Source organism: Opisthocomus hoazin, chromosome 4 (genome assembly GCF_030867145.1).
Source record: "Opisthocomus hoazin isolate bOpiHoa1 chromosome 4, bOpiHoa1.hap1, whole genome shotgun sequence".
NCBI lineage: Eukaryota > Metazoa > Chordata > Aves > Opisthocomiformes > Opisthocomidae > Opisthocomus > Opisthocomus hoazin.
In genome coordinates this window covers 47405619-47476487 of record NC_134417.1, presented here as the reverse complement: position 1 = coordinate 47476487, position 70869 = coordinate 47405619, and the positions used below count along the sequence as shown (strand labels likewise).

General features: G+C 47.2%; 1 protein-coding gene across 9 annotated transcripts; it reads left to right on the top strand.

The window, feature by feature from the left end:
- The first annotated feature begins 26117 nt into the window (after positions 1–26117).
- POMGNT2 (protein O-linked mannose N-acetylglucosaminyltransferase 2 (beta 1,4-)) lies at positions 26118–60636 on the top strand. Of its 9 annotated transcripts, XM_075418923.1 has the most exons (4): positions 26774–26850; positions 27220–27410; positions 29082–29401; positions 58093–60636. In XM_075418923.1, exon 4 carries the CDS (start codon positions 58185–58187, stop codon positions 59919–59921), a length of 1737 nt encoding a protein of 578 aa, XP_075275038.1. In that variant the 5' UTR covers positions 26774–26850; positions 27220–27410; positions 29082–29401; positions 58093–58184; the 3' UTR covers positions 59922–60636. The 9 variants fall into 9 exon arrangements, with proteins under 9 accessions (XP_075275043.1, XP_075275040.1, XP_075275041.1 ...); XM_075418926.1 differs by lacking the exon at positions 27220–27410 and having other exon boundaries at positions 26769–26850; positions 29082–29212; XM_075418924.1 differs by lacking the exon at positions 27220–27410 and having other exon boundaries at positions 26769–26850; positions 29082–29236.
- The last annotated feature ends 10233 nt before the right edge of the window (positions 60637–70869 follow it).

Genomic DNA, 70869 nt, shown 5'->3' with positions numbered 1-70869 from the left:
TGCCACAGATGGAGGCTGCAGTGACTAAGCGCGTGCTAACGAATGGGATGCTTTGCAGATTGCAAGATTCTCTAGAATACATTGCATGCATTTGTCACAGGGCTCCTAACTTGCTCTGGCCCTTTTCTACTCCCACTTCAGGAGTAAGGCGGCCTCGGTTTTGCAATGGAATATTCTGCTCCTTGTGAACGTCATGAGCAGCAATGATTAATGGCAGATTTTAAGAAACAAATTAAATATGAATTTCAGAGTTTCTCATGTGGCGCCTTCTGATGCCATTTCATTGTGCAGCTCGATGACACTTGAAAAAAATCTTTTGTGAAAACTTTCTGGCATTGTCGCAACTCCCCGTTCCTGTAGCTCTGGGCTGAGAAACACCGAGGCTACAAGGAACCCTGAACTTGGCAAAACTCACAGGGACAGAAAAACAGAAAACTTCATGGCTTTGTGCTCAGAGCTGCTGCCTGCTAACAGCAAGGAAGCTGGCTTTAATTTTAGAGGTGCAAATTAAACCATACGGGAACAAATTGTGAACAAAAAACTAAACTGCACAGGTGAAACTCCTAAAACTTGAAGCGTAGGAAAGGGAAGGGAAGGCAGGCTGTGCTCTTTGGGAAGAGGCTTCCCGGAGCCCCCTGTTGCAGGAGCCCCTGGGGGCTGCCCCCGGGGAGGTCCCCAAGGATGCTTGCAGACCAGCCAGAGACTGGCTGGCTCATCGGGTTCCCAGCAGTTTTAATTGCAATGCACCTCGGATTTTCCTCCTTCTTCCCCCTCTTTTCCACAGAGCGAGTCCCTTGGGACACATAAAGGGTCGTGAGGAGAGACACGCTGCCTTGGCAAGCCGTTGCAGACCCCCGGAGAGCGGAGACGGACGAGTGAATCTCTGGACTTTACCCTTTCTCTTTCCAGGTGCAGCAGCTGTGCATGCTCCCAGCAGGCAGAGGAGACCCAAGGGATCACCACTTGCTTTGGGAGGGGGACAGGAAGACGCGATGGTGGGCAGAAAGCCTGGGCAGCCTCGTCAAGGCAACCTAGCGCAAGGAGCGGTGGACTGGGGTGTGCCCACGTGCGGTCACACCGTGCCCGCTGCCACGTGTGTCCGTGACTGGACCCCTTGAGGCTCCGGCGCTGGGGGTGCTGGGTGCATAGCTGGCCAGCCTGCGCTGGCTGATTGGGTCATTCTGCTGCCCGGAGGCCATGGCGAAAGGGCAGGTGAAAGGGGCCAGATTTGTCCTTACCAATTTTACTGAGCACATGGGAGGCTTGGGGGCTGCTGGCAAGGCAGACGTGCTTGGGGCGCGCCGGGAGCGGCCAGGCTCCAGCTTTCAGGGGAGAACCATCTGCATCACTTAGCACCGGGGCTCAGCTTCAACTTTAAAATCTTAAACTCTGAGAAAAGCATTTTTTCTGCTGGTTTCTGTTGGAAGTGGGCTCAAACTGAAGCCCTGGGCACACAGTCTGGCTCCAACTTGAGATATAAACACAAATCTAGGGTTTCAGCAGCATCCCGGGTGCAGGTATCAGCGATGCTGGGAGTGCCTGGAACCAGAGATGGAGAGCTGCTTGCATCTTAGGTCTCTTTACTTAATTTATTCTTGATGAGAGCTGAAGTTGCCTGTGTATATAAATCATTCAGATTACTGTAGTGTTACTACAGCATCAATTGCTTTCATGGGACTTTGTGGCCATAAAGTTAGTTGTTGCCACGAGTGTGTGTGTGTACATTTACACAGGGTCAGGTATCCTCAACTCTCTGCAGGCAGCAGCCCCGCTGGAGACTGTATAGTAATCCAAGAAACTCTGAATTTGGAGGCAGTGCCCCTCCTCACACAGAGCAGGTGAGAGACCTGAATTGTTTCAAGACACTGACTGGAGTATTCGTTAAAGGGAGTATCTCTTCCCTGACATGCCTTGCACGTAATGAAACCAGCTTCCGTGGCATTGGTAGCCTGATGCTGGGAATTTTTCTGCCCTGAAAGCATTCTATTTTAATACTTTTTAAAGTTAGTAGCATAAATGAAGGGACAGGTATTCTTTCTGCCAGTTTAGGACAGTTTTTTCTAAAGAAAATGTTTGCTCCAGCCCAGGCAAGCAGGTTTCTGTTCCTGAAACCAGCATTTGCACCAGGGCTGGAGCAGGAGCAGGCGGCTGGTGAAAACATTGGGTGCACCCAGGGCTTAGAGCATCCTGACCAGAGCTGGGCAACATCATCCCTGGCGAGACAAGTGAGCCCCGGAGTCTGGAGATGAAGCACAAAGACCTGCAGTTGGAGAGAAGTGTGAGACGAGTGAAGGAATAAATCTGTTAACAGAGCAAGGTTTTGTATATCTAACAGAAATAACATTTCAGACCTGCAATAACACGTAGCACTAAATTGAACAGAGCGTTTGAGCTGCTAATACATCTCGTTGTCGTGTTTCTTCTAGGTTTGCTTTGTGCTGAAGGGACGCTGTCAGAGAGCTGAAGCCAAAACTTTCAGGTTTATAAAATAAAAGGGTCTTTTAAAGTTCTTTTTTCATTATTTCAACAGAATAAAATAAAATGAGTGTTGCTTGTTTAAATGTCCCTGGCTTGTCTTGGGAGGAGAAACAAAGCAGGGCTCTCTGACGCAGTAGGTGTCTATGGCAGCTGTGTGTCCTTGTCCCGGCCAAGCAGGACGTGAAGCATGAGCACACCTCTTCAGCCCTGGGAAAAAATGTTGTGTCCTGAAACATGCCCAGATGAAAACACATCCCAGGTCCGAAGGGCAGCGCAGCTGAGGACAGAGAAAACGAGTCAGGGGGCTTTCATCCCTGCCCAAGCTTTAGCAGCAGGCTCCGTGTTTGATAATATTCTGCATATCTCAAAATGCAATTGCCTTGCTGAAGAAGTTCAGGATTATTTTTAGGCGTTTGGGATTGTTTTTTGTACCCAAAAGCTCTCTCCAGGACTACAAACAGGAGGTCAGCTGGAAAGCTCGGTTTTAGGTTTGCTTTGGAAGCCAGCACTCCCCAGAGAGCTGGGGAGGGTTTGCCCCGGCCCCTGGTCCCCAGCGGGGCGGTGGCACCAGCAGCAGCAGGGGTGCTGGCCATGCAGAAGCCCCCGCTGGCCCCAGGGTTTGGCGAGGGAGCGGGGCTGATGCTCCGGAGCACCGTACCGCAGGTGGTGGCAGCCCTGCTGGCTGGGTTGTGCTTTGGGAGGGGGACCCACTGCTTTCCCCCCTCCCCGAAAGGAGCAGGAGATGTCCTGATCTGAACTTCTGGGGCTTTTTTTCTGATTTGCTTTCTTTCTGCTGTGCTGGAAGGCGCAGTGTCCGTTGTGGGGGCTGGCTTGTATCCTGCAGCCTGCACAGCAGCTCAGTGATGGTTGCGGTGCTGCGGCCGTGCCTCGTGTGAGGGTGGATGGAAAGCTGTGTTTCCCATCTGCACGTCTCACAGTGGTTTACAGCCTTTTGAAGAGATTCCAAAGATATTTGTAAAAAATGTTCAAAGTCTTGGAATTGGGGCCGGACCTCTGAAAAGCCAAGTGCTACCTCTGGCAGGGCTCGTGATCTCGGCACGGGCATCGCTGGGTGAAGCTTTTTCAGCTGAGTTACCAGGAGATTAAACCAGATGATGGTGATGGTCTCTTCTGCCCTGAATCTGGATGTGCCAGCCAGCAGGAGAGCACCAGGCTTCGCAGGGAGCAGGACAGAGCCTGGTTTGGTAAAACCAGGGCATGGGAAGGCTGTGCCGCACTGCAAGGTGGAAACAAGGCTGTCGCTAAAGCCATACCTCCTCCCAAGTACCCTCCACCGCTTTCAGCATCCAGATGGGGATCTGCAGAGGACATCGGAGACGGGGGCAGCACGACCCTCCTTCACGCTCCCCCTCGGCTGAGCTCGGAGCCGTGCTTTGCCCACCCTGTTCGGCCCCCCTGGGGCGCGCAAGGAGACGGGCGAGAGGGAGAAACTCCGAAAGTCCATTGTGGTGGTCCTGCTTTCACAGCCAATTAATAATGAATCACATTTGAGCAGGCTGCAAGCTGAAGGTTACAGCATTGCCAGAGGAGGAAAACCCAGCGGGAGCAGGTGGCAGGAGAGCTGACTCCAGGTACTGTCAGCTACGCCGGCTTGCAAGCAGATAGCACAGAGAAGCGGAGGCTCCGGATTAGCGAGCTTTGGATTTATTTTAAGTGCAGGACAAAAAGCACTGTGGAAAATTGACCCACTATGCATGCCTGTAGCCGTGATTTTTCCCTGTGCATTTCTGCAGGGCTGCACTAGGTTGTCACCTCAGGTCAGATGCAGGTTCCAGCTCTATATTTATCACATGGGGCGATAAACCCTGTGCTGCTCTTGAGTTACACCTTCTGCTATGCGGTTACTACCTGCCAACGACAAGCGGGATGTTTGTTATAAAACAGAGCTGTTGTCAGAGCAGGAGGCTGATTGCCGGCTGCCTCCTGGTTATCTCCCGAGAGGCAGGCGACCACACACCAAACCTTTCCCCGACCTCCGGGGCAGGCGGTGGGAAGGTGAAGAGGACTTTTCACGTTTAAACTTTTCCATGAAGCATGCCCAGGTGACTCGCAGCCGTAAAAGCTATTCCCAGCGTGGGCTGGGTGCGGATGGTGCTGGCACAGCTCCCCGGCAGCCCATAGCTGGCATAGCTCAGCTCTGCAGGGAGGATGCTGCTCCAGCCCTGGCTTCTGCAGAGGGCATGCCACCCTGTGCTCTCTCCTCACAGTGCCTATTTTGTCTACAGGCTAATATTTTCCATTTTGTGCACCCAAAAAAAAAAAACCCAGCTGGGCCAGAGAGTGCTTTGTACCCTGACGCCCTGGGGCTGCAAATTTTCCCCCCTCCAACAAAGTTCTGCAGCCAGAGCTCCGCACTCCCCACCACCCCGGGAGGCAGCTCCCACAGCCGGAGATGGCTTTGTGGCCTCCTGACCTCGCTGGCTCCTCGGGGTGCATGGGTGCTGGGAGGAGGGACGGTGCTTTGCCCGTCTCCGGGTGCACAGCTGAGATCTGGGTCGAAGCAATGTCCTGGCTGGACATGGAGCTCCCAGACCTCCGTGCCCGCAACCGGGAAAGGCAGCGGATGACCCAGGCACCATCCCTCCCGTGTGTTAAAGTACAAACCGCCCGACTGGGGTTGTGTGCTGCTCTTTAAAACGGCTGGTGGAAAGGAAAGCCGTAATCTGAGGCTGACTTTGGACTCATCTTCCTCCTCAGGGCTGTATCCCACCATGCCATGGTTCTGCAGGAGGGGAGGTTTCCCGACAGGTTCTCCCGCACCTTTGGGTAGGAGGAATGGCTCAAGGTGTCAGATAAAACCAGCACGGTGGTGATGGCCTTGCCGAGCAGGAAGGCTGCAGCCGTGCGGCTGTGTAGCATGGCAAGCAGTTTAATAAGCCCCCCCATCCCTCACCCTGACCTCAGGACCAGCCCCCCGAGAAGTGGCAGCGGGGAGAAACCCAGGGTGCGTAGTGCAGACCCACCGTCACACGTCTGCCTCAGCTCTGGCAGAGCAGCTCTGCGGCGCTGCATGAGGGCACCTCGCTTGTGCCGACACAGCAAGCAGCCTGCCCTGGCACCAGGGCATTCCACCCGGCAGGGCTGGTGGCCAGCCAAAGCAAAAGGCGGCGGGGCTGAAGCTCATGGCCCCACAAGAAGAAGGGTGGAGGAAGAAAAATGAGTATGCGCCGGGGAAGTAAAAACTACAGCGGGTGAGGGATGTTTGTATAAATAAAGCTAATTGACTGGCATGATGGTGGCTCTAATTTTGCTGTTTATGGCTTTTTCTTTCCAGGTTGTGCCCAACCCAGCTGCAGGTGCAGTGGAGGTCTCTGCAAAAAGCCATGAAGCACACCAGCAGCAATGGGAAAACTTCCCCGGATGCCTCTCCCATGCCTCTGGAAGGGCTGCACGGCACGACCTTGACACGCACAGCAAAGAGAGCAGCCTTGCAGCACGGCTGGGAAGCCGGCAGGCGTGGCAGCACCCGCTTCTCCCCGAAGGCTTGTGAAGAGATTCAAGCCCTGATTCTGTGGAGGATGTGAGGGATCCTGATTACCAACACACCTTACATAATCACGACTGGGAAATAGCCCCGTCACATGAGGGAAAGCATAGCGAAACAGAGACGGAGGCAGAAATTGAGGAGCTGGGGATCATTTTTGTCCGGAGAGCTGCAGGAGTAATTCACAAATTCATTAAGAAGGCCAGTGGTGTTTAATGCACACCTTAATGATCTGGAAAAAGAGGCGAGCAGTGGGGTGGCAAATCCGCAGATGGCCCCAAATGGTTGCAGTCGCTCAGGATGGGGCTGTGGAGAGCACTTTTATGGCGAGGCCCCTGCCCAGGAACTTGGCCCCCAACGCAGAGTGGCGGGGGGGTCCCGCTCGTTCGGGGCTCTCTGGTGGCACCCTTTGGCTATAGCACACAAGGCAGCAGAGCTTCAGCTGCCCCGTCTTTCAGATGGGTCCTGAAACAAAGCATGTGACAGAAAGTTTTGGAGTTGCTGCGTGTTGCACGTTGCCAGGTCCAAGGAATGCAAAAAGTCATGTGGAAATAAAATGCATAGACAGAGATAAATCATATATATATATATTTATTTATCTGTAACGAAAGTACTTGTATGGAGTGAGTATAAGAAACAGTCACGAAACATTGGGGAGAGGAATCAAACACTCTACGTCACAACATTTTCTTTGTTTTTTCACAGTGATAGTGCTTTACATGGTGGTAGTCCACTTGTCGGTGTTTGGAAGATGCTCGGACATTGCCAAGGTTGCAAGCACACAAGCAGGTAACAGGGCGGCACTGTGACGAGAGGAGAAGAGAGGAGGAAATTTAATTTCTGCCAACAGCAGATGCCAGAGCCTCCCTCTGGAATAGCCACAAATCCTGAGGAAAACGGCGTCATAAGCCACTTCCTCTTGGGCCAGAGAACAATAGCTGTGTGCTAAGCCTCTACTGCATCCAGGCACAGGCTTAAACGAGCTACACTGAACAGCAAGAGACCAGCGTCCCCACATTTCCTAAAGATCTTGGTTGACCTGCCTCAAACCCAGGGCCTGACTCGGCGAGATAGAGAATTTACACCCACTGAAATCCCAATTTCAATGGGTTTAAGTCTGTGCTTAGCAGCACACGAGCCTGATGGCCCAGGCTGTTTAACGCAGCAGCCTATAAAGGTGTGGAAAACACTAAGGCTAGGTCTCATCGCACTTTCAACTTGCTGAAAGATGTTATGGTGTGTGTGCTAAGATGCTGTGCTGAATCGAACCTGAGAAAAGCACCTTGTAGTGCCACGGTCGGCGTGTTAGATGGTATTATCTTCTACATGGAGGGAGCTGTCAAAACTCAGGAAGATGAATTATGTATAGCTTCAAAAAGCATGCCTTACCTTCATGTTTTCACATATATAATAGTGTCGTGGCAGCAGTAGTCAAGTGATAAAGCCAAGTCTCAAGCTAGCTCAGCAGGAATGAATAAATCTTCATAATTGACAGGCCGTAATAATAATAAATACGTGAAGAGTTTATTTCTCCCTCTATCCGGTTAGAAAATGACTACATGGGACTCTTCTAAATAATTACCAAGTCAACCCACTCTGCAACCTCTGCCAGCTTCAGCATCTCAATAATTAAAAAGGTACCACTTGTAGCTAATGGTAAAGAGAACAGATGTTTCCCCTCAGAACCTTTTTCCTGCTTTCCCATCGTTTCCACTGCCTTAAGCTGCACTGTGTCTGAGCATCTCCCAGTTACAACGTCACGCTTGTTCCCACAGATCGCAGAGGCAAAGCCCAGTGCGGTCCCACACCCCGGAGCACGCGAGGGATGTATCCGCAGAAGCAAAGCTGGGTTTGTTGTACTGAAGGTGATCACTGTCATTAGCTGGAGGGTGAAGCAGCAGCATGTTCTCAGTAAGTTGGCTCAATACTCTCCTCCATTTTCCTGCTGGTGCCCAGTCACCTGAATGCCAGGCAGGATGAAACACACAGCCATGTGCCCAGGCTGGCTGGGGGAGGAACCTTCAAAGCTTGTCCTACCTTGGCATGGAGGTAGCTCGTACGAAAAGCTTCCAAAACTGGGATTCATTGCCTGCTAAAGGTTTGTACACCACTCTCAGCCCCGGCACTGGTCTGGGCCGTGCTCAGGCTCTGCATTCTCCAAGTGTGGAGTTTGAAGGTTGCTCCTCCAGGCATGGAATCATCTGCTCTGTGGTGCTGTTTTGCTTTTCTCTGACATTATAGCTCTTCTGTGGCTTAGTTTGCTTTGGTTGCTACTACTACCACACAGTATGTTATCAACACTCAATAAATGCCACAGCCATCTCAGGGTGACATAAAAGATATGAAATACGAATGCCTCCCTGTTTTTTTTGTGTTGGGTCTTAGAAGATGCTTAACCTGTCACGGCATCTCAACAGGCGGTGTGGTTGCTGCTGTTTAAAATCTGTGTTTTACACTGTGAAATGAGATCGTTGCTGTTCGCTAGCATTTGACATAGTAAAAATGACTACTGGAATGCTGTGGGTCACTAAAGGATGTTGGCAACCAAACTGCAAACATTTGCCATCTTTAGAAAGACTTTTTCCATTCAAAGTTTAAGATTTATGATACCATAGTATTCTGGATTTGCACAGAAGATAAACAGAGTTGCTGGTTTTGGTCTCAGCAAAGCTCAGTCCTTGTGAACCGGATAGAGAGCAGCATGGTAGTGCCACTGATACAATTTTATGCTTGGCTGAGCTATCAGTGACTCTGATCTCTCCATTCCTGCATGGTGTCCAAAGGATAAAAACAGCCTATCTGCTTCCCTTCTGGGGGCAAATATAAACAGGTTCAAATTTAAGCTGTCCTAAGTCAACCCAAGCCTAGCTGGCTCATTGAGCTAGAGTAGTAAAGGCACATAAGAAGATGGTGGGCCTAACATTATCTTCAGCCGCCTCTGACTCCACAGGTCAGACATGCATTTATAGAGAGGCAGGCACGAGAAGTGAAGGCACAAATGAAGCATAGCAGTCAAAAGCCCATCTCTGGACCTGTAAAACCTGTCATGCATCTCTTTGTACAAATACTGCAGTCCGGAGGTGAAAGCAGCAGAGCTGCAAGGATTTCACGCAGCCAAAGGTCTGTTACAAAGCAGGCAAACTATTGGCAGCTACAGTCAAAATGTCATGTTGCTCCAAGCACGCAATTGCTCAAGGTCCCTTTGGGGTGGGCAGTGATCAAAGGGACAGCGGTGGCCTCCCAGTGGCACACCTTGGGCCATGAGGGGTGACCAGACATGGAGTCAGGTCTGGCAGAAATTACGGCAGAAAGGCAGTAACTGGCAATGTGCAGGGAAGCGAAGGGAGTCAACAGGCGCAAGGAACCAGAAAGGGGCCACAGCAGCCTCTCCCGCCATGGCAACCGGCCACCTGTGCCACGGGCTGTTGGCAGTGCCCATGTCAGGTCATCAGCTGCATGGCGTGAGGGGTACCAGGGCTGGGCAGCAACCCCGCTGCCTGGCCCCAGCCTATGGCGGAGGAGCACTGAGTGGCGCCGGGACCCTCATCCTCAGCGCAGGAGACCTGACAGCTTAGCTGAACTTCCCTCCACAGACCCTGACCTGATCAGGTCCAGCTGGACCTCCAGGTAAAGCTGTACAGATGCGCTTGCATCCTTCCTAAGGCAATGAGGGGTCGGGTGAGGCAGGAATGTCCTCACTTCCCTTTCATTGTTCAAACGCTCTTTGCCCTGGAGGGGTTGCACAACGCCTGCCTGCCTGCTGGGACAGCTGGACAATACCCATCAGCCTGCCTTGGCTGTGCTGCAGGGACTATTTCCAAAAGCAGCTGGGTGACATAGGTGCTCATTATCATCTTGCAAGTCAACAGGACTTGTGCTCTTTTGAAAACTTTCACTCTGCATGAGCGAAGGTCTTTAAATATTTTTAAAGCCACTCCAAAGGCACGTAAATATTTAGGTATGGTCAGCCCTATTTTAAACAAATAAAACTACCTACAGGGACACTCAGAGATGCTCACGTCATGCCAAAGAGCGGTGTGAGACTGATGTCTCCTCTGAAGGTTGCTGGTTTGATCCATTCACTGTTCTGATCCCTCTTTCCTCCTTCTCTTTAGCCCCTGCAGAGAAAAGTGGTGACATGATTTATACACTTATTTCAAGGTATTTGAATATTTCCAGCCAGCTACCTTGTTCCTGCTGCCTGCTCCGACGGCTGTTGTGCTGAGGGCTCCCTGAAGAAAGACTCAGGACAAATGACTCTTCGTCTTCAGTCCCAAGAAAGGTTTAAAAATATTCATCTCCTTCTTCTATTATTTGCTTGTCCTGTTATTTTTCCCCTGTGCAGACAGCAGCATTAAGCCCACTGGAGAATGAATGAACACGAATGAGAAAGGGCAAAGATGGAATATGCAGCAGTCCTTTCCCAAAGTTGTAATGAAAATGCCTAGAGGGAGGTGGCGTGGCAGCAGAGAACACTCCCATACGCACCATTTGTGGGAAACCTCCACGTTTACTGAGAAATACCTCCTATGTGGGCAAGTTTCTAAATGTCCATTCAAGTTTGTGGTGTGAACGTGCTTTTAGCAATTTTATACAGTGATTGCCTCCTCTGTGTTACAAACAGTGGTGCAGCCGGAGCCCAGGGATGCAACAGCCTGGCAACGCCAGCAAGTTAGACTCAGGCTTTGCTCTGAACTCCCAAATCAAGGACAGTTTCTAATTATAAAATGCATTGCTGGGGTATTAAAGGAATTGATTCCTTGCTGGCAGGGGAAAGAAAGAGACGTGTTTCTAACAGAGGGCAGCGACAGAGGGAGAGACAGTGTTTATCCCATCACAAACGCTGTGCCAGCTACATCATCCCTCCACAACTTTCCGCTTGCCCTCTGTCTGAACCCAGCCATTTGCCCCGGGTGCCCTTCGGCAGCGTCCCCTCCTCTGCAGCTATGGGGATGCCCTCGCAGCTCTCCAGTTTTAGTAAAAACCAGGAGGGGACCGCATGTTTTTGTGAGACAGGGACTTGAGCCCAAAGCTGGGGCATGAGACCAGTGTCCACAGCAGGAGCTGGTGGCTACTCAGATACTTTCTCTGAACACCCAGCTCCCCTCCTTTCCATAGTCCCTCAAAACAGGGGAACAACAGCCAGAAGTTACAGGGCACATTTCCCTTACAAGGCTGCCCGGGCAGTACCCAGCTCCGGAGGCTTTCACAGCCTCGGCAAAGGAGGAGCGTCATGGCCCCACTGAGGGACACACCAGAAAGCAGAATTTTCTCTGAAGCTGTGAGCGAAGTAACCCAGCCCTGCCCTCCCCCTGCCAAAATATTCACAAACCTTAGCCAGCTTTAAAAGGAAAGTTTAGTTAAAAGCTAGTTGATAACACAGTTTTTGAAAAATGTTCTAGGCTTTTCAACTGCAAAGAAATGGCTTGCAGCAGAGTAAATATTTTGCAAGCATTACGAGCGTTTCTTGCAATGGAAAAAACATTTCCCATGGAAATTTCTGATGGCAAAAACAGGCCTTTCAGACAGGGAAGTATAAACAGAATTGGCTTCTGGTTTCGATTCTTCGCAATCTGCTCTCCGCTCGCCAGGCTCAGGGGCAGGGCAGCTCCCAGGAGGGCTCTGCAAGGGCTCGTCAGCCCAAAGCTCTGCAGAACCACCTCCCGACAGCCACTGTGGGACACAACGGACAGAAGCGGTCGTACAGCACATCCCGTTCCAGCAACGCTATGTACGCAGCCGGCGGAGACATGGCTACCACATGCATGCAGCGTTTGAGGATGCGATGGGAAGGGAGGGCTGGGTGGCCATGGGCGGCCAGTTGGAAGGCAGCAATGAGCTGGACTACCAGGAGAGGGAAAAATATTAGGAGCCATGAAGGACGATGCAAAAGCTTGCCAGTGGCTGGTGCGAGGGGTCAGGAAGCTGTTAAGAAAGGGGTAAAAGAGCTACTGGGGGAGGGAGGGCCAGCAAGGGAGCCCGGGGAAGCACAGAGGAGGCTCTGCCAGCTGTGCTGTGCCACGTCTGTCATCCAAACGCTTGCTGCCGTCGCATTTGCTCTAAGCGTGAGGCCAGCTGAGAGCATAAATTCAGCTCATTCTCGTGGCTCCAAGCAGGGGCAGAGGAGGCTGCAGGAGCGCGTCGGCAGGCTGGGGGAGTGCAGGAGTGCAGGCAGGAGATGCTCGCTCGCTTGCAGACCAGTCCGCGTATTGACTCTGCAAGGCTGACAGTCAAACAGCAATAGGTTGCCAAGTTTTTGCAGAAAGCACATTTTTGCAGTTAAGCTACGTCGGTTGGTTGGTGCTTTGTACGTAAATACTTCCCTTTCTCTGAAGGCGGCAGCAGCCCTGCTTCGGGGTGCTCTAGATCTAGAATGCTTTCAGCATCACTGGGAGCAGACAGCAATATCTTTGTTGCTTCTGTCGTGACCAAAAACCGTTTTCTCTTCATCTTCTTTCCGAACTGTGTCATCACCGGCGAGCTAAGTAGTGTTTGGGGATTGGGTTTGGTTTTTTTTTTTGTATGATAAAAAACTCAATGCTGCCCTCTGTCAGAAACGCAGCAGTACTGGTCTTAAATTGCTTGTCCTTAATTAACAAGTACTATGTGTTCTTTCTGTGGCGCAGCTTTTAACCATAAATCCCACTCATCACATCCGAGCCCGCTCATAAAGGCGAGGAGGCGATCCAATTGCTTTCCGCTGTGCTAAACATCTGATGGTGATTAATAACGCACCTCAACTGCTCAGCTATTTATGGTGATGGCTAACCTAAGCATGAGTTAGTGAAAAGAAGACATACTACTGTCCAGGTGAAAAAAAGAAATAGTGCTTTTCCCACTTGTCTTTAGTGCAGTTTAAGTGGAAGAATACCTGGGCACTCTTTTAAATGATGATTAACCTAGCGTGCAGGATAACTTCTTCTCTCATGAATGCCAAGTTGAGGGCAAGCCCTCTAGATATACTGGGAGAAAGACAGCTTCTCCAGTCTGGCACAGCCCTCCCAGCTCAGTCCCATGCAGTGTTGCTGTAAAATATCTGCATGGTGGTGGCATCTGTCCATCCCACCTGCCTGGGGCACCGGGCTTCTGCTGTTGGGACCTCTGCCCAGGAGTGGGTTTAACACACCAGGAAAGCAATTGCCTTTAAAGGGATAAAATACAGCTCTTAGCAACATATCTATCAAATAAATGGCTAAATTCAGAGCTGTTTGTTCCCAGCACACTATGCCATAGTCTCTTATGAGCAATCAAAAACAGAGTGCTGTTACAGGGGATGCTGCCTGGCTTAGTCATCTCTCAGTGAGGCCTGGTGACATTTACACGCTGCAGACTTACCGGTTGCTGCCTGCAACCCCCAGTGAGCGGGATGCATGCACCAGGCACCCCACAGCTGCCCCCGAAGCACACCTGAGACACCTCTTCTCAGGCACAGGAGTTTCTCTCCACAAGTTTATGACAGCTGTGGAGGGGATCAGGCGGCCAGGAGGGCGATGAGAGCCTCCCTTCTCCTTGCTCCCCAGCGTGAGTCACCTTTGCACTGCTGCTGGGGTCACTACCATGCAGTCCTTTCACCTCCCCACCATGAGATGCTACGGGGGAGCCCACCTTGCGGGTACCCTGCCTGCAGCCAGAGCAGTTCTGCCTTTGGGGACCGCTTTGGACAGCATGAGCACGCTCTCCAGCATGGGCTGGCAAGGCCCGCAGCCAAGGGAAGGACATCTGGGCTTGTAAAACACCGCATTTGGTCTGGAGCCACAAGCGCAAAGCACGGGGATGCATCACTTTTCAGGCAGGTGTTGCCCTTGAGAAGGTGCAGAGATCTGGGATGAATTTTCCTGAACACTGACTGAAGATGCTGCGGATTTCACTTGGTTTCACAATGAGTCACTGAAACTCGAGAAAGACAATTCACAAGGGAAATCAACAGGAGTAATTAAGAGAACATAGTAATTAAAAATGTATCCTAAGAGATCCTGTACGTGACATCCGCACCAGATGGAGAAGCACGCCTTTACCCACCCCAGGTTACACGAAGTCTGGGGAAAGCTGCAGCCACAAAGTCGCCATGGTTACAGATGCACAAAACTGAGGGCCGTGAGACGTCCTGCTCTGCCACGACCACAGTGTGCATCTTCGAGCTGCCACTATTTAATTGACCCTGGATTATGCAATTTAAAAAGAAAGAACCACAGAAAGTCCTAATATATTCAGGGATATAAAAGGAGACAGATTAGAGAAGAGATTTTAATACATGCACGCTGTACAGGGTGTGGGGAGGAACAGAGATTATGTTATCGAACTGTAATTTGAGGTACTCATTATGCAGTCCTCATTCCATGTCCAAAACTTCTGCTTAGATTTGTTTATGCCACCTTCTGTCCTAGAGATGCCTGCATTTAACACACTGATATATTATGTGTGTGTGTGCAGGTATACTTGTATACTAATATGTAGTTGTAATACATCATGAATCCTACATCCTAATTATCACATGCTAATGTAGCAAATTAACCATACGCTAGTTTCCATCAAAAGCAAATTTCCTTTGCGTACAAGGTGCCAGATATAAACCCATGTGGCCTGATCAGAGTGGAAGTGATGGGTGCATAATAACTACTTGAATACGCTTTCCATGCTATTTTGCTGACATAAATCCTAGTAATAAAAGCATAAGAAACCACCGAGGGTTTTAACATCACTCTGTTTACTGCACACGATAAGGAAACTGGATTTCATTGTCTGAATGTATTCCCAAGGGCACACTGATACACAGACATGGTTTTAGGGTAGCGGTAGTAAAATCCAACCTCACTTTTCAGATTTCTTAAGGTGGTTTGCTATTTTTCCAAACGCTGCTTTCATGTGATGCTGAGGGGCTGACGCAGCAAGCTTAGTGGGCAGCATCTTGACTCTACAAGTAAGTCTCTAGGCAGGAAGAATCTGTCTGGAAACACAGCCTGTGTCTATAGTAAGAAATAACTCACCTAAGGGTAGGACCAGAGCCAGGTCCTATCTCTTGCCCTGAGGCTCCCAGTCCACGGGACCGTGTTGACCCACCTTCTTTGTCCCAGCCACTGGAGAGCAAGCAGCTTTTCTGTGGCAGTGGGGAGGCTGTTCCTCCATCCTTGAGCATGGGCATACATGGGACCAGTAGATTACATCCTTATGCTCATACTTCTTGCACAGATGTGGCTCCTAGCTATGATTTAAGCCATGCTGAAGGTGCATGGATGGAGGTACAGCAACTTCCACCGAGCCACAGAGTTGGTTGCGTGTCCGGCAGATTGCAGGCGTGCTCTTCTGAGATGAGGCTGGCTCTCTGCAGATGCAACAGGACAGCTGGCCTTGTTTCTGGAAAGAGGAGGAAATTAAACAGCCATCTTTTTGCTCAAAAATCTCAGTTTTCTTTTAATTTTCAAAATACAGGTTTGTAATTTCTAAGCTACGGATATGCCACATAAAAGGTAAAATTATTTTCCTTGGAAGCACTGGAAACACCTGCTGTGTAGATAATAATGCATCATGACACAGAGCAACCCGAGTTTCAGTCACCAAATTTCAGTAAACCTGCTAGAAGCAGTGGTTTGTAAGCAATGAATTTACTGGCAGCATTTGGCTGTAAAGGATTATAACTGCTGGGCTGGTAATAGGACTCAGGCATCACATAAACCCTAATTAGAAAGGGAGTAATTTGCCTACGTATATATGATTACACCTTAGTCATGTCACACTGCTGTCTCGGCTCAATTTTCCTGTAAGTAAGGTGACCAGGGACTGTAATATCCACTGTGACGTGCGTCTGCGAGCATTTGGGTGCGAGCTGTGCTGCATGGTGCCCCACAGCTCCCGTGCAGCCTGTGCACACAGTTCCTTGGGCTGGACAGGACAATCCATGGGCTGCTTTGGAACAGGCTGCCCAGGGAGGTTGTGGAGTCTCCTTCTCTGGAGATATTCAAGATCTGCCTAGACGTGGTCCTGTGCAGCCTGCTGTAGGTGACCCTGCTTCGGCAGGGGGGTTGGACCAGACGACCCACAGAGGTCCCTTCCAACCCCTGCCATTCTGTGATTCTGTGATTCTGTGCTGTGGCAACTGAAATACGTGCCGAAAGCTTAACTTTCAGCTACTGGGGCTCCTTCACCCTGATAAACAAGGTCTTGGAACCAGTCTTTTCTCAAAATCTGAATGTTTCTGACCAGTTACTTTCCTCTGCGCTACCCAGCCATTTAATCGTATGGAGCATCAAGCTCTCTGTCTGTGCTCCTCGCACAGGTTCTTGCTGCTTGTATCGGCCTCGTTGCATTTGCCTGCTATTTGAGACACGGCTTTCCCCTTGAATTGTTCAAATATCAGTAGGGGGCATTATTGTCTGCGGCTGCCTAGTCGCAGAGCGCCTCTGGTGATTCCTTATTTTATTCTAACAAAGACTGTGTCCATGAACAGATTGTGTGGCAACCAGAGAACTAAGCTTGCGTTAGTGGGTAATCCTACCAGGAGTTAATGATCCTAGTACCAAGGCCACAGCTGAGAGGCTGGGACCATAACTATCATACTCATTGTCTGTTTGAAGAAATGATCTGTAGCATGAATTTGTCTATAGTACTCCCATCAGTAGAATCAGATGTTTATAGCTCAGATGAGTTTTGTGGGCACCTTCATTGCTATGTTAAATATCACTATGTCTCATAAGAAGGAACAGAAGAGGAACACAGTCTAACTCAAGGTAGATTCAAAGATGGGAACACGTCTCGAGGTTTCCACGTACAACAGTGGTATTTTGCAATTTTACTTTTATAACACTTAGATTTTTGAAAGCACCCACTGGCCTCCAAATTTTCACAATGTGTCAGCACTCAGTGTTTTTCCTCTGGTCAGATTTTCTTTTGCTAATCTTTGACTTCGGAACTAATAAAGTCGTCTTCAAACATGACCTACAGCAGTGCTCTGACATGAGTTTGTACGTGTGCCTTGGATTCAATTCATTCACATTCAGAGGAACTAGCAGAGGGATCTATGTGCCACTAACACCCTGAAAATAGGACTTACGGAGTCTCTTTGCACACTTTGGCCTTGAGACCACTGAGGGGGATGAATTTCAACTCAAAATTGGACCTCATATTCAAGCTAAAATGTGATTTTCATGCCTGGGCTTTACTTACTAAAGATTTCTGTTACAGCCCTGGGACAAAAATGCTAATCCAATAGCTTTCATCTTTCTAGAGTCTCTGTCCCATCTCACTCCTCAGCCGTATTCTGGGGTCTGCTTTGGGTAGAAGCATATGCTGCAAGGAAGACTGAACAGATGGCCCAGTGCTTCTTTAAACAGCTGTGTATTTAGCCCCTAGCCACTACGAAAGAGTTGAAATTGCCTTTATTGTATAGCTTTCTCTACGCAATAACTCAGTCATTCTCTCCAAGAACGAGCAAAGACTCCTCCTTTCCTCCATCCCTGCTCTGGTACTCAGGTGAGACCCATCAGACCTGCACCACGCACAGCGAAGACATGCAGAGGATTATTCTGTCCCTTAAACCAGAACTTAGTTGGAGATGCCAGCCTCATCTAGGGCAGCACAGGAATTGCCATCAGGAGTTGCCTTGGGCCGTCTCATCTGGTGCTCTTCCCAAGAGAGAGACCAACACCATCTGACTTGGAAAAAGAAGCAAGAAAACCTAATAGTGCACTACAAAGGTTAGCTTTGGTCTGGGACCATGAGGACTGGCAGCTTCTAAATGCTTTGAATGGTGCATTGCAGGTGAACACAACTCTTACCTGTTTCAGCTCTCCAGATGGCAGTGGACTCTTTCAGACCAATAATAAACAAAGCCAATGGTAAAGACTGGGGAATACTAGAAAGCTGCAAACAATTCACACATTTAAATCAGTCTCAAGTGAAAGAAGCAATTTCCAAAGTATTAGTTTGCTTATTTACTGTATTGTATGTATCCTATACCAAGAATTACTCATTCCTGGCAGCATGGTTGCCTGTGAAGCACAGTAATTGCAATTACATCTCCTGAAGAAGTCCAGCAATTTACCTTAAATAACCCAAATGTCGATTACCTAAATCACCCACAGAGGACTATTTTTGATGAGATGTTTGAGAAGGCATGACAGCCACCAGGTCTGACTTCAGCGTAAGCAGCCCTTCATGTGATGCCTCATTTTTGCATACGCAAAAGAAGATTAAAGCTCTTTCACTGCTGGGTGCTGCTCTGTAAGCTAATCGTTACGCTAATGTGCAGATGTTCTTTTGATACGACCCTTTTATACCCCATACAGCGGGCTGTTTAGGTTTTCTGTGAAGAAAATGGAAGGAGACCCAGTGGGTGCCTGAAGTACTGCGTGTTTGTTATTATACACTTCACTCATCATAGCATCATACGAGTCGATGTGCCTGTGATATCTTTTTCTGTTGAACACCTCATGCAGTCACTAGGATTTGCCACTGCAGTGGTGCTGTCTGTGGAAAATAAAAGGATCAAGGAGAGAGGACAGCTTGAAAATCTACAATCTAAAGACAAATGGCACAAAAAGAAGAGCTTAATTTTCTATATTATTTCAGGTGTGAAGCAGAAGACAACCCTATGGAAATAATTTTAATAATACGAATGAGATGGGCTGTGTCATTTGTGACAGGGGGACGGCAGCTGTGGTTCACTGGGGGCTGTAGCTGAGGGGAGATAGAGTGGCTTCACCTGGAGACGATTTTTCTGCCAGCACAAAGCACAGGAGGGGAGAGCTGAGGCACACTCACAGACAGCGGTGCTTTGAGAAAGGAGGGAAATGATGCTGTCTGAGAGACGCTCTGCCTTTCTGTGAGAAGAATGCGAGGAGCCAGATTCCCTGCCCAAAATACATGGACAAATGTTACATGTTTTTGGCTGCAAGAAAAAAAAAAAAAAAAGAAAAGAAAAAAAGAAAATCAAAGGAATAAAAGAAAAAAGAGGGGAAAAAAAAGAAAGAAAAGAAAAAACAGTGCCCAGGTTGCAGTCACACTGAAGACTCCCCATCCATCCTATGTATAAATTCTTTGGTAAACAGACAGTTGCTGAATTCATGTAACAACCTTGAGGTTCTGTGTTCCCAGAGGAGTGGAGCCTTATTCTTTGTCTTGTTTTCATTTATTTTGCTGTGTTCGTTAAAAATCGAGCTCCTGGGAACATACTTCCCAGGGCAGGCAGAATTCAACAAGGTGAGCCAGCTTTAGTAACAAAGCGGGCATTAGCTGGCTGTGGCCCTCCCAATTCACTATTTTCTTTAGCTTCAGCAACGCCTAGGGCTGCTACCGAGGAGGGCATGGTTCTAGTAAGTTGCGTGCAAGTTCACAGGGACCAAATATTCCCACTTCAATGCAATGCTATGCAAGGATTGGCAATGGGCACACTAACTTGGATCAGGATCACCTAGAAAAGCGGGACAGCCAGTTTGCCTGCTCAGTCACGGTCCGACCCTCAGAAGAGGAGACAAAGACAGCATTTGTTTTGTGGTCATTTTGGGTACTGGACAAGAAAGAAATAAACCCTTTCAGGCTGGAGACCGCCAGTCCAGCCTCCTCTGTGGATGGGAGCTGCTGGAGGAGTGGTGGAAGAAGGGCGGATCTGCCAGCACTTCCCGAGGAGGTGGGCAGTGGGCATCACTGAGCAGAGGAATCGGCCATAACTCGCCCCTGCCCAGTTTTGGGAACCACAATGTTTCTGCTTGCATGAGAACAACTAACAGATTTCTGAAAATGAAAATAATGCATCAGAAGGGAGACCGGAGTGAAAAACAAGGACTTTATAGCATTAGGTTTGATGTTTCCCATTGTTTTTCAAGATGGACACAGCTCTCAGCTGCAGCCTGTGGGAAGCTGCAGACTTGGAAGGGGGTATAACACCGCTGCACTCTTGTAGCCGTGTGGCATTAAACGAAGATGGCAAAAGCCAGGCTATGCTATGCTGAGCCGAAGCTCATACCAAAAGTAGGTGCAAAGAGCAACAGGCTGCACTGCTGTCATGGCTCAACCATCAAGTGAGGCAGGAATGGTTATATTCTACATCCTCCTACCTTTGCTGTGGAGGTGTAAGGCAGAAAACTGTTTCCCTTTCTCTAAAATGACTTTCCCAAAACAGGATATGCACCCCCAAAACTGTACATGAATGGAGGGCATCAGAGCTCATTAGAGATGCAGAGGGGATTCGGAAAGTGAGGACGATCTGCAGGATAAATACTCTTAAAAGAGTAAATCAAAATTCTCTCATGTATGATGGCTCAGTACCAATGTCAATAATCACTCAGGATTTCAGACGGGTGACCTGAAAGAAATGGCTGAAGAGAGACTCTCCAAGGGACTGCTCATCTCAGTGTACTTCAGATGTCAGCAGGTTAAACTTCAGCATCTGAGCTAACCAGTGACCTGGTCACCTGCTCAAATTAGGCACCCTAAAATACATTCTAACCTCAAGTTATCAGATATTTTCCTGAGAAGTATAGATGGATACTTGGGAGCCACAACACAGGCTTTAAAAAAAAAAAAAAGGAAAGCAAATACTCTGCTAACTACAAGTTGGCAGAAAGAACTGTTAAAAATCCTGTCCCCAAAGAGCTCATGAATAAAGAAAAAAAGCTCTTTGGAAAGAGAGACAGAGCGTGTGAAAGCCGAGGCGAACCACATCTTTATTTGTTATCACCAGCCTGAAGAGTTAGCCGCTCTTTTATTTTGTTACAAACAGTTCCATGTAGAAAAAAGGAAACTACTCCCCTGTGAAGACTTCGCTTTGTTATTTTACTAAAGAACAAATGCCATTTCAAGTTACCACTTGCTGATGTTAGTTTTGTTTCTTGAACAGCAGCAGGAAACCCTATGGTACTGAAACCCATCACCCCGGTACTTTTAGCAGTAACATGCAAGTGGTATTTTATTTAGTTTACAAAATCAGGTGCTTAAGGTTTGGTGAAGGCAGGTCTGCAGCCTTAATTCATCCTGTTGTGACAACAGATGGGAATCAGCCTTTACACATAGTTTAGAGGAAGAGGCAGAAGGAATAAATGGGGCATATTATTAAAAAAATTGATCAATTGATAAATTATACTTCATGATATATAAATAAGAAGGCCAACTGTATCAGGCCAAATCACAGGTCCAAATTTATGTAGTCAGTTCAGGTTGTAACAGTCCGGTGAATACACAGATACGTTGCACATTTTTAGTACTGTCTCTTACCAACAGTAATTCTCACAGAAGGAGGATGCAGTCCCATGTTAGAGGAATTCTGCCAGCAAGGATGGGAGGATGAAAGAAGTCATGGTGACAGGAGCCCCTCTTTATGGAGAACAGCAGATGTGAGAGGGTAGGTCAAGGCATGCAGGGCTGGGGGAACCAAGTCAGACAACCGAGAGGCAGGAACACCATCGAATGTGGGGGTCATTCTCAATGACAGGGACACTGGGCACTGAAGTTGGAGGGCCTGTTAACCACAACAGGTCTTGCTAACCACAAGACGTGGTTAGCAGGTCTCATGTCCATCCCATCTGGAAGAAGAGAGATTAAATGCATCGCATTCCCCCTGTGTTCAGGTGATCCCCCCTCTCATACCCTGCCAGTGGCAACAGCCAGCATCGTTTCTGCCACTTCTGAAACCGCCTCTGGGTTGGACATTGCTCAGTGCAGAAGGGAGCTGGTCTCTTAGGACCTGTGCAATGCTCCTCACAGGATCCAGGCCCGTGCTCTCGCATTTTCTGCCGGACAGCTCTCCACCTCAGCAGTTAAATGCATGGCAGCGTTGTCATCTTTAACGGGCAGATTACAGAACACCAGAAATAGCAGAGCATCATCAATTCAGTCGCTGAATGACACAAGGTACTAAGAGTGATGAATCTTTCCTACCCAGACAAGAAATGATTGATTTGAATAATTGCCCGAGAATATTCACATGACACTCGAACACAGTTGCTGTCATGATTACCAATGTCTCTCTTCCTCACAGCAAGTCTATAATTGGCAGGAGTGTCTCGGATAATTTATACAGCAACAAGATTTTCACACTTTCCCAGTTCTAATAGGATAGTTGCTAATATTTCATGAGACAGTCACTTTATCATACAAGGGAGCTTTCACGAGATTTTGGCACATCTATTGATGCTGACTGTCACTGAATTTCTCCATTTTCCTGCCTTTTTTACTCATTGTCACTAGTAACTACCTATTCCTCCTTTGTATTTTGGCGGTTTGTATTTAGTCACTGTAACAGATTAGTGCAATTCTTTTTCTGTATTTAAGAGAAACTTCTACTTAAAATCCATATATGAATCTCTCTACAATTCTGTTACGAAGGAAAATTCCATATTTCTCAACTCCCTCACAGCTTGCCTGTACAATGTTGTTAAATAAATAAATGGCTGAATAAATAAGATGCTTGCTTATCTAACTGTCCTGCATTCCAAACCAAGCAGACCACCCCAAAACCGAGCAGAATTGTCACCACTCCATGAGGAGCTAGCAAAGAGCTACTTTCTCTGCCTCTTTGCTGTCCCACTAGCGCAGATTGCCACGTGCTGCTCACTTCTCTGGTCAGTGGGTTCCGATTGCTGGTGGCAGAAAACAGGGGTCTGTGCCCCGGCTGTCAGACTGGTAAATCTTTTTGTTCTCTCACTACCACCACAAAACTACTGTACAGCCTTAACTGACATTCTGAAATTTTTTTTCAGTATCTCTTTCTATAGAATAGTCATATTTGCTTACTTCTTTAGCAGCACATGTACTCATTTCATCTCACTTTAGCTGCAACGAGAGAAACGAAACCTTAGCCTCCCTTGGCAACACAAGCAATTACCCAGCCCTTGGGCTGAAGGAGCGAAACACTGGGATCAGAGCTGTGCTTTCAGCGCACCAAGTGCCCTCACCAGCTCGTAGACACGAGTCACTTCAGTGGTAGCGTTGCTCAGCAGCAGATTTTTTCACTTTTTTTTTTACTCTTGCACATGTTTGACATCAGCATGTGAAAAATTGATACCAGGGGGTAGGTACTGATAGTGATACAGCTATTACTGGCTGTCAGGTACTCCAGAGAGTGGGGTCACTCCCTGTATTTTCCAAATGAGAGACGGTTAAATGAAATCTTACTCTTTGGAGGCAACAAAGTGTCTATCCCCTCCAAACAAATTCATACAACTGAGGTAGAATGAGATGAATATGTATCATTCCTTTAGTGAATAACGTGAATGTGTAAGAGAGGTTTGAGGCATGTAGCACTTTCAAAATCCCTTGTTCAGCTCTCTCTGCTGCCCACATTTAGAACATGCCGAGCCAATGTGCAGGGAGCTACATGCTGCCTTGAGTCCCACATGGCTTCACGGATGCTTTTGGCTGAAACGGTGCTCTTTGGCAGGATGATCAGAAAGCAGCACATGCCATGGTTGTCACTTACTACCTTTGACAAGACCTGAATCACTGGTGCTTATCCAGTTTTACGTACCAGCTGGTCAGTCCACAAGCTCTGCTGGGCTGTGACTACACCACACAGGGACTGTCACATCCCTTGGGCTTGCGCGTCCCCCCATCCCCACCTAATAAAATTTACAAAGCTGGCGTTCAAAAAAATCTAGGTAGCTCAGTCCCAGAAAGATCCTGCCAACAACTTGTGCAGATGCTTCTGTCTGTCCTGGTGTGCAAAGGTTGAGAGCGCCAGTACCCACCAAATGTTAATTTGTGCAGCACACACAGCAGTGGTGAAAATCAGCAGAGGCGTTAGGTAAACAGACAAAAGAACTGAGGTAACATAGCACAGAAATGCATACCAGGCCACTCTATAGGAGGATAATCAGGGCGATTAAACAACTAAAAGCAGCCTTCCCTTCCTCTTCCTCTCCCCTACCCCGCATCTGTCCAGCTACATCTTTTTCTGCCCACCGATATCCCTGTTCTTGAGGGGCTACGCTCAGCCACCAAGCCCCGTTCCCAGCACAGGTCAGCTCTCTCCAGATAATGGACTACATCTCAGGAAGGAAGCAGAGAGCACTTACAGCTTTCAGCAAGCGTGCAGGTTGTTGTAAAACCAGCTTTCCTTGCGGTTGGAGTGTCTACGGAGGTACCTGCTCGGTTTTACAAGTGATAGGTTTATATACAGCCCTGCTTCCTTGCTGATGCCCTGTCTTCAAGTTAGCTATCCCCCAGTCAGAGACAAAGCAAAAGCCATCTTCCCCAGTCGCAACAAAGCAGCTGGTGGATCTGGTTGACTTGAGCTGAGCGAGGCTTGGAGTGCAGCAGTTCAGCGTGTTGGTGTCCATGAGCAGGCACATCAGCAGCTCTGCTGGTCAGGGGCAGCTTCCAGGATCAGGCCTTTAATTCAAAGAGGTTGCACATGCAAAGGGAGCTATAACCCAAGTGCAGAAGGTGAGGTGAGGACGTAAAGGGTGGAAGCCTTTCAATGTTTGCTTTAGGTTGGAGACACAGCTCTGTGTACTGGACTGTAAAAGGTGGCTTAATGGTTCTAGCTCCTAATTGTGAGCCTATCCTCTGCCCGTGTCTCTAAAAGCTGATTTATTCTCCGCACAGTCATGTCGGAAGTGATTCAGGCAATGTAAGTGTGCAGTACCATGTTGGAATTCGTATTCAGGCCAGGCCTCTCCCTGCCATTACACCTGTTGAGAGTGTCTTGTAGGTGCTGTGTCGTATCTGCCAGCCCTGTGCAGATGTCTTGGACAACCTAAACTGCCAAAAATGGCAGTAGGCACCTACATCTGGGCACCTGAAGTGACCATCCCCGTCACCAGCATATTCACACTGCTTTCGCTAGGTACCCCCCATAAAACCTTGTATTAAGGAAAACACTTCCCTACCCCTTACAGGACGTAGACTTAAACAGATGTGGGTCTACAAACTTGATACTCCAGGAATAACGAATTAATTACTTTGCGAGAAAAGTTTATCAGATTATGCTCTTTTCCCATTACAGGTTATTCTACAGCAGGCATCACAACAAATCACTGCAATCCTATGAATATTTCATAGAAACACATTTCAGCTTATGGATGTTCTTTTTTTCTTGAACGATTATGTCTGTGTCTTTGGCCACTCATCGTTTGTGATACGTGACTGGCCACTTAATTCAAATTACTGTCATATCTGGCTTTTTGACTGGTTCATTAAATATTTCCCAACAAGGAAGAAAAGTAGCATTGCAGATGACATTTATGTGAGAATGCAAACAGGTATTCGTGAAATCTTAGTCAAGATTTCTTCTCAGAAATGTTTCAGGCAAATTAATAGAGATCTCTAAAGGATGTTGAAATAAACAGTGACTTTTTCATTCCGACAACTGTTCATGAAAATGAAAATGATGACGATGATTATTTTGCACCGTTGCTCTAGTTATAAGGACGTGGGTCCAGCATTCTGAAGTCTCTCAAGACTTAAAGACTGGAGTATAACTCACAAACCTAATGAGAAACAGAGTAGATGGGATCTCTTGCAACAGATTTCATTAATGTAACAGTTCTTGAACAAACTCTGGAAAGAGAATCTCAGAAGCCTGACATTTGCCTTATCAGTCCATGGGAGCTCAACACTAAAATTCATAAAGACGATAATGAAATTAAATTTAGAGCCTTTCTGAAAACCCTCAGTTCTCATGTGTATCCCTTCTAACACAAGATAGTTCTTTGGGTCATTAGCTACAAAATCTGCAAGACAGAAAAAGAGGCTGGAGGGAGGAGTACTAAGCTATTAAATTTGATTTCCCCCAAACAACTATCAGCTTTTCAGGGGCAAACATTTCAACGGTGAAAGAGTCACATTAATTTCTGGCATGCATGTTTAGCAACCCTGTCACGCTGGGAGCATTTAATTATGCATGCAAACTAAAAAGCCAGCGTGAAGGATGCTACCAAACCACTAATTGTCCTTCTCGTTGGCTGAGAGCACTGCGTGGGAGTGGAAATGGAAAGCTCCCCTGAGAAACCAAAAGCCTCGGCGAGGTGAATGACGAAAGCCCCGCTGACTGGGAGAGGCTAGGGTCGAGCAGAGGTGCCGTAGGGACACGCGTCCGCGTGCTCAGTCGGTTCCAGCTCTGGTATCAGACGCAGCATGTTCCCGCTGGGTGATTCGAGCTGTGATAATGCCGGGGTTGCTCCGGCGAAATCTGGACCGCACCACTGAGCGTGGCCTGCCGCTGCCGTCACGCTGTCGCTGGCGGGAAGGAACCTTCTCCCGGTGAAGGCGCAGGTGCCTGTTGTCTGTCAGGTTCTTCTGGTAGGTTTGAGGCCGCGTACTCCTGATGAGGAGGGCTGCCCTCCGCTTCAGCACAGGTATTCTGAGTGGCAGAAACCAAGCGGCCAGGCAGCGCGGGCAGCCAGCAAGGAGGCTCTCGGGCAGAGGAAAGCTGAGGGTCGGGGAGGGACCCTGAGGGGACAGGGGGAGGTGGGTGCGGGAAGGTGATGGGAGGACAGCGGGAGAGCGGAGGGTGATGGAGGTTCGGAGCAGAGGTGAGAAGCGGTGGGGAGAAGGAAACGGACTCGCCGGGCAGGCGAGGACTGGGCGGCCTGGGGAGAAAGCTGTGAGGCGAAGCCACCGGGCTGCAGCGACCGGGAGCGGCGAGAGGGGCTGCGCCGAGCGCCCCGGCGCGGAGCCCACCCCGAGGCGAGGCGGCGCCCGGCACCCCGGACTACAACCCCCAGAATGCCTTTCGCGACGCCCGGCACCGAGCATGCGCGGCACCGCCTCCCCCTTCCCCGCCGCCGGAGCGCGGGGGAGGAGGTGCCGCCCCGCCCCGCCCCGGCCCCTCGGCGCACAGCGCCCGCCTGCGAGGAGGTGGCGGCGCCGCCCGCCGCGGGCGGGGAGGCCGTGAGGCGGTGACGGGGGCCGGCGGGGCCGGGCTGGGCCGCGGGCGGCAGGTGAGGCGGCGCGGGGCCGTTCGCGGGGGCCGGCGGCTGCCGCCTCTCTCCTGAGGGGAAAGCGGGTGGAGGGGAGGCGGGGGGGCCGAGGCGGCGTCTGTCGTGGCCGGCGGCGGCTCCACGCTGTAGGGGTGCGTGGAAATCATCCACGGACACCCCCCCCCTCCCCAGCCCCGAGCGGAGCTGGCACCTCGGGCAGTGGAAACTTCCCTTTCCCCTTCGGGGCTGCGGGGAGACGCGGTCCGGGCCGCTGCCTGCCGGTGCGCGGGTCGTGCAGTTAAAACTCCGGTAACCTCCCTAGAGGTCAGGGTCGCTGCGGGTCTGAAGCCTGCCAGGGCCAGTACAGGTGTCATCATGTTCTCCCGACAGTCTTTCCTCGATGGCTGAGCGCCTTGGGAGCCCCCCCCGAGACACCCGTCTTCGGCGTTGAGAGCTTCGCAGTCCTCGTGAGCCTGACCCCCGTGGGTACGGGTGGCGAATTCGTTGCCTCCTGCCCCTGTTAATTACTGCGCGCTGGCGAAGCGTGGTGGAGAGGTTCCTCCTGCCAATGTCAGCTCTGGGTGCGTTGCACGTGCACCTTCTGAGGTCAGGCTCGCCCGTCTGCCTGCGTCCACTTGCTCGCTTCCAGCCCCTCGCAATTAACCCGATGTTTAAACGGGTTATTAAGAGAATGGCTGCTGCTTTGGGGAGGGGGAGGGAAAAAAAAGAAGTGAAGAGGGACACTCTTCTCTGGTGATGAGAATAATGGCTGTATCTGATCAACTGGTAAAGGCAAGGGAACATATTGGTGTTTTCACACCAGTACCGTAGTTGGATAACTATTGACACATGCTGACTTTTAAACGGTGACTGCTGATTCAGGAGAATCTGTTGACTTTGATAATGAAACAGCAACAACTCCTTTTGGTAGCGATCCCAAAACACTTGAACTGATAGATTGGCTTGTTAGCTCAAGCCTTGACTTAGCTGAGAACCAGAAGAGCTCTTATTCTCTCAGAGGACCTTCTCCTCCAAACAAATCTGACGTATGCTAAACACGTCAGCTGTAAGACAGGGTGTTTATTTTGCAGTGTCATTTTTGAAAACGCAGTAGATAGCAAATGCGGGCACTAGATACAGGAAACCTGCTTTGCAGTCTGCTTGTCTGCAAGAGCACGTCTTGAACAGTTGATGATTGCGAGGTGGCAGTTTTGCTTGGAGTCTCACTTTTGTGTTTTAATTAGCTGTCATCAGCGCTGGAGTTCAGCCTCCAACACTTACGAAGTGTGCCACGAACATGCACTCTAGGTAGCAGGTTAATGTTTTGCAACTAATTACCTAGGGCCTGTTGTCTATTAAGCAATGTACAAAATGGATTGACTATGTGGAAGTCTTTTTCCAGTTAAATTACCAGTTTCCTGAGTCGCGCCTCACTGTGAACTTAAGGAGGTTTGCTTCAATCGTCTGAAAAATGGGTATTCTCGTTCCCCCTGTTCTTGCCCCCTTTGCTTAAAAGTTGATGCTTTAAAGTATTCGGCAGGTGCTGTTGGTTTATACAATTTCCTGTGACAGCAGCCTGCATTCAGTTGCTGTTCCTCAGGGTTTTTAACAGATTTATATCTGGCCTGTGCTCTAACACAGCAAGGTCTTTAGGAGGTGTTTTAAAAAAAAAAAAGACTTAGAGGCTTAGAGATCCTCCACTAGTAGAACTATCATTTTTTTCTAATAAACAGAGCCATAGATGACTTCTCTCAGCAGAAGGACGTGCTTTCTGTTTAAAATGGCTTTTCCAACCAGAGCATATTTAGGCTGTGAAGGAGCGGATTTTTCTAGGAAGTAGTGGGAGGCGCAGGAAGAATCACAAAAAAGAAGGTGGTACAAAGGAGAACATTAAACCACAGAGCTAGAACCAGATCAGAGGTTCTCAGCTGTACAGATAAAATTTTGCCTTCTCACACTGTGGGTCAATAATTTTTTTGGTTGTTATCCAAGATGGCTGCATAATTCAGTTTTGTGGTTCAGATCGAAGGGTAGAATGGGTCTATGGGTTTATAAAGCTCAGGGAGAAGTGGGCTAGGAAGGGTAGATGGAGTTTTGAGGAAAATGGGTGACACTTGTCCTGTTTTGCTAGCTGCCTTGCTGGGGAAGCCAATGGCTGTTCCTAAGGGCGCTGACTGAGGGTTAGCATTGGCCGGTGGTGCTGCTCTGCTGGGTGAATGCATGACATGGGACCCTTTTCTTTCTACTTCTAGGTCTTCACCCTTTTCCTTCACCTTCTGTGGCAGGACATGTTCCCTCCTGCTCCATCAGTGCGCCACCTGCTCCAACACCGTTCTGCCGCCTTTTCCCCACAACCGTCTCTCCCTGTCCTGGAAGTGAACTGGTAGGCGTGAGGTGCTGGGAGAAAGTAGGTTTCTTTCTTTGCCCTCCAAGTGTGCGGACTGGGTCTGGCAGCACAGGCAGTGGAAAGGCAGCCGTTCGCATTTGGTCATGCTAGACAGCCCTCGGCTCTGCCTGCGCTTGGAGCACGCTGTGAGCAGGACATTGAACTCAGCGTGGTGGAATTTAAACTGTGAGTTTTCAAAGCCAATTACTGAACGCAGTCTGTGTCTGACAAGCTTCAGTTTCATTAGCTGCCTCCCAGGAGTATCGAGCTGCATGGCTCACCTTTGCAGAGATGAGATTCTCTTCTGTGATGTTATTAGGTGTTTTTAAAAATGGCTTCATCTGTCCACTTAAAAAGAGCTGGTCTGCTCTGATAACAGTGCCTGCTGCTGCTTTTCCAGATAAGGAACTTGTCGCTTTTCCTCCTGTCGTGCAGCTTCTGCCCTATTTAGAGTACAGCTTAAAAAAAGACTACAAAATAACCACCCATCTTGTGTAAAGATTTATGTGTTTGGTTTAGGAACAACTGAACACTCCTTGTTTAAAAGCTTTAGACAGTATTAGTTTATGAAGAAGATAGGATCAAACTGAATGCAGAGTTGAAGGTAATAACTTTCTATACCTGTGTCTTGAGGAAATCTTCATGATAAGATCTCTTGTGTAACAAAATTACAACAGGCCGAAGACCCTCTGCTGAGGGTCTGAAAAGTGGTTGTGTGCTTGTGCACACCAGGAGTACTGTGGGGAAAAGGCAATTGTGTGACATACCTAGTAATTCATTCTGTAGTGGTGTATGCAGGAGCAATGTTCTAATTTACTCATTTCTTTGATGGTTTTTGAGCAGATGGCATTTTTTAAAAGGCCTATTAATTCTGTGGGAATTTGATAATGGCTAATTGCTGGGGACGCAGAAGAGAATAGCAGTCGAAGTCAGGCTCCTGACTTTGCTCTCAGAAGAGAGTCAGCCCTCTGCAGTCTCACTTGTGAGCCACTGTCCCCTTAGAAATCATTGCTCAAGAATATTCACTGGTGTCCTCCGCATAAATTTTGAACTTGTTGATTGCTCTTGATTAACTAAACTGTGTTCCATGAACCCATCGCTTACTACTACAAGAAGAAAGTACCGGGGAGAGCATGGCTTGTTGTAGGACCCAATGCACTGGGAATTTTTATAGGAAAGTCCTTTACTCTTTTGCTCTTTCACACTTGCTTCTTGATTCCTTTCCTTTTTCTTTTCTCTGTTTCTGTCTCTTTCACCATGCCTTTGACTTAGGTCTATTAATGTACTTTAAGCACCTGCCTAAGCATTTGCAGCATAGGGCGTAAGTACCTATTTTCACTGTAACATCAAAGGATCACATTTCAAAATTATAAGTTTTGCTTTGAACACGAAGAAAAAAACCCATTCCTGGTTGCTATGGAGATGAGCGCTATATAAATGCCTATAAATAAATAAACAGCTGATTCTTGGACTTTGATTTGCAGTATTTTTGCTTTGCTAATGAGATATAATTAAGTATCAAAATAAGAGGAGGTGACATTTTACCAATTTTATTAAACACATATTCTTATGCCTTCTGTTTTTCGGTATTTCTGCTGAGAATAATTAAATAGTAAGTTGTTTATTTTTCTCTCTGTAGAAAGTTGATGTTTTGAAAAATCATAATCTGGTATTTATAGAAAAACTTAGTTGCCAAAAGGCACTCTGCTAAAAAGGTAGTGTCCATTTTAAGTTTAATGAGAACAAAATTTTGAGCTAAATGCCTATTTTTCTTGTCTCTAAGAGACTATTACATGCTGTCACAACATTTAAGTTCCAGTCTAAAGTGTCTGTAAAGGTAATTATGTTCCTCTGCAGTATTTGAAACCCCACTGGTGCACAACAGCAAAACTTGAAAATGTCACTTTTATGTTAAAATGACAAAGGCAGGGTAAGAAAATTGGCTATTGCTTGTTGAAGTTTGAGGAGGAGGGGAGAACTCACTCTTTTGTAAGCCTGGTGTTCTCAGGTCCATGATGTAAAAGTAGCTTCCTCTCTGTGCTAAAGGTGATAATTGTAAAATGGATTGGGTAGAGACAATAAACTCCTGCTTCAGAAGTCAGCAAGTAGCCATCAGCCATTGCTGAAAAAGCCCTTTTCATTAGTAACCTTTGGAGCCCAGTCTACTCACAGTTTCTGAAGCGTGACTGCAGCCCGGTTGCCCACCAGTGCACTGGAGTATTCCCCCTCACAGGTGTTTCTCACACAGGAAATGGGTGCACTTTGTTTAACAGTAAAGGAGAGTTTATAATGGAAGGAACTTTCCTTAGGGGAAGGAAAATAGGTATTTATAATGTACAGAAACACTGCTTTGTTAAAGGCTCAGGCTAGTTTCTTGGTGGAAACTGATTTTGCCACAGAGACCTGAAGAGAGATTTCTTTAGTCCTAACCGTGGAGTGCAGCTTGTCCACTGGCAGGGAGTAGATCTGCTTTCTACCACAGTCACAGCTCTGTATTCAAAGAAGCTCTCAGATTTCCAAAGAACTTTGAAGCACTATCCTGCCCTTTTAAATATTTGGTAAAATAACACCACGTTATTCACTGTCTTCATTCCCTCTGTGCGTTCAGATTCATATCTACTTGCTTTTCCAATTGAAAATATATTTTACTAAATACCTTTTACTTCAGAGCGTGTGTAATTGCGAGGACAAGGATACACAATGTTTTTCTTCCAGTTACACACAATTACTTTTCACAGAGCAAAACATGTACATCTGCACACAGCTATTGAAGGTGGGGGCAGAATGGGAGCAGCGTGTGGTATCCCTGAAGGTCTCGCTTGAGCAGTGACAGCCTGCCCAGGTTTGATTTATGATTCACAGGCCTGTCGCTTTTTGTCCCAGTGGAGCTGCTGGGTGACACTCGCATGAAGAATTGGTGACACTCACCTGAAGAACAGTGACAGCTTCATTGTGTTCCTGGCAGTGAATTAACCCCAGAGCTGCCTCTCAACCCATGGGACTGCACTGACCTCCCGGAGCGTGGCACAGAGTCCTGACTCTGGCCCTGTGCCTGCCTCAGCACTGTGTTTTGTGTGGGCTTGAGGCCAGAATCAGGAGCAGGTTGTGCTCTCTACCTGCTGGAAGGTGGCTTGAGCTTTGCATGTATCAAAGGCAGTTTTACCTGCATTGAGGTTAGGCCTGGATAGTCACTGTTTGACTGCAGGGCTCAGCTGCCTTCACAGGATTGTGTGGCTGACAGTGGACAAAGCAATCCGAGGTCTCTCCCAAAAGGGCCTTTGCAAAGACTGATGAGGTTTGTAGGCAGCCTGAACCCAAACAGAATCTGGGCTGCCTACAGGAGCAACAGGGAGATGGGAAGGGTAGCAAACAGGGGGTCTTAGAAGTGCGTCAAGTTTGCAGCTACTCCTAGGGCTAACCACTTGGGTTTGGTGTACCTGGAGACCATGCTGATGCCTGAGTAGGACCAGGTTCCAAAGTCATTGAGAGAGTTTTCTCAATTGGAAGGTACCGTTATTGCTAGTATATACTGCCTTTTAACGGAGTGGCATGTTGATTTGGAAGCCTTTTCTTAGGGTAGGAGGATGAAATACACATATTGACGTTAATGACAGGAAGAACTGATGAGGACAAGAAGCTATTGTATGTCTCCTTTTCTGGCATAGGTAGCACAAAGGATGAAATGGTGCTTATAGCAAATTCTTTTTTCTTTTTATTTTTTTCTTGTTAAGAAGTTCTGCTTTTCTGTGGTTTTCTTCTTTCTGTCTTTTTTTTTTTTTTAATGGATGGATATGATCCAGGACCATCTGGTATAATCTGCCGTTGTCACATCTAGGTTTTCTGATGTATTGCCTGTCAAGTTATATTGTATGTTCAGATGAGTTTCTCATATGAGGTGCTGACAACTACTGACAGCCCTGAGATGGGAAGTTGGAGGCTTGGGGGAAAGAAGAGAGGGGCAGAGTTAGCTTTAAAAATGTAACCTTGATTGCTCGATTGATGGGATTTCATCTCTGGTACCTATGGTTGACTTTTTTAGTAAAGAAAGGTGAACATGTGGACTTCAAACAAAGTGTATCTACGGTACTGTAATTAAACTTGAAAGGTTTGTAGTCCACTTGTAGTTTTGTTGATTTTTTTCTGTCTTGGACACTAGGTTCCTCACTTAATCTTTGTCCTTAACTCTCCATCTGTAGACACTCTTACACTTATTTAAATTGCAGCCTTTCCTTCCTCCTTTACTCCTCAATTCTTCCCCAGTTCCTCCTTTAGAAAGGAGATCTCAAAACGTTCCTGTTTTTATTAGGATACCACCAGGTATCCTAATAATCATAGTAGCCCAGTATCCTACTCCTAAATCCTAACACTCTAATAATTCTAATAAATCTATAGTAAAATGAACTGAGATTTTTGGCAAACTATTATAAACCTTTGCAGACAGATCACATGTATGAAAGCAATAAGCAACTCTGAAATAACTACAGTAATTCCTTTCTTGCTGGTTTAATACTCAAAGAATTAATTAAAGCAAGGTTTTTTGATGCAGAGGTCCACAGTGCAATTGCATTTCCTCACATGTTTACAAAGATAATGCTGTACTTTTTAAACCAGAATCCAAACAAGCTATAAACAGTTCAAATTTGTTCCTCTCTTTTTTTTTTTTTTTTTTTTGGCCATAATTTGAAGCCCCGAGTAGCAGTTAGGCTGGTGACAGGATAAATTTCACAACTTGTTATCATTCTTCATTTTTTAATTGGCCAGATCAGTAAAGAAGTGATTTATATTTGAACTTTAAAGGTTCTTAGTGTTTCGTACTCTGATTTTCTGCAATTCCACGCTTTGTGAGTGTCAGATGAGGAGACCCGGAAGGGATCCGGCTGCTGTGCTGTTGTAGGGGAGGGACTGGGGTTTGCAGGGAACAGTGTGAGGGTGCAGCAGCTCTCCGTGGTGCTGGTGGGTTGTGTTGCATGGAGCACTGTTCTCCTGCTGATCAAACATCAGCTCAGCTATTGTCAGAAGTGGACTTGGGAGGAAACGCTATAAACAGAATATGGCCAAATTCTCTGCCTGTAACATGTTTGATAGCACTACGGGGAGGCAAGGCTGGTCTTCAGTCCTTAAACGCATCAAATTCACTCTGGGCGAGCTTGCTGGGAGGAGGGTAATGAAGCAGGTTGTACACAGGATGAGTGTGCTCAAGCATGCGCAGTGGGCTTAATACTCCAGGCAGCGTTTCCGCAGGCACGTGGCTGGGGAGCAGCTGGGTCATGGAGCACACTGTGCTGCTCGTTAAACTTATCTCAGTTCACAGATGCATCTGAAATCCCTTGTCTAGGCAGGAGAGAGAAAGTCAGTTAGGAAGGAGAGCAATCCTGTCAGGAGAAACTTCTGAGAGGAGCGGACACGACGCAATCTAGCATAATGGTGGCTGTGTAGGGCGTGTACTAGCCAGCACCCTCTCAGAGGTTGCATGAGTCCGTTGCAGCAAAATTTTCAGCTTCTGATAGTGAAGGCTGATGAAGATCTTGACCCATCTATTCTGTTGTTTCGGGTAGAGGCAGCTGCTGAATGGATCTGCAGCATGACTGACGTTGTGCGGTGCTTCATCTTTATTTCATGTGATGAGGAGGTGGGAGGGTGGAGATTACTTGAAGTGCCTGGCTAGAGACAGAATGTAATTTATCAGTGTTCATTTGTCTGGAGGGATACACAGCCCATGTATAATTTAGGAACGTGTTAAAAAATAGGGAGCTGTTGTCTTTTAAAATCAGTGAACACTCAAGTCTGTTGGTTTAAAATCCTGTTTCTGCAACACATAAATGTGCTGCTATGCATTTCGTATTTATAGTGCATGTATAGTATAAGCGATATGTCTAAAATGAACCAAGAAAGTGTGTATAAATAGTATTGATAAACCTAAGCCCTTCATAGACTCAGAGTAATGTGTTTTTTCCATATTTAGGCTGAAATACCTGGAACTGCACGTGGATTTATCCTAGTCAGTTCTTCTGAGATCATAATTAATACAGATGTTCTTTTCATGTGTGATCTGCAAATGGATTTTTTTGTTTGTTTGTCTCTGTTGCAGTAATTATCCTTTTCCTCCACTTTTTTTTCCTGCTTCCTTTGAGTCTTTTTCCCTTTTTCTGATTCAAGCCTGGTAATAATATGCTATAGCTAAATTATCAGAGGGAGGAAAAGGGATATTGGCGTCTTCCACCTTGCTGTTGAGAAATCTGTATTTTTCTTTTCTGCAGTGTAATGAGAGCGAGAAAGGGCAGGGTGTTGCCATCCTTTATCACAGGCAGAATGATAAATTACATGTCCTGGAAAGTTTAAAGATGTGGAAGAACGCAAATCCATGGCCAAGAAGGACGTGTGGTTGAAAGTGGTGATCCAGCCAGGAGTTATGCACATGCTTAAACCTAAGCACAAGCGTTGCTTCCATTTGGTGTATCTACCTGGCACCATGCTGTGTGGGGTAAGCAAATGAAAGGAAGATTAATTTGGTTTAGTGGCTTGAAGTAGGAAAAGGAAATGAGCCTTTTCCAGTCACCTGGAAGAGCAGTCTGTGAGTATTGCAGGTGTTACTCTGGTGTTTTACTGCCCTTGACTCCACAGTGTCAACTGATGTAGATGGAGACCCTAATGGTTTGGCATTTGCTACCTTGCAGTGCATCTATCCACTTCCCCTCCTGACTTTTCACACTGTACCCATGGCTGCTAACCATAAGCAGAAGAACACCTTGTCTGTAGTAGGTGGTACGGTAGTGTGGTGCCTCTGCATGGAAGGGCTGAAGCGTTAGAACAGACTGAGGGTGTTACAAGGGAGTGCGTAACGTTTCCTCCCTTGCAAACAGAGAAATATGTAGAAATTTCCAGTAATTTACATTTCTGCCACTTTCCCTCCTGCCCTTGGACCAAAGCTCCATGTATTGCCTTGCTCTCTGCTGGCCTGAGAAATCCAGTTTTCCAGAAGGTTCCCAAAAGAGGATTTTTTTTTTTTTTTTACTGACTGCTGATGGCGAGGTGTAGTGAACAGAGTGGGTCTAGATCTGTTCCTCGTCTGGTTCTTATTCTCACTGTCCTTTAGCAGAAGCACTCTTTTTGGCTCTGTTTTCTTTCTTCCACTTCATTTTAGTGCCACGTTTCCTGCTCCTTTGAATTTGACAGCGTATGTGCTCTCTGAGGAAGCAGTGTATTCTCTGCTCTGGGTGCTGTCTGTGTGCTGCTGGTGGTGTGAAGCTGTCCATCCCCTTCCTGCTGGATTTGAGCTTGCATTCAGACTAGAAGGAGAGACATCATTTGTGTGTACAGGTGGAAATGTTTTTATTGAGGTTTTTTGGTGCTGAATTAGATGTTATCCCTCCTGGATCCTTGATGCTTTAAAAGGCAGATGGGGGCTGAGTTTTCCTGATGCACTGATTTCATAGCGTTGTTGATTTTCAGTGATTTACCTCCAACTGGTCCCACAGCATTGCAGCTGGCACTGCAATTCTCACACCCATCTCCTGCATTTTGAGTGATTTTGTTTACTTCATACAGTGCAATGAGATCTCAGGCTCATGACTGTAAGTTCCTTGGTGCTTTACTGATAAGCACAGATCAAGAAGATAACCTCCTAGTCTGGTCTTCTCTGGGGCAGTTTTTGAAAGTTGCACGTTCTTCTGCTGCACATTCTTTGTCGAAGTGTGTCGTCATCTTGTACTCTATTGACATCCTAGTTGTTTCTTTTCTTCCTTCCCTTTATTTCAGTCCTATGTCTTTTATATTCTTTTGGTTTGCTTTGTTTATATTTGAGAAGAGGCACACCCGAGTTTAAGTGTAGTTAGCTGATTGGACTTGACTTGGAAGTTTTCCTTAGAAATGCTTTGTAAGTGAAGGGCTCGATAATTTGCCCCTTCAGCTCTTAAAGCTTTTTCCACTGATAGCTGAAAAGTTTCACTAATTTTTCCCACCCTTCCATGTAGCCATTTGACTGTCTCCCACATCGAAACTTGCTTTGTCATGCCTACGAGAGTCTGTGCTGCACAATTCTTACATCTGAACCAACTGATGTTTCCCTTTTCCGTTGTAAAAGACTTTGCCTTTTCCTTTCAAAACACATATGCAAGTGTTCTCGTCTCTCCTGGCCTTTGACTCTGCCTTATAAAACTGAAACAGAGATATAGATAGTTATTGACAGCTGGACTTCTCTGCATAGTTGGATCCAGGAGCACCTTCTTCAGCTGCCAGGTGTTCTGAAGACCACACATGTAAAAAGGGGCCACGGGGCATTTCGATGTTTACTTGGTTCTGTGTTGAGATGGCATATATGGAGATTGGGATTAAAGGTGAGAGGAAAAAGAGTTTATTTGATAACAGAAGGCGTTTCTGTATTTGTGAAAAAGTGGCTTTTCTACCATCCAGTTTACTTGCTAAATGTCAACTGAGAAAATGTAATCCTCAGTAAAAACGATTTCATTTTTTGGTTGCAAAGATTTCTTTGTATATGGTGTTAATTTCTTTTCTGTCTTTTTACTGGTTGACCTTAACAATTTGATTACACATTTGCTCTTGAGAGACAGGCAGTGTGATACAGTCTCTGTTTTAGACTGTTGTCATGTAATTAGAAGGGAAAGAGGTCTCTAAAGTCTGATCTGCCTGCTGCTTTGCTGCTCAAGGAGCAAAGTGAAGCTGAGTTCTGGTATTGGGTCCTTGATTGGAAGTCCTTGTTGTGTAAATTTGGCATAGGCTACTTCTGTTTCAGAGAACCATCTCTTTATTCAGCTTAGAGCTGTGTAGGTGCTAGGACCATGCTTGCATGATGCCAAGGAATTACAAGGAGTTTCCCGGTTGTGCTCTGTGCACCTCTTGTATGAAGTGGGCTTGCACACAGAGCTTACTTATTCATCTGGTTATGCTCTCCGATACAGTAATCAGTAGACCTATAGTTTTAAAAAGATTCCTTTATGAAGTCTTGTGGGTAGCACTGAAAAATAAGCTTTGTTCTTCAAAACCAGCCTGTTTGGGATGTTTCTGCTGCATTGTTGTCAAAGCCGTGGTGCGAGTTTTTTATTGCTTTTGCAGCTAAAATCTCACCCATTATGTTTTAGATCCCACTTTTGCTTGCTATTCTCTGAGTAACACTTATTTTTGACAGTTAGGTTCTCTTCAGTGATGTACTAGTGTGAATGTGTTTTGTTCTGAGAGTAGTACCCAACCGAGAGTTTAGACCCTGATTTCTTTAAGCGCAGAAACCCATGTGTAGTTTTAATCTGTATGTGAATTTTGGACCGCTGGTGACCAGTGAAGCACAGTCTGTGCAAAATATCTCGGCAATTGCAAATGCCTTGAAGGAATTTGAAACCATCTGACTCTGTCCCTTCTTTTGTCCTAGAAAAAGCCCTGGTTAGTTTGGGTGTTTGGGCTGCCCTCCCTCTGCTGAAGAGGGATGCTTTGTATCATCAGTGCCTTCCTGGATGCCATGGGGTTTTGCGTTTGCCCCTGGCAAGCAGGCAGTCAAATGCAGTTACAGGATGGTCACAGTCCGTTGCATGGGGCAGTCACTGATGGGCCTTTGATGCACTGGAAATGACTTAGCCATGAATTGCGTGGTTTCGTAGTTTGCTCTTGGTTTCCCTCTCCCAGCTGGCCACCTGTAATGTAAATTGAGTGGGAAGTTGATGGTTTGTGAATTGAAATCCATTTGCACTGGCAAGATTAGTTTCCAGTGTTTGCTCCCTGGGCAGATGAGGCTTTCACCATACCTGTGTGGGCAAAAAGCCCGTTCCAGAAAGGTGTGCAACACCAGTTTTGTGACCTCTTTTCTTTGCACTGACTCATCATATCATAAGCTCACTTGTGTGAGCCAGACCAGACTAAGGCTGTTCCTGCTGTTGCGAGTTTATTTCAGTTTTGTTGTGAACCATCCATATTTTCCTGCTTAGCTTTCACAGTGGATGAGAGGAGTGGAGGGAGGGGAAGGGGAGGAGAGGTGGAGAATAAAAAGGTGCACAATGATTAATTTGCTGTGTAATATCCTCTTTTAGAAGGAGGGAGAGACACACCTGGGAAAATAGGTTATCAGACCTCTAAGCTCACAGATGAAGTACTGTCCTTTCTAACAGACACTCTCGTGTCATGCTGAGGCTGTCACTTGCTCAGCACTAAAACTATATGACCAGATTCATTCTGAGACATGAGGCGGCTTCCTGTGCATGTGCATTTTTACTGCCTTTAGCTAAGTTAGGGCCCTTGGCGCTTATCACTTTTTAATGATTTGTTCTTACCTCTGCTCCTTGCTTCTGCTGTTTGTTCTTTACTACTTAGGTTATTACTCATGTTCATGCAGAGACCTGAGAGTTAATAGAAAATGAAGATTGGAGTTTTTCTCCCCTTCTCTTCTCCTGTAAGGTTATCTAGGACAGCTTCACACACATTTATATATGGCTTTGCAGCTTCTTGGCTTCTGACTGTGTTATGATTATGTCAAAGGTATAAAACCTAAGCTAGGAAGCTAGCAGCTTATTGAAATTAATTTCTTTAAATTTATAAAGCCACAGATTAATCATCTTTTAATGCGGGTATAAACTTAAGAGCAATATATACTCTGTATATTAATTGTAATCTTTTATATGAATTTTGTAGTAGTCATACATATGTATTATATACCTATACATATATATTTAGCACAGAGGTCACAAAGTCAAGTTATTCGAAAAGTTCTCTAGTCCTTACTTAATTTATGTGCATGTCTTTGTCCCTTTGGAACACAGGGCTTTTAGGTTCATGCTTGTCTTTAAGTGTTGAATATATTGAAACAAATTAGAGAAGAGGGTTTTAAATGTATTTTAGTTTTTATTTTAGTATATTTCATCATCTTGATGGTAAAGAAATGGTGGTTATTTTGTGTAACCTTAAGTCGCTTAGCAAGATGGCTGTTTTCTAATCAGTCCTCAGCCTCTGACTTTGGTGCTTTCTCCTTTCAGGTCCTTTCTGCATTATTATGGGTGCAGATTTGAGTCTTCATAGTTGCAAAAAGAGCCTCTTGTGACTGTAGCTTTAATCCCTTTGCCTGGGAAAAAGGGTTGGCTACCTCAGCAGGCTGTTCCTGTCAGCCTCCAGGACAGATTATAAACACATCCTTCTGCCATGGAGAGGGTGGAGCTGGATGAGCCAAGTCAGGAAGGTTCTGCCTGGGATGATATATGTCCTCCATCTCTTGATACCTTCAGACTTGGGATGGGTCTCGCTGCCTATGGCCGATACATACATTTTAGTCTTGCCTTTTCTCCAAGGTCACAAGGACCTTCCTCTTTGAGGGTGAGGAATGTGACAGCACATGTATTTTTACTATGGCTCATCTTGGGAGTTTGCAAGTGAGAGGGTTCAGACCTACTCCAACCCTCCCTGTGCTTGGGTAATGCTGTAGGGCTTTCATAATGGCTGGATGGCTTCTGTGGGGAATGGCTGCATCAGCAGCAATGCTAGCAGAAATCTAGAGGTGGAGAAGCACATCTTGATGTAGGATGCTGTCTGCAATGCCCTTGATGAAAGTAGCTGAAAGACCGCTCTCTACTTGGCTTTGCAAATATCTGGACATGGATCCAGAGCCGTACATAATGAACGGGAGCAGATGTTTTTAAGTGCAGCTGCTTTAAACAGCAGTTTGTTTATCAGGCTGATGTTGCTCTTCTCTCCGTGGCAGTCAGGTTACACTTCAGTTATTTGAAGAGATTCTTATTGCCAAATGCTTGACTCACCATTTGACTCAACAGAGGCAGCAGATTTTGCCAGTGGGAATGAAGGGAACAGAAATGAACTGCTGCGGCAGGCTTGGGTGAGGAATCTCCCATCATTGAAGGGCTGCCAGTGAACAGCAACTGTGTCACTAGGTTTGCAGATGTTCCCCCCCCAACAGATACTTTCTGCTTTTTCTCTGAAACTTTCACCCTCTCATTTGTATTAAATGTTGTATCAGATATTTATGGGGCTGTTGTAACCCCATGGAGGTGGGGTGAGGAGGAGGTCTGTAGAGAAATGACGCATTGATTTATTGGGATTTATGGGGCAAAAATTAACCACCTTATTTTTTGTTACTATTCAAAGAAATATAACAGCAAGTCTTATACAAAAAAAACCCTTCAAATCAGGCTTGAACCTCTTCCTCTTGCTGCTGTGCCCTTGATAAATATGCCTAGATTCAATAGTCCTTCCATGAATTTTCAAGCTGGCAAGGGCACAAAGAAGTTCTTTCTGGCTGTTGAACTGTAAATTGTTGCATATGACACCTGGAGGAGCTGGAATGGTTTTGTACAAGTAACTCAGTGTGTTCATCACACTTTCCTCTTGCATGGAGTGGTTCACGTTGAAGCTGAGAAAGATGACGCATATTGCTTTCTTCTCTTCCCCCTGTTAGTAGCAGCGGTAGCCCTCAAAGCAACATTTGAAACAGTGAATGCTTGGCCCACAGCCATATGTTACTATTGCTCTGCTAGACCCTCTGATGATACTGTAATCAGATGAGAGATGAGGTAAGAATTGCTCTTTTCCACAGGGAAAATCAGACCAGGGTATTTAAGTGCTAATCAAAAAACAATTTTAAGGAAGCGTTTAAATTGGCCAGCAGACATTTTTCAGTCCTATGGCCTATGCTGTCAGGAAACACGCTTTTTTCTTCTCCAGTATAAGTTATTTTAGATGATTCATGAGACCTTACACTCTGTTCTGAATTTTCAAGTGAATATTAGCACCCCTGGGATATGCTGCCAACCCAGAACACAGATGTTTTGTGCTCCTTTAGCGTCAGTCTAAATGGTTACACTAGAGGCAGGGGTATCCAGTAATCAGTGAATCATAGAATAGTTTGTCTTGGAAGGGACCTAAAAAGGTCATCTAGTCCAACCTCACTGCAGTCAGCAGGGACGTCTTCAACTAGACCAGGTTGCTCAGAGCCCCGTCCAACCTGACCTTCAGTGTTTCTAGGGATGGCGCATCTACCACCTCTCTGGACAACCTGTGCCAGTGTTTCACCACCCTCATTATAAAAAATGTCTTCTATATATATATACTATATCTACCCTCTTTTAGTTTAAAACCATCACCCCGTGTCCTATCGTAACAGGCCCTACTAAAAAGTTTGTCCCCATCTTTCTTATAAGCCCTCTTTAAGTACTTGAAGTCCGCAGTAAGACCTCCCTGGAGCTTTCTCTTCTCCAGGCTGGACAACCCCAACTCTTTCAGCCTTTCCTCATAGAGAGGTGTTCCAGCCCTCTGATCATCTTTGTGGCCCTCCTCTGGACCCACTCCAACAGGTTCATGTCTTTCCTGTGCTGAGGGCTCCAGAGCTGGACGCAGGACTCCTGGGTGGGTCTCACCAGAGCAGAGTAGAGGGACAGAATCGCCTCCCTCGACCTGCTGGCCACACTTCTCTTGATGCAGCCCAGGATACGGTTGGCCTTCTGGGCTGCGAGCGCACATTGTTGGCTTATGCCTAGCTTTTCATCCACCAATGTGCCCAAGTCCTTGGCAGGGCTGCTCTCAATCCCTTCGTCTCCCAGCCTGTATTGATACCAGGGATCGCCCCAACCCATGTGCAGGACCCTGCATTTGGCCTTGTTGAACCTCATGAGGTTCACATGAGCCCACCTTGCAAGCCTGTCAAGATCCTTCTCGATGGCATCCCTTCCCTCCCGCAAGTCAACTGCACCACTCAGCTTGGTGTCATCTGCAAGCTTGCTGAGGGCATTGTCAGTCCTGCTATGTCATTGATGAAGATATTAAACAGTGCTGGTCCCAGTACGCACCCTTGAGGGACACCACTTGTCACCACTCTTCACCTGGACATTGAGCCGTTAACCACTACCCTCTGGATGGGACCATCCAACCAATTCCTCATCCACCAAACAGTCTACCCATAAAATCCATGTCTCCCCAATTTAGAGAGAAGGATGTTGTGGAGGACCATGTCGAAGGCCTTACAGAAGTACAGATAGATGACATCCGTAGCTCTTCCCTTGTCCACAGATGTAGTCACTCCATTATAAAAGGCCCCTAGGTTGGTCAGGCAGGACTTGCCCTTGGTGAAGCCACGCTGGCTGCGTCAAATCACCTCCCTGTCCTCCACGTGCCTTAGCATAGCTTCTAGGAGGATCTGTTCCATGATCTTCCCAGGCACAGGTGAGGCTGACGGGTCGGTAGTTCAGCGCCCTCCTTTCTACTCTTTTTTAAAAAGGGGACAGTGTTTCCCTTTTTCCAGTCACCAGGGACTTTGCCTGACTGCCATGACTTTTCAAATATCGTGGAGAGTGGCTTGGGAACTACGTCAGCCAATTCCCTCAGGACTCTGGGATGTGTATATACTATATGCATAATACTGTGCTCCTATCAGTTGTTAAAATTACATGACTATCATACCAATAGGGTTGGGTTATATGCTGGCTGCGTCCCTTTAAGATGCGAGGCTGTGGTGTACAGGTGTGGCTGAAGGCAATATTGAAGGTAGAACAATCTATTTGCAATTTGGGGACTCAAAATGGCAGTAACCCTTTTTATTTCGCCTGATTTGATTTAGATTCTCCTTTACCTTGGCTCTGAACTACATTCCTGTCATGCTGCTGTGCTAGGCACCTCCAGGCATTTGTCAGAGACTGGCTAATTGAAGCACACGCTCCAGCTTGGATCGAAACTGCCGTTTTGATCAAGATTGTAGACGCTGCTGCTGCCTCCTTGTGGAGTTCTTCCCATGAAGTACTAGGACTTTGGTTTGTAGGTTTTGGTTCTCCAGGGCTTTTAGGAAAGCAGAAAGTGGAAGCTTAGGGCAAAGGCAGCTGCGGGGAACAGTCCTGCTATAATCCTGCTTGTGAACTGAGATGTTCTCATCTCTTCTGGAACAGCTGCAGCTCACTTGCAAACGGATGCATAATCCAGTGAAGGCGGTGGAATGCTTGGACATCTTAAGCCCTGTCCTTCAGATACTTACACACACTTGTCAGCTGTTCGCTGCTACAGATCCAGCAAAGTGCCTGACAGTTCCATTGTTTAGCCTAAAATGCGAGTTTTGTATTTCTGTTATTTCTCTTCTTTTGCGTACCTTGGTGCCTCTATGATGTTCATTCAAGGATGTTTTTCCTTTCAACAGCTGTATTTTGCTGTGGTATTACCATCTTAATTTCCTAAGACTTCTATGAGACTTGCTGGTTATGACTACCCTGTTTGTCTCAACAGACAGGAAAAAGGGACTCTCCCCTTCTCTGGACAAGTTCATGTTGACAGGGCCTCCAACTTCAGACTAGGTTGTGGCTGCAGGGGTCTCCCAGGTGTGCAGGAGGCCCGTGGCCCTCTGCACAGCGCGTGTGGATGGGGATAGAAGATGGGAGGAAGGTGTGCCGCGAGCAGAACATGTCAGCCTTATGGCTGCTCCACCAGCAGCTCTTTCAGAGCAACAGTGACAGACCTGATAACTTAATCCTCCCTGTCCTTTATCATGTTTAAACTGTCACCTGTGATCTTGGAGGCCCTAGCTCCTGTCTTCAGCCCTGGAGATGCATGCACCCTTGGGGTGCATGTGAGGGTTTGACTGTTGGTGGTTTTTTCACAGGCAGCTGCTACTATATTTGTGGCTGCTGGTGTGGTGTCCTACCCAGATCCCTTTGCCAATTTCAATCTTTTCATCTGCAAAACGGGCAATATGTTTCTTCAGATGACGTAGTAGTGATAAAGGCCTAATACCATAGTGTCGTCTGAGAGGGGGCAGATGATCTTACTGCTGCCTTGGCAAAAATAGTTAACAGTTAGTGGGCTGTGGGAAGCACGATGGTGTGGCCATGAGCAATACCCAGGAGTCTCAAAGGCAATGTTTTACCCTTGGTTTCTCATGTCTGTCTAGGTGAACACCATTTACTTACCAAGCTGCTTTTATGAGCATGGATTATCTCTGCTCCTTTTACAGACACATTGGCATTAGTTACATTTGCAGGTATGCAGTTGACAGTTGTAGGAAAGGGAATTGGTTTATCTGTGTCACCTGCTGACCTGTCATTACTGATGACAAAATGGGAACCTGAAAGAGCACAAATGACGCCTAGCTTGGGTCAGAAAAGCTACCGAAGCCATCTCCTGCCTTGGAAACTTGGAAACAGGTGACTCTCCCGTGCCATTTGTCTGAACACATGTTGCATGTAGCTGCAGGAGCAGGCCAGTATGTACCTGCAGTGCTGTTAGGGTGGTTCCTAATGGGGATGGAGGGATTGTTAGAGTGAATAGTTTAGCGTATGACAAATTCAGATAGCTAGTGTGCTTTTCCATAAAAAGTATATATTTTATATGTATAAAATATTCAGATATCTTTGGGGAAGAATAAATATCTATGAATTTGTCAGGTTGATATAGAGACATGTCACCCAAGTGTGTGAAATATGTATGATCATACTTATACCTGTGTAAAACTAATATTTATGTAAAACTTGAATGCTACATCTCTTGAGCCTGGGAGTATGTCATGCTTGCAGCAGTTGAGCAAAGTGGGGTTTGGCCATTGAGATACTCTTCAGAAAACATCTATTTTGCTGTCAAAGTATATTCTTGCTTAGGAATTTTCAATATTTGTCTGAAGTCCTGGTCCTTTTGACACCAGTTTTAATGTTAGTTTCTGCAGAATCAAAATGCCTTCCTCTGTGTGTGCAGTCCCAATCTTGGTGTCCAGAAACCCAACCCTTCCTTTGTCTCCTTCTGTATTTATCAGTACAAGGACTGGTTTTTGTCAGTTCAGGCATGAAATTTTTTTGTGCTTTCAAATTGAGATGCATTTTTGGTTGAAAAGCACTGCAGGAAGAACAATTTCTTATAGAGAATACTTCTGGGACTATAAATAATAAATGCTGTGACTCGGAGTGACGCAGGTACCCCTGCAACTTACATGTGCAAGGCAAAGATGCAGTAAATAATTATTTACCTGCTCCTTGTCAGTCCTAAAATAAGAGGGATCTATTCAGACTTCTTTGCTAGCTTGGTGAGTGTTCCTTCTGCTGTCCTGCTTTTTAGCAGTTCCAAAAATGTTAACTGTTTTTCTTTTGTGGTACTGTTTTTGCAGGCTGCAACTTTGAGGGATATTAAATATGTATCAAACTCTTAGCTCTGAGCCAAGACAACCTGTTCAAACCTCATGGACCTGCAGTAAGCTGGTGGTGCTGAGAATTTGAGAAGAGCTTGGGGCTGCCACACTTAGTGACTTACGGCACAGTAGTAATAGACACTGTTTCAGAGTTATTGGATTTATTTGATTATGTTTTTTTCCTGCCTTTAACGAGGTAGTTTTGTTTCAGTTACTTTGTGGTGTGTCGGATTGACAATAGGACCCTCTTCAGGATTGGGATTAAACTACCTAACTCCATGGGATGTGACAAATCATACCTGTGAAGTCTATGCATATACCTCATTCCAGGGGTAGAGAAGAAGCTTATTCCTAAATAGAAGACCGGTCTGTAAATGTTGTACTTTTTTCTCCATTAAAATCAAAGCTTGACTAAGATAAGGGCCAAGCATGGTATATCTGGGTTACGAGGGGTCCCACTGATAATGTCCCTGACCAGAGGAGAATGTCTGTAAGAGGAGATTTCTTCTATTTGCTCTTCCCCCCACCTCCGGTCAGTGTTGACGGACCAGTGTCCCCTTGGGATCCACTCAGCACAGACATAGGCTCACACTGTAGTTCAAAGTTCACCTTGAGTTGGTGGGAAGAGATGGCACAGGCCTGGAAAGGAGAGTACTGAGGTAGATGGCACCTTGTCCTGTCAATCCTGGTGGTTTTTAATGTTTGCAGGTGGGCTAGAACCATTTTATTTGTGCTGTACCAAGAAGGCAGAGGTGTAAAAGCAGCACTCCAGAGCAGGAGATGGGAAAACGTCTGTTTTACTTCTGTGATGCCCTAGGTTAGGAGATACAACAGTTGTGTTTATTCTTCATGTTGTCAGGCTCATTTTTGAAGGTCTAGCTTTGTCAAGAACCTTTTGTTGATTTTGCAGAATGTTTTTTGGGTTTGTTCATTCTTTCTTTCGCTTATTTTTCTGTATTTGACTTTTAACTGGCAGTCAGAAACCCAAGGTTATACATTCCATGGTATTACTGTGTTTCTAAGCATGTGTGATGCTGAATGACACCCACATTTCTCAGCTCTGACGGTGGCTATATTCAGGCTAGCAGTTTTGGGTCCTGCCTGGGACAAGTTGTGATCTTCCTGCGGCTGCTTTGTGCCTGCCAGTTCTGCCAGATCTCTGCCTCAGGACTACTCTTGTTTTCATCTTCTATTGGAGAAAGTGCTGCCTCTGCCACAGCAGGCAGGAGTAGCTGGATGAGGGACATGCTTGTTTTGAGGCAGTGGATCAGTGTCCTAGGAAGGAGGAGGAGATACCCAAGTGCCATCCTAGACTGCAAATTCTCACCAAGCAGTGCGATTCCCCAGGGAGGAGTCCGGGCTTCAGTAAAGTCAGCGTATTTGGTGGTGAATGAGGGACCCATCACCTGTAATAACTTGAAATGCTGGTAGATCCTCACCCTAGAAGTTGCAGGGTATTGCAGCACTTAATGTTGTGCTCTATTGCTACTGTGATTCAAAATGTATCGCCCCTCACTGCCCTGCAAATGCTTCAGCCTGACACTTACTGCAGATTAATTTGTCAGGACTGCTTTGCCTTCTTGGATAGAAGCAGAAAGTTTCTTGTGGCTGGGGTCCCACAGTAAGCAGGGGGTGTTCATGGACAGAGCAGGCTTGGTCAACAGTAACCAGCCCAGGCAGCGTGACTGCATAGTGCAGTGAACCACCACAGATGCTGTAAATCCATTTGTCCCCTCCCTCAGATCACTTCCAGCATGATTTGGGGAGAGCAAGAAGCTGGAGATGCCAGCTTGTCTGTGGGGCCTATTTAGAGCGAGAGTTTAGGTAACATGCCAACCCTTGTAGCTGCCAGACTCTCCTAGTTGAGTTCTGAATACCGCATATATTATCTAATAGCATTTTTTAATGCAGAGCCATATGATCTTCTTTATTTTGGCAGTGAAGATAATTCCTGTCGTGTGCAAAAACCTAGCAATGCTTTTCTCTTTTTCCTTGAGTAAAATGTTTGCTCTTCATCTGAGAGTATCTGTATAGACGTGTGCGTACATGTGGGTATTAAAGAACTTTTCCTCTTTTTCATTTCAACTGTTTGGTCTCACTTAAAGGGAGAAAGCCTCCCAGATAATCAACAAGATGTATACTGCAAATACATGGACAACACACTTTCAGTGAGCCTCATATGTTTCCTTGTGATGGATCTGCAAGTATGTCCCTGCAGAGATGGGATCTCACTGCTAGTAACTGTGTTCAGTGGTGTGCCTTCCTGACATAAGCCTTTTGGTGAGTGCCATGGGCAGAACCGGGCTGCTCTTCTGATGCTGCATGTAGATCTGATTGTGGGATCAGGACTTGAAATGTTCCCAGCGGGTACTGCCTAGTTTGCCATCTTCAAGAAGCTACGCAGTCTGCACAGGTTCAGGCTCTGCTGAGAAGATTGGTTTAAGGCCAATAAGGTCATTAAGGTGTCAGGAGGTGTTGGTCATTAAGGTGTCAGGAGGATGGGGTCAGACTCTTTTCAATGGTGCCCAGCGACAGGACAAGGGGCAATGGGCATAAACTGAAGCACAGGAAGTTCCATCTGAACATAAAGAACTTCTTTACTTGGAGGGTGACAGAGCACTGGAACAGGCTGCCCAGAGGGGTTGTGGAGTCTGCTTCTCTGGAGATATTCAAAACCCACCTGGCCAAGGTCTTGTGCAGCCTGCTTTAGGTGACCCTGCTTTGTCAGGGGGGTTGGACTAGATGACCCACAGAGGTCCCTTCCAACCCCTACCATTCTGTGATCCTGTGAAGACACTTTCACCTCCATGACCTTCAGTTTGTATGCAGTAAGACTCTTACAAGCTCCTGGCTCATTTTTGTGCCGTTGTATTTAGGAATTACTTGTTTCCACCATGAAAGATAACTTCATTTGAAGATACAGTTCCCTGGATCTCTGAAGGAGGGCACTCACAGCCTTGTTCAGTACTAAGCTATTCGTTGACCATCACAGCTGGGAAATCGCTTGCTTGGTGCCAAGGGAATTGCTAGAAAGCACGCTGAATGGCTTTCGCATCCTCTAGCAAGGGGCATTTTTTTCCTTTCTCTCCTATTGTTTTGTTCTTTTGTGTGAAGTGTTTGGAGTAATAGTGGCATTGATGATATTCAAAACCAGGATTTCTAAAATGCGTCCCCCCCAGACCAGTTTGCCTTTTGTCTCCCAAGACGTGCTGAGCTGTGTGAAACGGCACGACGGTGTTTGTTTCAGCGTGGCCGCCCTTTGGGGATTTGCAGGAATACTGCAGCAAATCATCCTGCATGCAAGGCTGACCTCTGGGAGGCTAACAAATTGAGGTGAGCCAGCTGGAGCGACAGGACACTGCCGGCAGACAGAGCATGCTCAGACCTCAGGGAGAAAGGTACTTCAGTCTGCAGATGGTGCACGGGTTACTGTGCCGAGAGCTGATAGATAGGATTTTTTTCTTTTCTTTATGGTGGTGGGGAAAGAAGAGGACTGGAGAGCCGTTCGTTCCCCTGCAGAGCGTAGCTTTAAGGTGTCTTCTTTTTTCTTTCTCCAGTGAAAGAGGGGCACCGGATAGCATTTCCTTTTATTTAGCGACACCAGGTACGCATGCATGTGCTGAAACACTGATCTACCAGCGATAGTACTTCCAAGATTCAGAAGGTTGCAGGTGCTCTGAATTACTGTGTTTCTTTGCTGGGCGTTGTTGTAACTGTGCTCTGTTTGCTGTGCTGATCACATAGGGCTCTGAATTCAGTTTTGTTGGCACTCCTGGCTGCAGTGTACTTCGGCAGATTTGGGGGGGGGTGAGGGTTAGCATGTTTTTTTGGTGCTGTCTCCTTGCTCCCCCCCCCCCCCCCCCCCCCCCCCCCCCGCAACTTCACACTGAATCTCTCCTCTGCAGCTGTGCATGTGTGGGAAAGGAGGTCAGTAGTTCATTTGCGATCCCAGGTCTTTGTAGTCCCTCTTTGTTTGACTGGTGGTTTGCTCTATCATTTTTAAACAAAACTCTTATGGGGAAAACATCTTTGATCTGGACGAAGTTCTGTAGGTTTTCAGAAATGTATTTCTTACTGGACAGGAGCTGCTTTGGGATTACTTTTTTTTTTTTTTTACCCTCCCCTAAAAACACGCTAATGTAGAGCTTGTGGTAACCAAGGAGGGATTTTCTCTGTGCTTATTGGCTGCGCTGTGCTCCGAACAATTTCGGCTCCTGCTTAGAATTTGCAGCACACAGGAGCGGTCTCAGGCACCATGCTGATGGGATGCGGGGAGAGCTTAGGCTATAAATGCTGCTAAGCACCAGTCCCAGTATCCAAACAACACAGGTACTCTTCCTGTCGGAGAAGAAAGAAAGAAAGGGTAGATAAAATACAGAGAATAACAAATGGCAGCTAAAGCCCAAAGGTGTAGTTGAAGTGGCTGAAGCTCATCTCGTTCAGTACTTTTAGGTTTTGCATCATATTCTTTTAAATTCACTTTTGCAGCATTAGTAAATTTTCCCTTCAGCCACCCCCACTCCATCTTTGTTTTAGGTAGGCCACTGAAGTAGGATAAACCTGCTGCTCTCTGACCTGTTGTTGTTTCTGACAAAGGTATCTTGCTTACAAACTAAAAGCAAGATACCAGGCAAAAGGAGAGCTTTTTTACTTACCTGTCAGTGTTGTTAATGCCAATATAACCTGCTAGGTTTTGATAGGATACTCGGGTGATCAAAGATCGGTTGGAATGAATTCTGTGTCTCTGTCTGTTAAGCTTCCCCCTCTGTCTAGCCATGGTTATTTTGAGTACTTTGGGTTTTCATCTTTAGGCTTCGGACTGCCAGAAGGTGAAGACTTGAGGGCTGAGAGAAATACTTGGTTTTTTTTTTTTTCTTTTTTAGCTCATTTTTCTAACCTCTCCCACCTCAAGCTTGTTTATCAGAAATGCATCTTATTTAGGGGAATTTTCTAGAGGTCAGGGTTAGTTTTATGGGGGGAAAGAATTTCATACTCCATGTTATTCTGGATGGAGAAGAGATCTTGGAAATGTGGACCTTAAAAGCCGAAGAAGTATTCTTTTTAGTTTCATAGTTTTAGCTCAGCTTTGTGGTTTGCTTATATATATTGACTGCTTAGTGTTGTGTTTGTTTTTTTTTTTGTTACCTGTTCTTTTGTAGATCAAGACAGCAGTATCAACAACTATTAAATCAGTGGCTGGTAGTCAACCTGAAAGTCAGATTGGATCTCTTCCTATCCCAGCTCTCACAGCCTCTGAAATTGAATGGAAGAAAACTTATATTTTCCATCCATAAGCACAACTGGAAGGTGTCCAGTAGCCACCAATATTCTCCTGCTCATGTTGAATGTAAGCTTGCAGAAGGGACCGTTGCACAGAGCCTCAGTCTCCTTGGTTGCACTCTTGTATAGAAAGACTTACAGTTTTGCTTTCTATTCCTGACTTATGCTAAACCATAAAAACTGAAGATAAACCTATTTTTGAATACAACTGTCCATCTAAAGTTTTTGTGAGACAGTTGTTCTTAAAATAATGTTGTTATGTTTTGACTTCATTTTTTCTGAATAAAGGTCTATATTTGAAGTTCCATTTGAGGCTGGAGAGTTAAGGTATTCTTATTTTTCATATCCCCTTTTTGTATCAGGCTTCATTAATGATATTTGTATCTTTAACTGCTGGGTTTGTTCCCTTTGAAAATCTGCTCTTTTTCTGTTTAAAAAGTCAGTACTTCTACACTTGGCTGCTTTTTACAAAGAAAATGTTCCAGTATATCAGTCATTCAGTGTACCATCCTTTCTTTAAAGTGATACGTATTGTGGAAGATGCATGTATCTCATTAAACAAATACAGTGAATAAGATGATAACAGCCTTTTGGGCTGTGGGGATTGACTGGCTTGTAGTTCTGCAAGAATCTGTGACAGAGATGAGAATAAAAGCCAGTTCTTGGCTGCTAAATCCCAACTCCCCCTCCTTCCAATCGGGAAAGTTGCCTTCTAGCAACTTCTGCTCTGAGCATGAATGAAGTAGGTATTTAAAACTGCATGTATTATACATATACTGCATCCTTAGCTAAGCCCCTTGCATCAGAGAAGACATTTTGCAGGGGAAGTGTGAAATTCTGTGTTTTCACGCTTTACTTTTTCTGTGCTGGTCCTGGAAAGCCAGCCTAGCAAGAGACGGGGTAAGGCGTGCTGATGGAGAAAATGTCCTCAAGGAGCAAATATCTGCTCACACCCCTCCCACTGTGTTTCCCCAACTCCTTCCCCATCCTGTGGCAGGAGCAGCCCCAGTTTGCTTCCAGTTGTGCCATGTTTCTGGGAACTGTGGGGACAGTTCTGCTTGGACACTGCTGCCACGACCAGCAGGCTCTGTGGGGAGCTGGTCAGCTGGGCCAAACCCAGGTTGGCCTCCATCTAGAGGCATTTCTCTTCATGCCCAGGGTGGTGATGCTGTCTGGAAATGTGTGTCCTTCATGTTTTTTTTCCATTTTGTGAGGTTTTTTTAGTCTGCTGTAGCTCTGGAAAACTGAGCATTGGCTTGGAAGGTGCTTGGTCAGTTGGTAACAAAAGCTTGGCAAGGCCTAAGTAGACAAAACCAGCACTTCTCATTTTGTTAACACCTACAGGACTGGGTGATCCCCCTTTAGACATGCTGTTCACACCAGTGTCCTCATCAAGGTCTTGTTTTGTTCCTCTGGGGGTCTTGGCAGGTTTTTTTTTTTTAATTGAGTGGACTTTGTAGCTTTTCTCCCAGTTTCTTACCTAGACTGTAATTGTTAAAATGGAGAAGAGGTATAAAACATTGTCCATCGTATTAGTAGCTTTAAAATAGTGATTCATCCTACCCTAGCTTCATAATTAAAAAAAGAACAACAGAACTAGTCTCTTAAATGAATCCAAATAGTCCTTTATGCCAACTGCCTATTAGTAGAAATTAATCTTTCCCATCCCACCCACTCTGATCTCCTCTACGTGTTAACAAGACAGGAAGAACAGCTTCCCCGTCTATGCTTCCTGTTGCTTTCCCACTTCCTGAGGGTGTTTGTAACATCAAATGACCAGCAGCTAACAGGGAGAAGGTGCTGCTGTTTCCAAACTTCCAGCAGAGTACTATGGACCTGCAAGATGCTCGAGGTCTCTGCAAGAGGTGCATGCTGAGCACACCAGATGCATGCTGCTGCTCACCAGTAGTCAGTGCAAGGTAGAGAAGCAGTAGCAGGGTTCAAGAGGGTGAAGCTGTGACCCTGTTGCTAAGTGAGCGTGGGTGGAGGAAGAGAATGGGGTCAGCCCTTTGTGCCTGCGATCTCTTGGAAAAAGAGCAAAGATGAGCTGACCAAAAACAGAGTCCCTCCCACAGCCTTTTAGCCTCTGGAGCTGCATCCGTTGTGGCTGAGCTGCAAGCTTCAGGACATGCTCTTTCCCTTGCAAAGCCTTGAGCAGCCCCTGTGCCGGTGTGTTTGTTGAGCTCCCTGTCTTTGACTGTGTGGCTCTTTTAAGTCAGCTGCCCCGCTGCCCTGTCAGTATCGATCGCAAGGAAATCTGCCATTTCTGTCTCCCTCTCTCACTCCCGCTCTTCCCCGGCAGCCTGCCCCTGTCAGGAGTCCTCAAGGACACATCCCGTCCCCTCCCGTGGAGCACCGTTGCCCTCTGCCAGCTTGGCAGCGAGAAGCTCTGTGCTGGTTTTACGTGCACCTCTCTTCTGGCTAGGCTCTACCGTATCGGCTGTCACGTCCTCTTATGCTGAAGGATGGTGCTTTAGCATTTCAAAGCAGAGAGTTAAAAAAAATGTCAGTCCATGCGATTTCCTTGGTAACTGGGGCATATTTCTCACATGGAGCAAAGCTGTGCTTATCCCAGTGTCGCTGGGAAGTGAGAGGGTGGATGAGTGTGGTACAAATGGGGGATAGTCTGTGGGTAACTGGGGGTGTGAATGGCCTAGATGCTGACCTATATGTAGAAAGAAACAGCACAGCGGACCCTGCTCTTAGGGAAAGTAGCAGTGTGTCTGGCCTGCCACTTCTGCAAGTGCTGTTCAGTTCTTAAGATGTTCTCTGATGACACGGTGGGAGGAGAGTGGCAGCTCTAGACCCATTTTGTGAGGTAGATTTAGTAATGAAAGTCTCTTTTACTGTGAAGCAGCTCTCTTCAGGTGGAAGACTAAATGCTTTCACCTGTTTCAGAGTTACCTGCTGCCTCCTGGGAAGGTTTCCCATCCCAGGACTAGTGCTGCTGGCAGCACTTCATGACTGATCTCAGCTTGGGGGACTGAGGAACTGGGGGCTTGGAGAGTGATTGCTTGCCTTTACCCTCTTGGTACAGCCTCTCCTGGGTTTGTAAAAGCAAGCAATGGGGCGGTTTGTTACTATTTATGTTCTGTCATTCCCTGAAGGACCAACAATTTTAGTTCTCCAAGGTCTGTGTTCACTGAAAGCATCAGATTAAAAAAAAAAGTGGATGATAAAATGTGGGAAAACAGGCAAAGAATCAAGACTGTTCCCGGAGTACATGTGAAATTGTCCTTTCAGTTCTGCCTGCAACACCCCTTGCTGCCCACATCCCCTTCTTCACTTCCATCAAAAGCGGCTTTCAGCCAAGCAGCATGAACCAGGATTTATGAACTGGCAATGAGGAACAGGAGTGAAGATGGAGTCCTTCAGTGTTGCTAGCTTTTAACATTCATTCCTGACACCTGGTTGGCTGAAGCGCATGCATGCACTTCAGCTAAGTGCAGGGAAGTGAAAGAGCTGCAGTGAGGGAAGAGACGGAGGAGGGCCTTGCAGGTGATTTTTATTAAAAAGCTGAGTTGTTCATTTGTAGCCATTTAGTGGCTATTGCTGTAGCAGAGTCTGAAATGAAAATTGCTGACCTCTGAACATCATCCGCATCCATCAGGCTGCATCTCTGAAGTGCCTCTTATGCCCTTCCCTTGGGGCTGGAGGGGAAAGAACAAATCAGTCAGGGGTGAAACATTAGAACAGGCTGTTTCCAAGGAGGCCTATTCGGCTCAAGGGGTTTGTAATGGTCAGTGGAGCTCTCCACCACCGAGGTGCCTGGGAAACGCAGGTGGTATCAGTGGTATTTTTATGGGCTGCTGGCTTCTGAGGCCTTTGAAACACCCACACATGGACACTCTCGCTGCCATACTGGAATAATAGACGCCATTTGCTTTTTCCTCTCTGCCAAGTTCTTACAACTTGTGTTGACTCCGTTGAACTTGTAGGTGCTTTGTTCTTCTGACCTGCATTAGTTAGTTTTCACAGCGCACGCAGACTGGCCTTCATTTGAACTGTGTGCTTGTGGCAGAGGATTTGATTGTTAAAGGTCTCTTTCACATACTGACTAGCAGGCTTTGCACGTGGCTGCTTGGACTTGGTCCTTTCCGTGGTGATGCTGCTGAAGTCACAAGATCAGAGGTCTGTAGTGGAGGGGTTATGTGGAGAGTTGGATGGTATTATTAGATGTCTTCTAAAAATAGTGAAGAAGTAAAATGAAGCTTTGGAAATCTGCTACTGACAAAATAACTTATGATCTGTCCCCATCAGTAATTTATTTTCCTGAAAACTGTTTTGATTGCATTAGCAGAGCATAACTGAGTGATATACTGCTGTCCCCAGTAGGTATTCATTCAAGGTTGTCCACAGAACAGCCATGGTTGAGAGTCACAAAGCCATCAGGAGCAGCAGTCATCCCCTGTTATATGGAAGGAAAGATTGAGAGGTGATGTGACAGCCACTGTTGGTCTGTGCAGGGTATCTGTGGCACCTGGGACAAGACCAAGTTTAAATTGCTGTGGTGGAAACAAAGGCTGAGTGTTAGGAAAGTTTATCACCGTCCTTCATGCCTTTATTGCTAGAGAGTGGCTGAAGAGAAGAATGAGTATTGAGATAGATGAGCATCTTTTGGGAGTGGTTTAAGGAGGGCTGATCCTACCCTGGTAATTAGATGACCACTCCGGATCCCTTCCCATTTACTTTTCCATGGCCGAAATCAAAACAATGCTGTTTTAATTTGCTGCTTGCTTTTAGGAAGTTGCTAAATGAGGCAGTTTTTCAGACCACTTGCCAAAGGAGGTGAACTTCATTTCTGTTCCATTTGAGTAGCTAGAGCTGCTCTGAAACTGGAATGAATTTGTTGCTCAGATCCCCAGAGACCACCTCTTGAATCTGTGTGGCTTACAGCTAGCACTCGTTTCTTTGGCATTATTCAGCCTCCCACGTACAATCAGTTCTTCCTGAGATGGGGATCCCGCAGGCTCTGGGGTTCTTGCAAGCTGTAGGGATCCCTTCTGACTTCGCTGAATTCCATGAATGATTCTCCATTCAATTCCAAGCTGCGTGAACCAGACTGCAGGATCAAGTTTTTAGGCTGCAAGGTCTCTTTTCTAAAGAACTCCCTTGATAGTAGAAAAGTTGTGTGCATTGTTCCTAAATATGCCTCCTTGTCGTCTTCCGCTCTGCCATGTAACAACAAGCAACCTGGGTGAAAATGCTAAGGGACTATTGGTTGAGATGTGCTCGAGACATTACTTTTTCCCCCTCCCTCCAAAACTTGTATCAAAGGGAACTGAAATTGCTACCTTTAAAAACTGCAGTTGGAAACAGTCTAATCAAGTATATACCACTCAGAAATTTCCCTTCCTATAGTTCCCCATGAGTCATCGCTGCGATTATTTACAGCCTGAGTAGCAGCAAACCTTGATGCATAATGAAAATTGGAGCCCATAAATACTGTAGGTGAATCAATATCTCAATTGAAGTTCACAGCTGAAAATATAATCAATACTCTGATATAAGCCAGTAGTGTTTCTACGTAGAAAGAAAACAGTGGCAGGATCTCTCCCATAATGGAAAAAGAAGCAGGGAACCCTTGGAGCAGCACAGAAGAGATTCTCCGGTTGGAACAGGAAAACACCAACCTTGGAAACGTTTCAGATGTATTCCCTTCCCATTTGTGTAAGGGTTGGTTGTGCTGGTGCAAGTCAGACTCTCACTAAATGAAGGTTTGATTGCTTTAGTGAAACATCAGTCCCTTGCATAAAGAGTGGAGCTCTCCCCTCTCCCATGCCAGTATTTCTTTTGGAAGATGATGGCAGCTCCTAGCCTTTGAACCCGGATTGCAGCCAAAGAAATGACCAAGTGACTTGGGAGTATCCCACAGGGTGCTCCGTAGATCTGCAAGTCCTCCCCCACCCCCCCAGTAAAATTAAATTGAATGTTATGGTTGCCAGTTCACATTTCATATTGGAATGGAGTGTAGCAAAATCTGTACTTGGCAATACTCCTTGTACTATTACTGCCTGCACAGTAAAGGCGAGAGGCAGAGCTGGGTACTCGCAGCCATGTGAAAGGCCTGTGGCCGACCAAGAGGAGGAGCTAGGTCTCCCAAGCCCTGCGCGAGCAGCCCAGTGGTTGCAGTGCTGTCTTTCCACTCGCTGTTGGACTGGTCTGCAAAAAGCAGAGTGAGCCAGAGTCCCAGGGACCATACTATTTTTCTGGCAAAGCTTCGTGGAGCTTATCCTCAAACTCTCTTTCATCTCCAAAAGGGCAGAAAAGAAAATTGAGAGAGGAAGACTTCCTGTAGAGCAGCTCACAGTTCTGTTTGCTTTATTTTTTTTTACGGTTTTAGGTAGTGCTTTGGCGCTCTTTTCTTCTTTTCCCTTGTTCCCTGGAAGGGGGAAAAATTACAGAAAAAAAACTGCTCTCTCTTGAATAGTCCATAAAATGTGATTTACGGTAGAGCCGTAAACCTCATGTTTAAATGGTTCCTTTCTTGTTTTATTTTCCACAGGTCTTTGCCCTCACCATGTCAAGGAGTGTTAATGATGTGTTCCCTCTCCATTGCATTCCCCACCTGTCATCTTGCTAGGATCTAACTACAGAATGAACATAGCAGCTGTGTTTAATGCCCTGCTCGTGTCTGTCCTCGCTGCTGTGCTGTGGAAATACATCAAACTGCGAGAGCATGCTTTCATGGTCGAAGAGGAGTTGGTCCTCATGCGTCAGTCGCAGGAACTCTCTCAGGCTCAGATTGACTACCATGCAGCTCTCCAGGCACTGGTGGAGGACGGTACCAGGATGGTGTGCACCGGCAGGATGCACACCGACCGTGTCTGCCGCTTCGAGTCCCTCTGCTACTCTACCGAGGCTGAGGAGTTTGTCTACTTCCACAGCAACTCCTCGGTCATGCTGCCCAACCTGGGCTCCCGGAGGTTTCAGCCGGCTCTGCTCGACCTCTCCTCGGTAGAAGATCACAACACCCAGTACTTCAACTTTGTGGAGCTGCCAGCTGCTGCGCTGAAATTTATGCCAAAGCCGGTCTTTGTGCCTGATGTGGCGCTGATCACTAACAGGTTCAACCCAGACAACCTGATGCACGTCTTTCATGACGACCTCCTCCCCATTTATTACACCATGCAGCAGTTCTCCGATTTAGATCAGGAGGCACGGCTCTTCTTCATGGAAGGGTGGAGTGAAGGTCTTCACTTTGACCTCTACAAGTTACTGAGTAACAAGCAGCCGCTCCTCAGGGAGCAGCTTAAAACCCTGGGCAGGCTCCTCTGCTTTACCAAATCGTATGTGGGACTGTCCAAAATCACCACCTGGTACCAGTACGGATTTGTCCAGCCACAAGGGCCGAAGGCTAACATCTTGGTTTCTGGTAATGAGATCAGGCAGTTCGCCAAATTCATGCTGCAGAAGCTGAACGTCAGCTTGGAGGAAAGCTCCAGTGAGGAGTACATCGTAGTGTTCAGTCGAACAATCAACAGACTTATCCTAAATGAGGCAGAACTAATCCTGGCTCTTGCTCAGGAGTTTCAGATGAAAACCATTACCGTCTCTCTGGAGGAGCATTCGTTTTCTGACATCGTCCGGTTGATCAGCAATGCGTCTATGCTGGTCAGCATGCATGGGGCCCAGTTAGTCATGTCTCTCTTCCTGCCAAGAGGTGCCACAGTGGTGGAGCTCTTTCCTTATGCTATCAACCCGGAACACTATACCCCTTACAAAACTCTGGCAACCCTTCCTGGCATGGACCTGCAGTACATTGCCTGGCAGAACACCGACAGGGAAGACACCGTTACCTACCCGGACAGACCTTGGGATCAGGGTGGGATTGCTCATCTGGACAAAGCTGAGCAAGAGCGCATCATTAAGAGCACAGAGGTGCCGCGGCACCTCTGCTGCCGCAACCCTGAGTGGCTGTTCCGTGCCTACCAGGACACGAAAGTGAACATCCCTTCTCTCATCCATGTCATCAGACAGACTGTGAAGTCTAAGCCGGGACCCAAGAAGCAGAAGTGGTCTGATAGCCTCTACCCTGGCAAGGTGAGGGATGCCAGGTGTCAAGCCTCTGTCCAGGGCACGAGTGAAGCTAAACTTGCCGTGTCCTGGCAGATCCCCTGGAACCTGAAGTATCTCAAGGTCAGAGAAGTGAAATATGAAGTGTGGATACAGGAGCAAGGGGAAAACACTTACATGCCTTATATATTGTCCCATCAGAATCACACCTTCTCAGAAAACATTAAGCCCTTCACAATATACCTGGTGTGGATACGCTGCATCTTCAACAAAAATCTCCTGGGACCTTTTGCGGATGTGCTCTTGTGTAGTACATAACCTGTTACGCTACCTGTACAGCTCTGCCCCGCGCTCCACTCCGTCTGTGGTTTAAAACTTCTTGTCTTGTAGTTTGTAGAGGGCTGAAGAGGACTAGACTGTACCAGTGCCTACGTGTCTGTTTTATTGCACTCCGCGTGTGTTCTTTAAATGGTATTTATTTCCAGTGAGTGTTTCAAAAAGAAAAAAACAGAAACTTGTGTGTTCTCCAGAGTAACTTCCAGAGGTAAAATTACATGCTGAATACATGTAATTGAAAACAGAATGGAAGTGAATTGTGTGTACCTTGGTCGTGATTGAAATTAGTTTCTATTGTGTGGTGAGTACTTAAGCACAGCGTTAAACTGCAGTTAATTCCATGGCTAGGTGGGCAATTCTCATCGGCTTTTTCATTGTAAGTTATTTTTTTCAATAACTCTGACTGTAACTTTGAGTTCAAGATTTGGTACGAGAGCCTTCATTAAACTGCTGTAAACCTCCTCAATATTTTTTTCTTTTTATTATCTGTCAAAATGGTTATTGTGATAGATGTATCTATTGCTGTGATAAAATGTGTATATGGGTAACTTTTTTGTATTTTGGCTGAAGAGAATGAGACTACAGTCTCAGCTTCGTGTTTAAAATCAGATTTTACTGCACCCCAGTAGCAAAAGGCTGGCATAGCAGATGGGAGGTAGAAGGGATGGAGCAAATAAAATAAGTTACTGTGTTTTAAGATCTGTTTTCATTTTGTGAGTTACATACAGGTCTGTGGGGAAGGAAGGGGATGGTTTGGAAGAGGTGATGGGGAAGAGATTGCACTTAGAGCAATCCACTCCAGGAAAATAATTTTTTTGGAGTTCGAGCAGAATAACCTGTTGGTAACAGCTGCTAACAGGTAGGTGCTTTGCGAAGTAGAGGGCGGGTGGTCGCAAAGCGAAGCTTTCTGGGCACAGGTTTTCATGGATGGTGGCAGGAGGACGCGGAGTCAGGCAGGGGGCAAGCAGATGGATGCCGTCGCGTTGGGCTGGATGGGGCGCGTGGCAGGGGCTGGGCTGGTGACACTGGCACCTCTGTTGCCCCAGTGAGGGGAGTAGTTTATTCTAGGCTTACACTTGTTTTTCCCAGGATCAGAATCTGGTTTCGTTGCTGGGGTAACATGCTGCCTACCTGGGACCTGATCCTGCGCGGTTCTCCTTCAGGTGGAGATCCTAAATGGTGCTGTCCTTGAAAAACAGCTTTGTGTCAAAAGCACAGGCCTTGGGGAAGAGAGGAGGAACGGGGCAGGAGCGCGAGATGTTTCACTGGTAGGTGTGGGCATCCTCCATAGTTTATAACCAGCGTTAAGGCAACAGGAGAAGTGCTTTCTCCTCTCCCTCCTGGTCCCCACCGTCCTCCCAAGGTCTGGATGAATGTTTGAACAGTAGGATAAATGGCTTGCTTTCTGACTGATGGGCTGATAGATGAGCGTCTCAAGGCAGGATTATAATAGGAGTCCTGGAAAGGGGGGGGGGGGAAACATTGCTGTACAAATCAGACAAGAAACAGGAGGGCTGAAAAATGAGTGAAACTCCGCAGTACAACATTGGACCTTCAGGCAAGTGCTACTTCTGTATACTTATTTTCATTATGTCTTGCTTTGTTTTCAAACATGTTCATGATTTAAAGGGGGGGAACCAGAACAACAATCACAAAGTATGTTTGCTTTGCCGTTGCGGCCTTGCCAACTAATAATTTTTGCCTTGATATTTTAAAAGGATGCGTGAATACTCCTGCTGTTGTTTTCTCAGAACTTCTTGCCGAAGTATCTGAGCTGTGCCCCAAGGCCTCCAAGGGGCTGCACATCACAAGCCACGTGCGCCAGAGCAGAGGTGAGAAAGACTGCATCAACGGGTGACAGACGTGAGAGCAGACTGCTTAGGGAAGCCACCAGGCCCTGTAGCTCCCCAGGACCTCGCTGGCTGATCGATCAGCCCCCACTCGCGGAAGGGTTTTGCAGCAGCCTCGCATCCCCGCACCCGTTCAGGCTGAAGGTAGCTATGTGGCCAGTGGCCATCCTCCTGTGGCAAGGATGGTAACGTTGGCACCCTACGAGGTCGGTACTAAGCTTTCAGAAGGCTGACATCTAGTCAGCATTCGTTTTGCTTCAGGTCTCAGAAGTAATTTTCTTCGGGTGTGTGAGCTACCTGTGATCTCCTAACCACCTTTGGTCCTGTGCGGGGCGTTGCTCTGCATGTTGCTTGCCTGCCTGCCTTTGTCAGTGCCTTTTGTAGCAATCCTTTGCCCCCGTGATTTGTAGACCAACCTGTTTCACTTAAAATCACTTTTGTGTGCTTGCAGATCAGTTACAGCACATGAACTATTTTCTTCTCCTATCTTAATGATTCTAATCAACAAAATTGGCTACAGAGCAATGAACTGTCATATACACGGATTTCCACGCTCTTAACTCTAGCATGAAACAGTCTCTTGCATTCAGAGAGTCCCTTTTTCCAGAAGGTAACCAAGTGTGCCTTCCAAAACTGTGCATTCAGGTTCCGTCTGCCTCATCAGTGCTGGGAGTACTTTACGAGGCGGAAGCAAAATTAAAGCATTTTTCCTTTTCAGATTCCGAGATAGCTGAACACTGAAGTTGCGATGGCGGTGTGGCTGTTTGCCTCCAACACCTGATAGATAGGTATAAGAACGCCTGTACTGGAGCCGCTCTGCGGTACCCAAACTCCGCCGCCGCCGGAGCACGCAGCACTGAGAGCACGTGACCCAGTCTGGGGCTGTCCCCAGCTGGGCACGGTAATGTTGCGCTGGTTTGTACCACCTCAAGGACTGCGCTGGAGTGCCAGCATCTTCCCATAGTGAGTTTTGTTTCCTTTTAACGACTTTGCCATCAGAGCTCTGCAGGCCCACTCCATTTTTCGTCCCCAATCCCCACCCCGTCCCATGGGCTGTTGGTTTCCCTTGCTTCACACAAACATCTTCTTGCGCAGCCTCCAGCCTTCACGTCTCAAGAAAACCCAGTGGGGCTTTTCTGTGTCAATGCCACTGCTTAAGTGCTGAGAAGCAATGCTTGCCTGGCATCACTTAAAGCTTAATCCTGTAACGAATGCAGGCTCTCCACGCGTGGGGGCTGGGGCCGCATCTCGCGTGCGCAGAATGACGACGGGGGGGTGGTTGCTGGGTTTCCAAAAGAGCTTATTCCTCAGGCAAGCTTATGGGGCTCCTTTTGACAGGTTGTGTTGTGCAAGAGACTTGCACCTTCCACCGCTGCATCATTTATTTTCCCTCACAAAGCAAATATGTCAAGCTCTGTGGTGCTGCCTGGCCCCGCTGTCCTGGAAGAAGAGAAATAGCTGGGATGAAATCCAAAGCCCTCTGGAGCAGTGCAGGATGCGAACAGCGAGCTGGTCTCCAAATCGCCGCTGCTGGGCTCAGCCATGGATCATCCAGGAGGATTTCCTCTGGCTGCAGTTTCGTATCTCCTTTTAATTAGGCAAAGCGCAAGGAGCAGCCAGCGGCTGTGGGAGGGCTGCTGACTGACGCGTATGAGGCCAAAGAAGGACCACTCTTTGCCAGCACTCGCCAGCTGGCACATGTGAGCTGCTGGAGCAGGGGCTGTGGGTTGTGTGGTCCCGTCCCGACGGGACGGGACTTCTCAGGGGTGACAGTGACTCGAATAGTGCCAGAGCAATTCATGTCACTGTTATTTCCCGTTGCTTACAGCCCAAACTCACCCTCAAAAACCGTGTCCAAGAATAGAAACATTTCTGAAGATGCTCATCTCCAGTCTGGTTTGGGTGTGTTTCTCGAGAAGGACATGCTGCCGCTGGGACTGTGGGGAGCTGAGACTTAACGGGTGACGCTTGTCTTCCATGGACCACCCTGTGCTCAGCACAGTGGCAGACCAGTCGCTCTGAGGTGCAGTCTGGAAGAGCAGGAAGCAGGTCAGAGTAGCACAAATCGAGGGCTGAAAAGCCACTGGGTCAGACCCTCTCCAGGGCTATCGAATGGTGGGAGGGACTTGTTCCAAGCAGCCTGGCAGGTGGCATTTGGCATGTTCACCTGCAGGAGCTCATGTCTGGCAATTTATAGAGCACTTGTTTGCCAGTTTCTCAGGAACCTGTCCCTGGGAAATAATAATGGAATCCTATTTTTTCTTTTGTTTCATATGTATCTTTTAATAGACCTTTTGAGATAGCCTGTTCCCTGCTCAGCATCCTCTGCATGGCTTTTAAACCCTCGTTGCAGGCAGGAATTTTCCTCTTATGATGGAGAGTGGCTTAGAGGTGGGTGTCCTGAGCTTGCTCCCTCAGCTGGGTGCAGCACGAAGACATCTCTGAGCTATTGGCCAAGTGAGAAGCCATGAGGGTGTTCGTCCCCTGTCAGCGATGTTCGCATATGGGTGCAACCCGGCGCCTCCTGATCTCCCTCTGCACAGCCAGCGGGCCACCTTGGTGGGACACTGGGGCAGGGGAGTGAGGTGGTGGCCACCAGCTGATTGTCTTCTCACCAGCCAGAGATGCTCCAGCTCTTATGCGGTGCACTTAGCCCTCAACAAGCATGCAGAATCCTAAACCTCATCCAGAAAAACCCATGTCTGCCATAAATTATTACTGGCTAGCTTTTCCTTAGCAAAATTATTGCACCTTTTTTTTTTTTTTTTACTGATCCTATAGATTTCTCCAGCTTTTGGCTTCTTCCTTCTCACAGGCTGGCTGTGGGTGGTAGGGGCAGGCAGTGACGGATTAGCTGCCATCCAGACTCATCACCCAGTGCAGGTTTTATACCTCCAGAAAGTGACTGGAGATACTTAATCAAAATATTTGGGTTTGCAGTGTTCAAATTGAGATTTTTCTGTCTCCTTTCTCTCCCCTTCCCTGATTCTTTTGGACAGATCCTTAAGGAAGTAATAATTCTTAAGGGCAATAACTTAGGACTTTTAAGAGCTACTGTGGAGGGAAGGAAAACAAGGAAAACCAAACCCTTTAAAAGACAGCTTAGGAAACATGTTTGCAGGAAAAAACAGACAATTTCTTAGAGGATTTCAGTGAGAAAGAACACGAAGTGCCTTTTTTGGTTTCATCACCTTGATCTCTAACAACTAAATACATTACTCAAGGTAAACATATGACAGGAATATTTTTCAAAGTTGTCTATTGATTTTTTAATTTTTTTTTCCCCCCTTCCTTTTCAGGCCACCTTTTTGCCCCTGTCTCTAAGGCTCTGCGCACCCACCGCTCTGGGATCTGTGGATGGCTTGTCTTGAGACACGGCACCTCACAGGGCCCAAATTAAATTAAGACACTTAGGAAATAATTTATTTTTAAGACCCTGCAGGCTGTTGGCGTAGTTGGCTCAGAGGCAGAGCCGCACTCACTGCAGGTAGGCTGGCGGGGACTCTGACCTGAGCCTTTAACCTCTTCAGGGCAGAAGTTGGCCCGTCTGCACAGCAAGGAGGTGATTGCTCTCCGGATCCCTGAGTGAAAGGGACTCTATAAGCACAACATCATTTAATTTTAATTTAATAATAAGCAAATGGGTGACTTCAGCATCTTTATTGCTGTATCTCATCTGCTGAGCTGTATAAATAGCAAACTTATTTCTACAATATTTTTGCTTCTGGTGTCTGTGTGGTGTAAGGCAGGGTAGGTTTAGTGGATAAAAGAGCACTTAATTTTTCCCTGCTGGACTTGGGGTAGGCCCGCTCTTGGAAAGGCTTTCAATGTGATGACTGACAGTCCATCTGTGCTGTGGGTGGTATGAGAAGCATCACCATCTGCGTGTGTGAGGCACATCACCGTCCTCACGTAAAAGAATTCACCTCCCCCAGCATGTCCCAGCCAGGGGGGCTTGAGCCAAAACCCCCCGCTAGCACAGAGGGGGTGGCTGCCACGCAGCAAGCTGCTGCGAATTTACACTCATTGAGGGCCTGGCCCTCCTTGTCACCCTCTCAAATCATCCCTTCAGAACATGCTGATTACTAAATTAATTGTTGGCACGTTCGAACAGATAAACCAAATAGCCTCCTGTTTGCTCGAAATAACTTGGCAGCGATCATCACCTTTAAATGCTGCTTAGTCCTGCCACTTGAAAATGTGTTGCCTTTAAAATTTAATTGAGTTTCTCTTTGTTCGGTGTTTATTCAAACGGCTAGCTTGAATTGCCTGATTTACCTTCTGGGTTAGCCGTGTCCCTGTATGCATAATGCAGCCTTCACAAACCAACCCACCCAGTTTGTCACCTGTCTTTGTCCTAGAGGCTCCCTGTTCTTTTGTTCTTCCTTACTTGGATGTTATTCTGGTTATAGCGGTCGCCCCCTCCAGCTCAGCCAGCGTGGGGGTAAGGTGGACGGAGGTGGGACAGCCCGTAGGCGTACCATCTCCAGCAGCAGTGTTGTTTTCCCACTGTGTGTGGATTTCCCACGGTGCTTTCCTGTGGACATCTCTAGGGGTGAGACATTTCTGTGATGAGTCAGCTCCTCCTGCTTCTTCAATCGCCCGGCTAAAACCTGAGAGGTCCCTGTTGCCATCCACGACCAGGTATTGAGATGGCAGCTGCTGTGCGGACTCTGACGGATCTCTTGCTTTGGGCTGATTTCACCGATACTGAAAAAAAGAGATGAATACCGGCCTTTCCCCACCCTTCAGCCCCAGGGAGCCATGTCCGCTTGTATTCAGGGACTGTTCATACCAAGAGTGTCTCAATGGGCACCTTGGAGGGTGGCAGCAGATAAAAGTTGCAGGCTTGGATGAGCGCAGAGCTGTGCCCGCTGCCCAGTGGCTCCCCCAGCCCTGCTGCGGCGGACCTGTGCTTTGGACGAGGTGCCCTGCCCTGCATCTCCATCCTGCCCAGGTGTGAGTGGGTCTGGCCCAGCTGGAGGCATTTCTGCCTGTGTTTTGCTTTTCCTGACACAGCTGGTGCCACATGGGCACAGCATGCAGCTTCACAGGGTGGCTCGGGCAACTTCTTTGACTCCTTCACCCCCACCTTCTGGTGAGTGATGAGTGGTGCCCACTTCTTCTCACCTGAGAAAGCTGTGATACTTGATTTATTTACCCAGCCACACGTCTTCCCCCCCCAAACAAACTTATGGCTCAAGGAAAAAGACTTTCTGTAACGACTCAGCAAGGATCATGCCACATCCTGGTGCTCTTGCATGTCTTGTTGGTGGCAAGGTGCGACATTTCTGGGCTGGGAAGCGGAGGCTCAGGCTGCTGCTCACACTGACTAGCAGGGTAGGGGGACTGGTGGCCATCAGGCCAATGCTTTCATGAAACGTGCCTGGTTTTTTACGGGATTCTCGCTGCAAGAAGCATGGGGGAGAGGGAGGTGGCGTGTGGGGCCCTGCCATCTGCGGTCACTTACTGGAGAGTCTCGTGTTTTTTAGGTGAGAGCCCAATGGGGAACTGTAGGTCTGAGCCTCTGGTTTTAGCTGGGGGCTCTGAGATTTGCTGTTTGTACAGGCTGTCTTCCCAATCCTGCTCCTCTGTTTCAAGGATCTCTATCATTCTCCCCCACTTCTTTGGACCCCATCTTCTGTTTTGCCATCAGAAGATGGAAAATTTGAGCTGAACTTTGGGCGGGGGGGAACCAGGGCGAGAGCTCCTTGGGAAGACATTGGCATGTCTCCAGCCGCGGCCAGGGAGCCCCTGACGGCATCGTTTGTGCAGCCCTCTGTATTCTGTAAACACCTCTTTCTTTCATCTGTTTTCTTTGGACAGAGAAAGGTGCTGTCCTCCATGCATGAATACTTTTCTGTTTCAGTGTCAGACAGTGGTGAAAAATCTCTTTCCTTCCTTTTCCTCCAGGTTCCTCCCTCAGGATTACGATGGTGCCTCAGAGGAGCAATCTAAAATGTATTTCACTTGAGGGGAAGAATGGAATTCAGTTTGGGAATGTTGTCTGGGAGCGAGAGTTTGCAGGTGCTTTGGATTCTTTTTCTTTTCCCATCTCCTGGTTGCTAAATTTTGGGCAGGAGGTGACTCTGCGTTACATCCTATAGTTTATGGTGCTGCACGGAAGATGCTCTCTCCTTGGAGAAGGGGACCAGGAGACGTTGCTGCTGCAGCTCCAAGGGGCCGGACACCGCAGTCGCACATCCCAGCTGCTTCTGTGAGAAACACTTTGTTTCTCTGACAATTTTTCTTCCCTCTCTCCCACCGCAAAAAGCTCTATTACGGAGACAATCACTTTTTAATTGAAAAATCTAAATTCCAGTGCTAGGTTCCTATTCAAAACTAGTTTTTAAACAAATTTCAACAATCCTTTAGGGGTTAGAGGGTGGTTTCTGACTAAATAGTTTTTTATGTAGAGCATTTTCCTTTTCCCAGGCTAGAGGAAGGGCTGAGAAACCAGGGGGGCTGACCTGAGAGTCCCTGTCTGCATTGCAGACACCACCAGATTTGGTGGAAATCTCAGGGCAGACTTTTGCCCCCAAAAGGGTGCTGCAAAGCTTGGGTGCACCTTGCAGACAAAAAGAGAACCACCAAATAGCAGCTGGCTTCATCCTCTATATTGTGCGTTCTCCTTCTAGATGCCACCACCTTTCAGATCAAGGACCTAGTTTAAGTGTGTTCCCACCTGGAGAGGCAGGATTTCTTACAGCCCAGGCTAGGGACATCTCTAGCCAGCGGATTGCGGTTACCACAGCAGTGGTGTAGGCGAAGGTGGCAGGTATAGAACACCAGGCTATTGATGGGCACAGCTGCCTGTGTGGTTTTTCCCAAGGCAAGCAAGAGCAAAGCGTAGTTGTGGCCAGTCTGATGCATCCTTGGCGGTAGCTCAGATGAGGGCCACCTAGGTAAGTGCCTCACACAAACAAGCCACCCAGTTCTAGGCAAGCAGTTTGGCTCTTCTTTCTGAGCTGCCTTTCAAAGCAGTAACGTTTCAGGGGGAAAAAAACCAACCAACCAACCAACAAAATTACCCATGCAGAGCAGTAGTGCTCCTCGGTTTCTGCTGCTCTGGGCCAGATAAGCCGTTAACCTGGAAACGCTATATGCTTGGTGGAAATAAAAAGAACCACTTAAAGCCAATCCCATATAATCTTTAGGAAAATATTCCGTCACCGTCAGGTGAGTAACAGCTTCAGGAGCAAGCAAACATACCTGAACCCAGCCAGGTGCAGTCAGTGCATCCAGCTGCAGCTCCAGGGAGCTCTGCCCTTTCTTTCCCCCGGTTCTGGTTTGGTAGCTTTTTTCATGCCCTTTGCCTTCGCGTAAACAACCGCGCTGGTTGCAGAGGAATAAACAAAAATCAGGCCCTTGAATGCAATTGCGTACCGGGAAAAAGACCACAGCAGAGAGCCATGAAAACATGTGCACGGCGATGCAGGCACAGCCAGGTTTGCCAGGGCTGCGAAACAGGGGGGCTGCCGCCTGGGCCTCCCTGGGAGAGTACGTACCTTTACACAGATTTACAGCAAAAGGGGGGGGAATCTGTAACTGGCTAGAAGAGGGACCCATTTACTGCTTAACTCTGAAGCTCCCTGACGTACAGGGGAGCCCATCCATTGCCACAGAATCCAAACAGACTCAAAATGTGGGGTTTTTTTACCCTGCCCTTTTACGACTTTGCAAAGAAACACTATGAAAATGCACTCTATAAATGCAAACTAACCGCAAATCAACAGCCTGAAGCAGAGGCAACAAGAAGCATAAAACCAGTGCCATTTATTTTAACAGGTTTTGTCCATTTCCGTTTAAAGAGTCTAAACCACACCAGTACCTCTAGCAGCAGCGCCCACCTGATGTGTGTCTGCTGCTACCCCAGACCAGCTCTCCGGTTACCAGGAGCTCCAGGTATTTTGGACCTCAACGTATGGCATTTCCCTTAATGTCCTGCCTACTGGAAGCCACGGTCTTGCAGGCATTGCCAAGAGCAAGCTACCCATCATTCACCTGGAGGTGTGGCTCAGGGTAATTAATTTCCCAGTTTAGTTAAGGCAGCAGTTCATACCCTGCCAGGCTGGGAGGCCACGTGTAATGGCAGGGCTTCCAAGTTAAATGCCACTGCCGGTGGGGTTGCTGTCTTCCCCTTATCTAAGCTGCATCCGTGGCAATATTCCAGGGCCAAGGCTGGGAAGGGACAGCGGGCTGGGACGTGGTGGTTGTTTTCGCCTGGCGTCCCTCGCCAAGCCCCCTGGGCTGCCTCATCTCTGAGCCGTGAGCTGTCTTCTCCTCGGTTAACTCGGCGCGATGGTTCCAGCTGGTCCCAAGCCATCATAATTAACGCCATGTCTTTCCCATTTCTCTCCGGCTTTCAGACTCACGCCCAGGCTCCTGCCAGCTCTTATCAGCCGCCCTCCCCCCGGTGCCAGCGGAACAGCAGCAAGCAGGGGGAAGGACTAAGGGGGCTGCCAGGAGACAGAGGCAAAAAATTAAGCACCCTGGGGAAGAAGTTCTGGGAAAAAAACTGGTCCTCAGGCTTTCTGTTTCAGATGCCCGAGCAGCCAGGGAGAGCAGCATGCATCACCCCTGGTGCTGGAAAATGTGATGCCTGGGGACTGGGCTCCTGCCAGGCAGCTTCTCTGTGGTCTGCTCCTCTGCTTCCTCCTCCTTTGACCAAACCAAGCAAGCTGGCTGTTGGCCTGAGCACAGGAGAATCAAGAAACTGCAAACATGCAGTGATGTGTGGTCAGACAACATTCACGCTCTCCTTTCTGCTGTGCAAAATGGCATGCATGCCCTGGCTGAGCGAGGCATGTGTCCTGCTTCCGCCACCCCTCCAAGCCTGCCTTGAGACCACCTGGGACTGCAAGTCCTGGACTAACCCCTTGGTGCAGCCCACAACGATGCAAGGCCAGGCTTTGCCAGGCCAGACTGGGACTGCTGCATCACCTCCCACCTCAAAAATGGGATTAAAGTTTGCTCTCAGTACCACAAGGCTCTCTGCATTTTGTGGCCGCTTCGCCGTCCTCTCCCGCTGTTTGCTGGCCAAGCCAAAGGGCTGTGGAGCAGCACGAGCAGTGAGCAAC

What these genes read in the sequence shown, in the direction of transcription:
- POMGNT2 (XM_075418928.1), top strand. Translation starts at nt 58,185, where the DNA reads ATGAACATAGCAGCTGTGTTTAATGCCCTGCTCGTGTCTGTCCTCGCT.